The 54966-nt window shown below is 44.3% G+C and overlaps 1 protein-coding gene and 1 non-coding gene across 2 annotated transcripts; both read left to right on the top strand.

The window, feature by feature from the left end:
• The first annotated feature begins 1301 nt into the window (after nt 1-1301).
• LOC102457600 (PABIR family member 2) lies at nt 1302-17503 on the top strand. The gene is made up of 10 exons (XM_075941016.1): nt 1302-1838; nt 3337-3415; nt 5135-5191; nt 5893-5936; nt 6017-6071; nt 6281-6382; nt 9657-9745; nt 10498-10562; nt 14211-14307; nt 15525-17503. The coding sequence occupies exons 1-10, from the start codon at nt 1372-1374 to the stop codon at nt 15673-15675; spliced, it is 1206 nt and encodes a 401-aa protein (XP_075797131.1). The 5' UTR covers nt 1302-1371; the 3' UTR covers nt 15676-17503.
• On the top strand, nt 15297-15445 carry LOC112544539 (small nucleolar RNA U109). Its single transcript, XR_003087878.2, has one exon. It is a non-coding gene; the product is annotated as a small nucleolar RNA U109 (small nucleolar RNA).
• Nucleotides 17504-54966: the final 37463 nt, after the last annotated feature.

Genomic DNA, 54966 nt, shown 5'->3' with positions numbered 1-54966 from the left:
AACTCAGGAGAGGGAGGGAGACAGATCTGGTACTTGTGGAGAATCTACTTAAAGGCAGTTCCTCACAGGCACCGTCTCCCGCTCTTCCCCCTTGCTGCCTCTGGTACAGAGGCAGCAAGGATGGGGAGAGTGCGTGTAGTCAACAGGATTAACCAATAAGCCTAGACTTATCAGTTAATCTTTTTCTCAAATGTACACTAATATCCCTAGCATGTAGACCCCTTCGGAAATCTAAAACATAGTCTGTGGTTGTCCCAGGGATTTCAAGTTTCTATGGTAATGATTAAAAAAAAACCTTATAAAACAACAATGGTCCTGTAGCACCTTAGAGACTAACCAAAAATATATAGATAACTTTTGGGGGCACAATCCACTTCTTCCCTTTTGTGAACCCCTTAGACATAACTACAGACCAGTGGGGATCTGCAGATCACAGGTTGAAAACCACTGCTGGAGACAAGACCTGAGTTCAAACCTCACTGAAATAAATGGGGCAGTTCATACCTATCAGAACTACTTTTTCAGGTTTCTTGCAGACTCATCTCAGCTTACATTTCCCTCCTACAACCCTGATAACTAGATTTTTCAAAAATAAAAACTAAGATTCTGGAGAAAAAGACAGAAACTTTATAAAGGTGTCAGCAAATTGTACTGGTGAATGTGACATTCCTCACTTATAACTTTACAGGCAAACAGAAATAGAAATGCTATCAAGTAGATTGTTTGACCTTGCTTTGCTTGGTCATCAAAATACATTCAAAAAAACTACCTGAGAAACCATTGCGGGAGTTGTACAGATTGTGGCAAACCTATGTAGAAAATCCCTTAAGATAAGGGGTAAAGTGGGGAAGGATGGTGCCCCTTGATGATCTCTGATGATTTCTGTTGTCTCCGGCAATCATTTAAACACCTAACAGATTGGTGCTCCACCAGTCTATGTGGTGTGGTTATGGTCATATTCTAGTCTAACAGAATGCAGCCGGAAAGCTGCTATGGCTTGTTGCAAACGTCAGGGACAATATTATAGTAGAAAATATGAACAGGCAGAACCGCAAATTGACACGATCCAAGCCAATGCCACCATGCACTAATGGTAATAGTGGGACTCGAACCCATTCAACCACGATTCAAAAACTAGGGCTCAGTCGCCGACTAATCCACAAGCCTTGCTATCGATTGGGCATTTTTAAATACACGCCCTCCCTATGCAGCCAATCAGCGCGCCCGCCCGTTCCAGGCGCCGGGGCCTCTCAAAGTCAAAGCGGCCCTCTGAATGGCTTATACGCATGCGTAGTGGCATGGTTCGGCTACCCAGCACATGCGCTTCTACAAGGCACCATCTTCTACCCCCCGCCGGGCTTCGTGTGGCGCATGCGTAGTGCTTCCCGCGGAGGCGCGTATCTGTGTGGTGGCTCCGCAGGCCGGGACGCTGGTTTCGTAGAAGAGGCGGCGGCGGCCCCGCGCGCAGCGAGGCGAGAGCAGCCGGGGAAGCGGCGGCTGGGGGGCGGGAGCCGGCCCCTGGGGTCCCCCCAGCATGGGGCGCTGCTGGCGCTGCCCCCCTCGCCGGCCTCGCAGCGCCCCCGGCCTCCGCCTGCAGCGGCCTGTGCGGGGCCTGTAGGGGCGGCCGGGCCGGAGCGGGGCAGGGGGCGGCATGAGGAGCCGCTGCGGCCGCCCCCAGTGAATGGGCCTGGCGGCGGAGCAGGAGCAGCCCGAGCCGCCGCGATGGCTCAGGAGAAAATGGAGCTGGACCTGGAGCTGCCGGCGGGGAGCGCGCCGGCCCCGAGCGACGTGGGGAGCCTGAGGAGATCGAACAGCGCCCCCCTCATCCACGGGCTGAGGTGAGACCGGGCCCGGCGCCCCCCTCGGGCCCCTCCGCTCCTCGGCCGCGTCCCCCGCGGGCTGGGGGAGACCCGGGCCTGGCGCCTCTCCGCACCCCGCCGCCCGGTCTGTAGTCTCGGGTAGGAGACCTCGGCCTCGTGCGGATACATCTCTGGGCTCGGGTGAGACGCGGGCCCTGCCGGGGCCCTTTCCGGCCTCGGAGAGCCCAGGTTGTCCTGGTGTTTGAGAGGAAGCCTGCGTTTTGGGGGGGGGGTTATCTCAGCAGGGGAGGGGCTTGCATCGTGCAGCTGATCCCTGTCCCAGCGTCAGTATGGTCCCCCGGTGGCTGCCCCCCGCAGGCATGCGGTGCGGGTACACTGTGTTCAGAAGATGCATCATTCTAAAATCTTGTTGAACTTAACTGGTTACATGTGAAGTTTAACCAGTTAAAAGGAGTAGGTTGGGGGCGGGTGCACCAGCCTAGTTGGGTTTCAGCGGGCCTGTCCCTGTCCATGGTGTGCTCTGGTTGAAGGCTGCTGCAGCCCCCACCAGTTAACTGTTACTGGTAAGCCTGACCTGGCTTACCAGTTCACCATTCACTAGGGAAGTAATAGTCTAGTTGATTAACCGATAAGCAGAAGCTTATAGTTAGTGCTATAGACTCATGCATTTCCCCCCTCTTCCCAGCAGTATTTTTTTTTTTTTAAGCAGGTAGGCCAGCAGCAAAGCTCATGCTGGGTCCGGGAGCTCAGACCCCATCCCCGGATAGGGGTTGCTGCAGCGCTGAGTGGCAGGGGGCTCCCAGGGAGTGGGGTCAGAGTGCACTGTCTGCTGGCCCTGCCCCACGGACTATAGAATAGTTGACTAACCGATAAAAATTCATGAGGTTAATTGACTGTTCAATTAACTGATATTTAACATCCCTACCATTAATATCTCTGAAGTGTCTTTGAGAGGTGCACTAAGCCTTTGGATGACCAAGCAAGAAAGTCAGTTGATTTTGTTTTGGTACATGCTTATAGACAACTAATTCCATATATTTTCCTAGGTTCTCAATGTAGGCTAGGCTCAGTTTAACTGTTACCTGTTACCTCTTGAAACCTTTTGTGGCTTTTCGTAAGGTTAGCATTGTGTAATTGGTATAAACCCTAGATGGGATAGGCAAGAGTGTGGGCGCCAGCCTAGCATCTGTTTGCTAATCTCAGTCCAAGGGACTGGTCTGCTGAATACCACATGGTAATTAAAAGCAATATCTCTAGATGGTTAAAAAGAAAGTTTAGACTTAAGGTAGATGGTTGTCTACAAAAGGTGCCTGAGCTGTCTAGGATTTCAGATACTAAAAGTAGAATTTCATTCAACTATGGAGAAACTTGAGTCTAGCTCTACAAAGATGACAAGCCAGTGTTTTCCAAGGCCTTACCAGCTTTAGTTTGTGAAGAAGTACTCCAAATGAAATGGGGGAAAATAAATATTGAAAAATAAACTGGGCCTTAATATAACTATTGTAATCTCTTTCAGTGATAATTCACAAGTTTTTCAGCCTTATGTGTTGCGAACCCGCAGGAATAGTACAACAATTATGAATCGACACAGTATGGTAAGTTAACTTAAATACAGTGTTCACACCTCTGCAATGTGTAATTGAGTGAGAGAAATAAAAAGTTTAAAGTTCATTTGTAGCTATATTGAAGTATTCTTATAGATCTAGCTGTAAAATGGATTTAAGTTACTTGCAAATGTTCTCTGAAAAATCAGTACTTTTACAGATGTAAGCAGAATGCCTCACAGAGCATATTACTGATTACTATCCCGCCTTTTTGTTATGGTTAAAATTGCCTGTAGTTGGGATGTCATAGCAGAGTGGAACCCAACATCTGTTCTGGTCACAAAACTCAAAGCATGGAATTTCCTGGGGGATGGGAAAAGGTAATTGCAGTCTCATTTTAAAATAACCTTGCACGGTTGAACTGTCTTAAAAAAACAAAAAATCCCCAAAACCTTCCATTTACTTGACTCCCTGATAGGGTGACTAGAGCTAGAGGTGGACAGCAGGCTTCACAGGATCAGATTAAGAGAAGGTAACTTTAAAGTAATTCATATGCTGAATGTTAGTCTATTTGTTACTGTTTAGGGCTTTCAGCATACAGTCCTAATTTATTTCATTTCTCAAAAATGTTTGTAGGTCACTCCTAAGTGTTTCCCAATTAATCGCTAACTTGGACATATCATGGGAAATACATTACTGTTTTTCAGCAAAAATAATTGTCTTCCTGTTTTTATAGGAAGTAAAGAGTAGGTCTTGGCTCTTGAGAGAGGTTATGGGACTTAAAAGGTCCTAAAAGTGTATAAAATATTTATTGATTCTTTCTTAGATTCAGCCTAGCAAGAGAGACAGAATTCTGGTTTTAAGCATTTTGTCATGGAGGTGTTGATTCACTGCCTTACGCTTGATGTTGTTAGTTGTCATAGTAAATGCTTATTTTATGATAGAGCCCAAAGCCCTTAATTAGACCTATGTGCTGTATAAACATAGCTATGAGACAGTGTTTGCCTCAAAGGGCTTAAGTTTATCCCAAATGGCTATTTACAATGTTTATATTCCCTAGACCTTTTCCCACTGGCACGTCTGAAGATTTGTGATATGATCTGATTTCACTTAATCTTCATAGATCACGGGTTTTCAAAGTTGGGTTGTGGGACCACCCAGGGAAGCCATTGCAGGTTGTGTGATGTTTTGTTTATCTAAGCATTTATTGGCATGGCGCCTTACAGATCCCATTGGCTGCGGGTCACCACTTCCAGTCAAGGGGAGCTGCGGAAAGCAGCATGGGCCATGCTTAGATAAACAGCATGTCTCTCAGCCTGCCAGCAGCTTACCGAGGTGAACCCACGACTCGGCATTAAAAACCCCTGCCATAGATTATCTGAGAGAAACAATTAGTTAAGACTTGTGAACAATATCTTACAATTTTTTTAAATATAAAGTTATGTTTTGAAATCCACTAACTCCTGCCTATGTCCTTATTGCAATATTCCATTGTTTTGAATGGTTTTTATTATTGCTGCTACCTTTAAGAACTATGTATTCTTACAAGTGCTGAGAGCTGTGCCATCCATTGATTAATGGAATGAATTTGGTGAGAAGAGAGCACTAGCTGCTGTAAGGTCCACTATCATCTTATTACACTGTAGTCTGAGTTCTGAGAACTTATCGACACCTGGTTAGCTTAGTTTCAGTTTAAAGATAATATGACTGAGAATAGGCTATGTGCAGGCTACTGGTTTGTGATTAAGTGGATGTTTACTCTTTTTCCAGTTGCTATCATCCTCTCCAATTCGAATTCCTAGCAGCAGGCTTCATCAGATCAGAAGGGTAAATTGCATTACTTTGCTTCGCATGTGATATTTTATCAACACGTTCCATTTTCCTTCTCTTCATGAAGTATTTGATATTTCCTTCTCCATTAGATCTGTTTAGCTCCATTTCATCCCCTAATATAGTTACCTACAGTCTGGAGTGGTGTCCTCAGAGGGGATTATACTTTCTTCATATTGAAATGCTTTAGCATAGTGTTTGTCAACCAGTGGCACAGGTATCCTCAGGGGTACTCAAGAGGTCTGGGGGGTACATCAACACAACTGAAATTTGGAAAAAACTGAATTTTTGTTAAGTTTTACAGCGTGTTGTTGTTTTTGTACTTTTTACACCCAAAAATTTAATCGCCCACCTGGCTACAATTAAGTTGTTTAAACAAATGTGTTGCAATGGTAGAAGAAAATTGTGTCTGAAAACCATAGGTACTGGGGGTACTTAGAATTTTTTTAAAAAAAAGGGGTACTTTATTAAAAAAAAAAAAGGTTAAGAAACACTGCTTTACCACTAATGATGCTATTCTTATGGTCTGCATGTGGGGCTCTAGGATGAACAGGGAGAAGGGGTGAGTTAGGATGCATGACCCAGCCTTCTGAAGTGTTACTCCGGTCATTTAAAGACTAATGCTAATCTAGGGAAAGTCATTCTTTGAGTATCATGAAAAACTGAAATGTGAAATCTTATAAAGTTATCTTCTGCAGGAGGAAGGAGTGGATTTAATTAACAGAGAAACAGCACATGAAAGGTTAGTGTGACTGAAACAAAATAAAAAAGTAACCAGAGTTGTCATCTTTGTAGCCACTGATAGGATTTTTTGTGTTTTAGGGAAGTGCAAACAGCAATGCAGATAAGCCAGTCATGGGAAGAAAGCTTGAGCCTGGTAATCTCTTTACAAATGTTTTAATTTTTAATTCCAATTCTGCACATAGCCATTGGATTTAAGGAGAGTGGAAATAACTTTGGAAGTAATTTCAGAAAGCATAAGATGGGTGTTCTAGTTTCTTCACTGACTTGGCCATTGAAATGTGGTAATTCAGGTTCTAAAGCAATGTTATATGTCAACATATGTATGCTATTTTGTATTTACAGAGTGACAATGACTTGGACAAGTCTGAGAAATCTTCCTCTCCAAAGAGAATAGACTTCATCCCAGTTTCCCCAGCACCTTCACCCACCAGAGGAATAGGGAAGGTAAGATAAATGAAGAACGAGGGGAGAGAAATACACATTAAAACATTATTTTGCACTTTATTTTAATTGGGAAAACTCCCCAAAATAATTTACTGTTCCAAAAGAAAGATTAACAATGGTTATAGACTTTAACTCAGTTGTCATCTTAAACACCCCCCCACATCCCAAATCCTTGCCCTGATGCCTCTCCCAGAGCTAGCACCCCAAAATTCCTTTTGCACGTCAGCCTCCTGACCTTCCAGCCAGCCAGCACCCCATACCTCCTCTTGCACCAGAATCCCAGTGGAAGTGAGAGAGAAAGGGGTGATGGGGTGGAGCAGGACAGATCTTGGTTTGCCTTTAAATTTGAGGGAAGGATCTTGGGCATAAAAGGTTGGAGACCTCTGATCTTTGCAGATGATACCACGCTGGGAGGGGTTGCGACTAATCTGGAGGATAGGGTCATAATTCAAAATGACCTGGACAAATTGGAGAAATGGTCTGAGGGAAATAGGATGAAGTTTAATAAAGAGAAATGACAAGGATAACGAGCCTTGTGGATAAGGGAGAAGCGGTGGATGTCATATACCTAGACTTTAGTAAGGCATTTGATACGGTCTCGCATGATATTCTTATTGATAAACTAGGCAAATATAACTTAGATAGGGCCACGATAAGGTGGGTGCATAATTGGCTGGATAACTGTAGTCAGAGAGTTGTTGTTAACGGTGCTAAATCCTGCTGGAAAGGGATAACAAGTGGAGTTTCACAAGGGTCTGTTTTGGGACCCGTACTGTTCAATATCTTCATCAATGATGTAGATATTGGGATAGAGAGTACTCTTATTAAGTTTGCAGATGATACCAAACTGGGAGGGGTTGCAACTTCTTTGGAGGATAGGGACATAATTCAAAATGACCTTAGCAAGTTAGAGAAATGGTCAAAGGTAAACAGGATGAGGTTTAATAAAGAGAAATGGAAAGTGCTCCATTTAGGAAGGAACAATCAGTTCCATACATACAAGATGGGAAGCGACTGTCTAGGAAGGAGCATAGCGGAGTATGGCAGAAAGGGATCTAGAGGTTATAGTGGACCACAAGTTGAATATGAGTCAGCAGTGTGATGCTGTTGCAAAGAAAGCAAACGTGATTCTGGGATGCATTAACAGGTGTGTTGTGAGCAAGACACGAGAAGTAATTCTTCTGCTCTACTCTGCGCTTGTTAGGCCTCAGTTGGAGTATTGTGTCCAGTTCTGGGCACCACATTTCAAGAAAGATGTGGAGAAATTGGAGAGGGTCCAGAGAAGAGCAATAAGAATGATTAATGGTCTAGAGAACATGACCTATGAGGGAAGACTGAAGGAATTGGGTTTGTTTAGTTAGAAAAGAGAAGATTGAGGGGGGACATGATAGCTTTTTTTTTCTTCAGATATCTAAAAGTGTCATAAGGAAGAGGGAGAAAACTTGTTCATCTTGGCCTCTGAGGATAGAACAAGAAGCAATGGTCTTAAACAGCAGCAAGGGAGGTTTAGGTTGGACGTTAGGAAAAAGTTCCTACCTGTCAGGATAGTCCGACACTGGAATAAATTGCCCAGGGAGGTTGTGGAATCGCCATCTCTGGAGATACTTAAGTTAGATAAATGTCTATCGGGGATGATCTAGACAGTATTTGGTCCTGCCATGAGGGCAGGGGACTGGACTCGATGACCTCTCGAGGTCCCTTCCAGTCCTAGTATTCTATGATCTAATTACTCTACTAAAGCTTATTAGCCAAGCCTGCAAAAGCTGACCTGCTGACTTCTTGGTTCCTTTGCCATGTTAAAAGATGTTAAAAGCTGCATTTTTGTTCGCTTTGAGTATAGGGGGCCCTAGGTAGGCTGATGTGGTAATCAAATGGAAAGACAAGGACCTGGACAGCACAAAAAAGATGGATATTAGAAATAGAACGAAGGAAGAAGCATAAGAGGGAGGAATTTACAAGCCTGAGTGCTGGAAAACATGGTGATGGCGTCAGCAATGACAGCATGGGTCTTTGGAGCCTCTTTGGGAGCAAAGATTAGGACTTCATCTGTGGTTGTGTTAAGTTTAAATGGATGTTCCTTTCCCTTTAGTCTTGTGTTGCTCCCTGGTCTCTTCATTGCAGACCCAACAAGTAGAGAAGTGAAAGGGAGAAAAAGAGCCTCTCCCAGCATCACTTTTTTCCCCCAGTGAGAAGCAGAGATTGAGATGAAAAACTGCAACCATGTTTACAGGCAGATATCTTGGCCTTGTCTTCACTAAGAGTACGTCTACACTGTAACACTATTTCGAAATAACAGGTGCTATTCCAAAGTAACTTAGTCCACATTTACACATCAGGAAGTTATTTTGAAATTGTATCAAAATACTGTCAATCCTGGAGGACTACTTACCTTATTCCTCATATGGAGGACTACTTACCTTATTCCTCATACAGTCAGGGTTACACAAGTCAGAGGAAGAGTGCTCTATTTTGAAATAAGATATGCAGTTGATGTAGCTCGATTTGCGTAGCTTATTTCGAGTTAAGCCCTGCAGTGTAGACACATCCTAAAATTACCACATTGAGTTTCCATGATACAATAACTATGGAACAGTCTGTGTTAACACTCACTATTGCTAGGGTAGAACAACCAAAATATTTTTACCCCTGTTCGGGAAACCTGCTCTAAGCAGTGCTGGTATACGTGATGGTAAAATGCTGGCTGCTTATTCGTATATTAATGTTTTGTTCTGGGAGGGTTGCAAAGGTCTCAATCAAACTTGACCAAGTTTGCCACAAATCCACCTGCATGCCTCTCCTTGGGGCTGAGTTTTGTTCAACTGCAGGAGCACAAATTGGATGCAAAGAGACTCTTTGACAAATTATGTTACAATTTTTTTCAATGGGTAAAAGATATTTTAAATAAGCATGGATTGTCCTTTGGAAATAAGTGGTTTAAAGATTGATATAGTCCTCTGTACTGATGCTTTTAGATGCAAGTGCAGAACAGAAACCAAAATCTATATGGATAACATGCTTAGCTTTTGATTTCAGAGTTTTTATTGAAGCATTTTGACTGTAGCTAATTTGAATGAAGGAATGGTATTAGAATATTTTGTAAATTCAGCTTTATAGACTTCTTAGATTTGGTTTTAATTTCCTGTTCAAGGTTTCAGTGAGTTATTGTATTGCTTGCCTTGTTACTTTCATTGGGCATTTTGTTTGGGGTGAGAGAAAGTATTGAATATTTAAAAAGAAGGTGCAGAAGCATTTTACTGTGTAACTCTTTTCCCAGCAATGTTTTTCGCCATCATTACAAATGTTTGTGAGTAGTAATGGATTACCTCCAAGTCCTATTCCTAGTCCAACAAGGAGATTTTCGAAGTAAGTCAATTTGTCTTAATTTAACAAATACATACTGACTTAGTTCCAGTAGTAGTTTGGCAGATTAAAATAGTTCTAGTGTTAAAATTCAGGTCTAGAAATTTACTTGCAGTTTTCATTACTAATTTTACCTGAAATCTGTTGTTAAAATGGCTTCTGGTTGGTTCTAATTTTGTCCTGTTTCAAAAGGTGACTGAAGTGTTCTTTCAATATTTTGTCAACGGATCATTTTTAAAGCTTTTTTTTAACTGCTCTGATGTTGAAATTAGACTTCACCATTGTCCACCTCCCAAATATTTGAATGTTAAATTTTACTAAAGGGAATTGAATGCTAACGTTCTTTGAATTCTTTTTTTAAATTGAGACTAGTCTTAGTCCTTCATAGACAATCTCAAAATGCTTAATAGACAAGGTTGTTAAATCCCTCAAATATATTAAAGGAGTATTGTGTCTTACTTACAAATGGATAAAGTGAGACTGACAACCCATAGATAAAACTAAATAAGTTACCTACCAAAGACAGCATAGTAGATATTCTGTTCTAACTGAACAAAAAACTTTTTAGAAGTTAACTTTGTTTACCTACACCATCAGACTTCCAATTGCCTAAGTGTTTGAACTGCACAAGATTATTTTTAAAACAGGAATTCACTTTTTAAGATGTGATTGTACATTGGTTTAGTTAGTATATTAAAATATTTTGAAGCTCAAACTTTTTAGGTTTTGATACCAGTATTGGCTCTTCTTTTTAGCAGGAGGAGTCAGAGTCCAATCAACTGTATCAGACCCAGTGTTCTTGGTCCCATTAAAAGGAAAGGTATGTCTAAAATATCAGAAGCATGTAAAGATGATTATGTGAATTGTGGTTACTAGACAGACTTTCTGCCTTTAAAGTGTAATGCTAAACAGTAGCCTTTTCTCAAAATAGCGCATGCTTCTCCATTATGTACTGGAATTTGCTAAGCCAAACTTTCAGACGTAATATGAAATTAATGGACTTGCTTAGAATACTGCAGATTTAATTTATAAACTTGAATTCTATTAAACTATACAATTAGTCAATATGACTGGCTATTTTAAATCTTGGTCTTTCACCTGCTACTATTAATAAAAATGGTCTGGAGACTGAAAAAATTAAATTGCTAAATCTGATGAAAGTCAAAATCTGTGCTAGATGTGCTATCATTTTTTAGCTACAGGAAGCTATAAATTACTTTTCAAAGAAACATGCTTCACTTTCTCTGAGGCTTTATTAGATTTTTTCTGGCAGGATGGATTAAAATTGGATTTTGATTTAAATACAGGCTTATGTCTTTAAAATAAACTTAATTACAATTAAATTTGAAATTGGCAACCTATGTTAAAGCTGAGACTAATTTATACTCCATTTAAACACACATTATTAAGCAGTAGATCTTGCTGCCTCAATCTAACTTCCACCAGTTTAGTGGCTGTAGTAAGTCAGAATTTACTGGCATGGTGTCCTGATAGGTCTCCATCAGTGATAACCAGAAAGCTGTGTGTGTGTTCAGTCATGTGTGCCAGGTTGACTTGTGCAACTAGTCAACACAGTAGACTCAGAGAACCCCCAAAGACCACAAATCAGATAAAGACCGAAGGTGCCCAGCCAGGTCTATTAAGTGAAGTACAATAATAGTTGTCATTAGACTCTGCTGAACCACTACGCATATGTATCTGTAACAGTGGACTCAGTCTGTGGGACGTCCCACTGTCCCCTAGGCTGGACAAAGAGTGCCCCTCCAAGATATCATTTTATGTACGGGTACAAACAAGTTATACATCACTCCTGGCATGTCAGTTTGTCACCCTCTGAGGCTATTTACATACCACCCATTACCCTGTACCTCGCGGTTCTATTAGAACATCTCTATCCATCATGCTGTCATTTTAGAACCTTTCCTGAACCTGGGTCGGTATCTATGGGGAGTGTGGGTACCAAGGTTTTTCTTAAACTGGTGATGCCATCCTTTTGGAATGTGCTTTCACCTTATGACCAGTACCAATTACTGTTCTACACCTGGGCTGATTACCAGTTAGTGTTTTACACTCTCAGCCCTGTTTGTGCTGAGTTCTGTGAGCAGGAGCCTGCCTCTTGCTCACAGCTTAGTTTTGCTTTATATTAGCCAAGTTTTGTCCATTGTTAGCTAGGCCTCAGGCATCACACCAGGCCTGTGAGAGAGAGGCTTTTGTTTCAGGTTCTTACTACAGAATATTTCTTCTCATACCAAAGAATTAGAATTTATAATCCTTACAACTTGTTGAGGTATCTTTGAGCTTAGTTTTAATTAAGATACATTATCTTTAGATGTTTTTCCTCAAAGCACTTTATCAAAAAAATCCAGTTTAAATAAAACAATCTGATTGAGAAACACTGGCATAATGCAACACTACACAGGGCAAGGAATGAAGAATGCAAATTAAATGTCAAGAGGAGCTGATATAGGCAGAAATAAATCAGGGTTTGCATTTAGCAAAACACTGGGTCTAGTTTCCAACTCTTAACAAAAAGTGCTGTGAGACTGTAGTGACCACAACGTTTGTTTTACTGTACTTACAGTAGGATAGTGTCCCTTAAAACGTGTTGAAGAATTAGTTCAGTATAAATTCAAAGATTGGACTGAATAATCAAATCACTTCCTGTAGCTCCGTGGTCACCAACCAGTAGATCGGGCTCTGTAGGTAGATCCTGAAGCCTCTGACAGGTGATCCTGACTGGTTTAGCCAGGAGGTTATCCCATATCAGCACTTTGGCTGCCCCTCCCCCCACTGCCATGGTTCTGCTGCCTTGGAGCTGAACCCAGAGATTTTCCTGCTTGCTGTGCATGATGGGGGAGAAAAAAAGGGAGATGGTGATGTCAGGGTTTCCCCCTTTTTCCTACCCTGTACCATATCTCCACAGAGTGAGCAGGGCAAAGCCTCAGAGAGAGTGGGGCAGGGGCAGAGCCACAGCCACAGGGAAGGAGGTGGGGCAAGGGTATTTGGATTTAAGGCAGATCCTGGATTGACTTAAATTGAAAAAGTGATCTTGTGCTTAAAAAGGTTGGAGACCACTGCTATAGCTTCTGGTGGTGGTAGACTAAGTTCTCTGTAAGCCATGCAATTGCACAGCTGTTTTCTGAGCTAGGCTCAGAATTTCAAAGCTCCTGCACAGGCAGGGAGCTCAGCTGACTGGCGGGGGGCGTCTTGCTGAGTAAGCAGCTAAATGGAGCTAGCTGCCTGCTTGACACTGAGCAGTTCCCAGAGCAGATAAAAAGCAAGATAAGGGAATAAATGACTGGTGGGAGGAGAGTGAGTGAGTAATTAATTAATTGGCTGAGGGGGGAGTCTGGAGGGGAATTTGGAGAGTCCCATATGGGGAAGGAGAGAGAGAGAGAGAGAGAGGTAGAAACAGCGCTCTCAAGCCTCCTGGGAAGGAGAGATAAGGGGCTGACTGCATGGGGTAGGTGCTGGCATTGGGGTGAGGTGGAGGCAGGGAGAAGTTTGTGCTGGGAGGTGTGGATAATTTGTTTGTGCTTTAGCTGGGAGTTAGGACAGGACAGACTGCTGTGCTTGCTAGTTTGTGAAGGATTTTATTCCAGCCCCCACCTACGCTGAGAGGAGCAGAGTGCACAGTGGTAGGTGAAGGAATGGGGATAGTTGGGTGCTGTATCTGTGCAATAAGGTAGAAGCGTGGGCAGCTTGTTTGTGGTGTCCCTAACTTGCTGCAGTCCTCTCTAGATGGCTGGGATAGAATGGGGGGTAGAGGGAAGGGGGCTTCTTGGGGGCGGGAGGGAGGTTGTCGGACATTTGCATAATTACATTTCAAACAAAGTTTACATAGGTGTCAATGGTTTAAGAGAAGAAAGAAAAATTCTTTTTAACAGAAGCTTTTCGAAGTATTGCAAATATCTAAAACTCTGGTCTTAATGGTTTTTTTAAGAAATCCTATGTTACTAATTAATACATGGTATATTGTATTGCATCAAGGCCAGATCTTTGCTATGTGGTAGAATTCTGGCTCTTATGAGTCAGAAGTAGCAAGTTAGTAGGTGTGATGCTAGTTGTTTTGTAGGATCAACCTTATTTGGAAGCTTTTTGAAATATGCATCTACAAACCCTGAAGAGTGTGTTTGTTCTGGGGCTTCTACATTTATCTGTGTGTGGGGTTTTTTTTTGTTGTGTTGGTGGTCCACATCCACCTGCTACATCAATAGTGGTGTTGAACATAAAAAATTTCAACATGTCTAAAAGAAAATTCAACCCACCCAAGGATAGAAAATTTTATAGGGAACAATGGTGGTAGAGCTTTTACCAAGCACTGCCCAGGCAGGCTGAATTCAAGATCACAGTGCAAGATGTTATGCATGTATATGCTAACTATATTGGACGCATAAAATAGTCTAATAGAATTTTGAAGATATTTCATAAAACCAAACAAGTTTGAGTGTTAATTACTTTTTTGCAGGTGAAATGGAAACTGAAAGTCAGCCAAAGAGACTTTTCCAAGGAACTACCAATATGCTTTCTCCTGATGTTACACATTTGACAGATCTCAGTTCATGGTAAAATACATTATAAACACAAACTCCAAAGCAGAGGTCATTTAGGTATCCTAAGCACCTTGGTATTTCAGAGGAATTTTAACTACCTGGCATTTCATCACAGCAGTAATAGAGCTAGGGAATCTTTCTTTCTGGAATTAGTTTTCTTACTTGCTATTTGGCTGATTTAAAGAGTTGCCTGTGAGTGGTTAAGTCTTTTTGCTCACATCTGAACAACTTTTTTTTTTAATACCCAAAACAAACAGGGAATCCCCATTGCTCATATGTCAGATGTTTCATGGTAAATGTAACTTATTCTGTGGTGATCTCCCTCTTCTGCTTTGAGGGAATCCCTCAATATTGACTAGAACTTGCTATCTGTGTCACCTGCTAGGTGCCTTGCTTTTCCAGAATGGTTTAGTGAGCAGACAGATATTTGTAGAATTATAGTACAACACATATACCGTGCATTCCCATGAGCCAATAGTTGGCATGAAGATAAATCCTTATTATGATATTCCACAGTTAAAATTATATTGGTAATAATTTGAGGTACCTCAGTCTAATGTCTCTTTGTAGAAACAAGAAGGTGGCTTTTCCAGCTTGAGTTTTGTCTCTTTCCAAAGAGAGACAATAGATCAATTAAGTGGTTCTCAAATAATAAATTTATTCGTACATTTTGTAGCATTGGAAAGTCACCTACAAGTGTGAATTCTCCTGTCATTTTCTCAACTCTTCTGAAAGTGACAGTTTGCAAATAAAAACTTGGAATTACGATAGCCTTTAAAATCCAATTGTGGGAGAATTTTCTTAAGGGGGGTAAACACTGTTTTGCAAGATCCCACTTTGATGTTGTATTTAAGAGCAAACTGATTAGTCAGTGGCATCAAAATAGCTGCATCATTGGAATCTTCATCAGAATGTTTTAAATTTCCCTTGTCATTGTTAAAGGCTATTTTTATTACCTGCCTTTTTTACTCTACGACTGGTTGAACTTGTATCAATTTATTCTGCATGTTTATAAAAAAAAAAAAAATTCTGCTCCTCTTTCTCTTAAGGAGCATGAATGTATCCATAACATGCTAGAGGAAAATAAGGAGTCTTCAGGGCTGCCAGTCTTGCAGGAAAGGCTGAGTGGTAGTATATGTCTCCTACATTTTTATTTTCAAAGTGCATTAACTTCGCATGCCATTTCATAGTTGACATGTTTGTAAGTAACCGTTCTCCTTTGTCTCCAGTCTGTCTTCAGATATTCTCGATAGGAGTAGCAGCAGTATTGGTTCTTCCTCTGATTCGCTGGCTAAAGGCAGCATTACCACAGAATCTCCAGTAACATGCTCAAATTCATGCTCTTCATTCATTTTGATGGATGATCTTTCACCTAAGTGACTTAATCAGTTCTGACTCAGTGTTTGGATGTGCTGTTTCCTTGCTGTACATTTGTACAGAGAAAAGAACTCTATCCTTGAGAATCATTAACATGAGGATAAAAATACTAATGGAAAAATTAATCTTGGCAACTCTTCCCAGTGGTTTTAATTTAGCCTCTTTAAAGGACAAGTTATATCTTAATGTCTGGTTTTGATTATTTTACAAACAAGGTGTCCAATTTATATGAACTCTTATTTGTTTTAAAGAAAAAAAACCTTTTGATTCCTGAATAGGCAACTATTTACAATATTAGGGGTTTTATTTCTAGGAAAAATGGCGTAATGTTACTATCATGGTCATTTTGTCTGGAGAAACACTTGGTTTCAGAGATGTTTGGAAATACTCATTTATTCTTTGACTTTTTTAGAAACTAGATTTCTTTAGACTTTCATTTCATTAACACAACTTCTGGTTATGATGGGAGAAATATCTAATTTCTCCGACTAACTCAAAGTTATTTTTCCAACTTTGTCATTGCAGCTATTCACAGCCATTTCTGCCCCTGAAGGGGAAGAAATACTACTGGTAATTGTTTCATTGCAGTTGAACACTATGTTTCTGGAAGTTGTTTGCATTTAAAACAAAACACAGACACTTCTAGGGTGACTAGCGTATTAGTTATTAATAGAGGAAATACAAATGCCCTGTGAAACATGATTTACATAACTGCATAGTTCTCTCCCCACATTCTTCATCCTACAGATTCTATGGAATATGGCAAATATTCATAGATAATTGGCCAAGAAGAAATAATCCCTGCCTTGATTTAGAATGCATGGTGCAAGTAACTAAGTTACTTAAACTACTGTGTAAAGAAGAATGTGCATGATGCCATCAATGTCTCCTGTGGCATTGAGGCCATAGGTATTTTTGTGCCTTGGGGGACATTGTTACAAATTAAGGAATGTAAAATGGGTGGGCGGGCAAAGGAATTAATTTATAGATTGTTTACCAGATGCTGTCTTCAGTGCTGCTTTTTCTTAGCGATTGCTCTTTTCCAAGGTGTTTCTTCCATTGGGAGGTGCTATGGACAGACCCAATTATTCTGTAAGATAGCAGTGTATGTGTTCCCCTCAAAGCTGCTGTATAGCTTTATGCCTTTGTCTGCCTTACAGAAGGCAATTTCTAGGGAAAGGCTTTAAGGTTGGATTGGATACTAGCTCTGCATACCATTTAGCTAAGGATTTACATTTGAGTAATAGTCTTGATATAGTACCTTAGTCTGAGGTAATACTACTTAAGACCTAACTGGGCTAAAAAAATCCATTTGTAATCTACTGTTATTTATTATTTATAAACTATGTAAAAAAGTCTGCGGTGATGAATTATAGTATTTTTTTATGATTGAACAAGGTTTTTTATGTTCAGTGATAATTTCTGGTTGGTTTCTATTTAATATGCAATGTTGTTTGCCAGAATCATAAGCTTCCAGTTTTTGAATGTTTGTACTGTATTGTAACACAAATGTTTTTGTTATCTAAAAATACAACTTCTGATTTCTGAAAGAAAATAGCACTGAATTTAAAGTAAGAATATGCTTTAAAGATGAGCACAGTCTCTGGCAATACTGTCTGGCTAAGAAGGGGGAGGGAGCACCATATTTTTTCCACTCTAAAGACGTTGGGTTTCCAATAGATCTGTCATGCATAGCTTTTTACTTTTCAAGTGTTTGTTTTAAATTGTACTAAATACCATAAATGGCCAATAGAGGCACTTATCTGTGTTATCACTTCATCTGTGGAGCATTCATTTCCCTGCCTCAAATAAATGTGCATATTGTAAAATATTGTCCAGTGGTGCCATTTTTAAATGAGCTCTACAGTATTCGATGCTAATTTCACTTGTGTATGGACAGTGCTATTTTTTGCTTTTTGGCTGTATCTTGGATTGCTTTAGCTTAATGAATTTTTATCCGTGTTAATGCTTTACAAGGCTGTGGGTGTGTTTGTGTTTGTGTTGGGTGTGTGTTTGGTGGATTTTTTTTTTTCAATTTGCAAACTATTTGATCAATGGTCTGTGAAACTACAACTTACTGCCCTGATTTCATTATACCATGCATTTATTGGTACTATAACTTAGAAAACTGCACAAGGGGTAGCAAAACAATAAAACTTCTGCATGCTTTCTTATAGCTGAGAACACAGCTTTTGCTCATTTTTGTCTACCTAATGTAGATGTGATGTATTCAAGATGTGTTTGTTAGTAGTGGGGAGTCATAAAATGCTAACCTCTATAGAATGTCATCTGCATAAAACAAATGCACAACTATTCAGTTTTGTTACAGCATTTTTAAAAAAATGGTCTGGCTGTTCTCCACACTCTAGAGGTCTCTGCTACTCTCAAACTGTTAAGACATTGTCCACTTGTTTGATTATGAATGTAATTATGTGGTCCTGACAGGCACATTTGTTTTAAGCTAGACACGTCCATCTTTCTTTGAAATACACTTTAGAAGAAGCTGCATCTGAATTATTAGCATCTACACATCCAGTTATGGACCAGTTTTGCACTCTATCTTGTTCCTTAACAGTATTACACCTTTTGCATGTCTATAGCTGGGTTAACACTTTGGAGTACAGAAAACAAATATCGCATACTACAGTTGCAGTGTGCCCTTTTCCTGTATTCTCATCCATACTTCTGAGCATGGTGTGGGGTTAGCTTCAGGTGCTCATTGTAGGCCTCTTCTGCTGGCTTTATTTTAGCCTTACCTGTTTCTTCACAGCTGGGCTCTGTCAGTCAGGGGTTACTTAGGCCACATCTGAGGGAAATGAAGTGGCTTATCTGGTTAACTGGACCACACTCAACCGGATTAACCTCTTCTAGGCTAGTGTGATTGGGGGGGTGGTTACCGCTACACTTGTTATAGCAATTTAGTGTTTCAAGGAGACAGATTGCCATGTCTTGAATTTTTGACGTTCTCAGATTGGAGTCAGTTCCTCTAAAGAATAAATTCAAATATATAATTTGAAACCAATGTTAATAGCACATCTCAACTAGGGAGACTTTAAAGCCCCAGAATATTAGCAGCTCCCCCTTCAAAGCGGTAGGCCTACAGCAAAATGGTGTTGATAATCTAATGTGTATAGTTCAGAAGTAGTATGTGATGCAGGGTGTTGCTATGAGGCATTGTATTCAAAGGTCCTCCTGCTTGCTTGGATGATACTGATTTATTTCCCCTAAAAGCAGATACCTTACACCATTTTGAAATTACCTTCTCCAGACTTACATTTTTCTTGTCATCTGTGGCAATCCTTTGGGGATTTCCTCTTCCACAGGATTTTTTTTTAAATAGGTCCTCTGGTGACAGTACCATGCTCCTTGAGCTGCAAACTCACTGTCAGTCGTTGAAGGTGATGTTAGAAAGCAGTGTTGGGCCATAATTACTGCATGCCAATCATCCTTTCTTTTCTGTTTGTATGTTTCTGAGAGCAGCAAGGTGATTTTCCTCAAAAGTGGTCATTCTTGCTGTCTTTTGATAGTTTAGCCTTGCCTGGGGTGCAGTCTTCCAGTGGGTGGTATTGATGCTATGTTTCTTAATGTTTGTTTTTTTGAGATGTCTTTGAACCATTTCTTTTGATCTCCCTGGTTTTTAAATTTAGTAAATTGGGTGTAAGGCATTTGTTAATCAAGCATGCACACACTGTACTGGCTCCACCTCAGCTGGTATTGGGTAATCAGAGCATCAATATGGAAGGTGTTGCCCTCCTGAAGACACTGTTAAAGTTGAAGATCTTCAGAGAAGTGCTAGTGTTCTGGGTTTTTCAGATGGTTTTCTATAGTCAACCAAGTGTCAGCCCTTGACAAGAACTGGTGTTACCACTGCTTCGAAAACTTAAGTTCTAGAGTGTGTTCTGATGTCATTCTTGTTGAACACCTGTTGAGACAATCTGATGCAGTGGTTTTGACATCTCCACGAATGAAGAGCATTGACTCCTGCCAGTTGGACTGGCTTTGCTGATAAAGGTTACTGATTGCAAGTGCAAAAATTACAAGGCCCTTCACTGTCCACCTCTAAAGGGAAGAGCTACAGCAGCCAATCCCAGGCTCTTAGTCACTTTGCACTAGATCTAGTATCCCTCTAAAATGCACAGAAAAGGACTCCTTTTTTTCAAAGGCTGTAATCCATTGGGACTCTCAAGCACAGAGCAGCCCTATGCCATTTTAAGCAGCTGGCTGCTCCCTGTGGCTCTGTGCTCTTGTGGGAGGCAGAGGCTTCGAGCACTGCCCCCACTCTCACCTGCAGAATCTCTGTCCCCCTATTGGCCAGAAGCTGGCCAATAAGAGCAGAGAGATTTTGCACGGTGGGCAGGGCCGGTGCACAAAGCCTTGTGTGCCTGGAACAGAAAACCACAGAGAGCATCCAGCTGGTATGTGTGAGGGGTTTTTTGTTTTTTTTTTTTGTTGACTGGTTTGGGTCTGATGGTAGGCAGGGAGCCTGTCTTAGGGTCCTGCTGCGCTGCTGGCTGGGAGCTGCCTAAGTAATTGCCTCCTGGCCAGACCTTGCCTCTAGCACCTGCCCCAGGTCAACATTCCCTTCCCTGCCTCTTCCTCATTCCCCGGTCACCACCCAAACCCTTGCACCATCCCTTCTGGTCACAATCCCTTCCAGACTCTACACTCCTCTCTCAGGTCACAATCCCAGAGCCCAGGTCAACCCTGATAAGGGGGACTGAGGGAGTGCCACAGCCCTCCTTCGTCCCTAGCTCTGCTTCAACTCCACCCCCAGCCTCTGACTCACCCCCCACCTATGGTTTCACTCTCAGCCCTACCTCCACTTGTGAACTCAGTGTTGTTCCCTGCACCCCCCCCCCCCCTGAACTGTGGCCTGGCTCTGGGGAAGGAGCGTAGAGGCAGTCGTGAAAAGTGTGGGGTTGACTGACCTAACCTCTAGGCACAGGGCCTGGTTGGGAAAATTCCTTGGCAATCCAAGAGACCTGGGTATGCAAACAAGATGGGCTTGCATGTGAACCTCCTAGAGCTTTATACCTACTTGTCCTCTAAGACTCACTAGCATACATTTTCACAAATGACACAACATATCCAAAGCAAAGAGCTATTCACTTGTTTTTCTTATTGGATAGTTGACTAGTTGCTTAACTCCCTAATGGGAACAGGAGGGGGCAGTGTCTGAGTGGTGGGAGGCACAAAGCCAGGTAAGCATCCTGGATCCCCATAGGCCCCTCACACACTCTCTTCCTGCTGAGACAATCCACCCCTCCTGCACCCTCCTTCCCACCCCCAGTTTGCTCCTGCACCCTCCCTCCCAGTCAGACTCCGCACCCTCCTGCACCCACTTTATCATGGATGGTTGGCTGGTGGTTGGTGGAAAGGTCTGCCTTAAGCGGAGTGCGTTGTGGGCCAAAAAGCTTGAGAACCACTGCTCTATGCCCTTGGCCTTCACAAAAAGGCACAAGCTGCATGTTTTGGGGTTTTGTTTTAAATCCAGTCATACTTTCCTTGAGGCACACGCAGGCCTACAGTAAGATCCACACTAACTACAGCCTCTTGAGGAGCCATAATTAGAGCAGTCAGCCACTGCTCTAATCATCTGAGAGATTAGGGTGCATTTGGTTTTCATTACTATGGTGCTCTTTGCAAGATGCAGTTTTAAAAGGAGGGAAGAGAAAAGAGGACAAACATCTGCTTTTAGAAATCACACTGGTTTGTTGATATCCGCCTCCCATTTATCTGCGATATATAGGAAATAGGTTTTTGAACATTTTTTAGGGTATCCCAGGGACAACATCCATTATTGTAAAGTTAGCAGATAAGCGTGTGTGTTTTTTGGTCACAACGGCCACAACATTTTCATTTAGAACAAACAGAGGATGTAGCCAGTCTCAGGTCACTGAGTAACACTTTGAAGTATAAATCCCTTATGATCCAATAAGTCTGGTAATTATGCCAAGCTGTCTTGGACTTCCTCTCCTTATGTTTTCTATGGTTCTCTTAAATGCAGTGCCTGGGCTTACAATACAAGAAAATAGCCTTATCTATTTTTTCCTAGTGTTTAACACTTTAGCCCTCCTTAAGAGCTGCTTGCTTCTGATTTTGGAAAAATATATTTTTAATATAAAATCTAAGGATTTTTTTGCTACTTCCCATAACTAATAGCGAGCTACTTTCCACATAAAACAAAAAGTAATGTTCCTAGTGGACTCCCTGGATTCTGACACTTCTCCCTTTTGGGATAGGGGTTGTGATATTGATTTATTTTTGAAGATAATCTGATGACTGCTCTAAAAAGTTTAAAAAATTCTCCTTTGTGCTATGCAATGCAAAGTTTAATTCTGGAAAGCATTTGAACATATTGCTTGTGCTGAATAATGCTATATGAAATCAACGTCCATTGTATTTATGAAACATGATTAAATGAGCTTTGGAGGCAAGAACTTGACCTTTTTCCTACATCAGAGTGTCACCTTTTTATGTTGCTTCTAAACTAGCCCTTCTCCTAATTTAACTAGTTTTAGGGCAAACTGCAGAAGTGCCAGAGTAGTATTTGCAGTGCCATAATCTACTGGGTTGGGACAAATGTATTTAAATAAGAATTAAAGCTGTTCTGGGTGTGGTGTGTGTTGCATTTCTCATGAGAAAACAGTGGGAAAGAAACAACTTCGTGCAGAAGTAAGAGCAAAGAGCTAAGAGAAACTAGACTTGAGTTTAAAAAAAAGCTTCTTTTGAAGTGGTACTGCTGCTGGTCACTCACTTTTTGATATTCAAAAATGTAAACATTGTTTTAATTAGGCTGTAAGGCAGTATCCTGGCTGTGGGGAAAAGGGAGAGAGTAAGGGAACAGGTGCTAGGAAAAAACAGAACGGTCATCACTGTTACAAACAACCAGCAACTTAATCTTGCAATAACCAAGTTCTCCTGCTTGTCAGGATTCCTTAATTACATTAGACGTGAGAGAGTTTCAAATGTTCTCGCTAAATGGTACTATGATACTGCCAACTTATTTCATTAGTTGGTTCCTTTAAAGCAAGAAAGTTGATCATGTTATCAGTGACCACAGGGGGGCGTATCACAGCACACAATAGCATCTTAAAATATGTCAATATTAGGGTCCATATAGTACAGCCAAGAGTTGTGTTCATTTTACTGTCAAGGGATTTTCTTAGACCAGTTTGATTCTCTCTCATTCAGAATTTTGGTGGCTGCTTTCTAGAAGAAAAGACTATTTCAATACTTGCAGATGAATTTACTTATAGTGAAGAGATTAAAACTGATCAGAATAAAAGGGTAGACATTCTCTGGACTAAAAATAAGCTGGTGGTTTGTAACAGTGATGACCTTTCTGTTTGGGTTCAAATGGAGAATGCAATCAAATTTTGTTGTGATTGCATAAATGGAAGGCAATTTAATTTAACTAGGAGGCTATTAAAAGACCCTATTCTGAGACTGGTGCCATGGCTGTGAGTGTGCTGTATATTTGTTTTCCTTGAACATATTTAAAGCATTGTGAAGTATTGTAGAAGTCTACTGGTGTACTTCCACAATTAGCCTGTTAGTGTATCAGTACAAATTGAGGTGCATGGCAAGGTAAGTAGAAACTTAGATTTTTATCGTGTGGTGGTGCTGTTTTACCACCTTGGGCCTCTGTTCATGCAAGTTTAGGTGCAAAAGGAGCCAAACTCTTACCCACCATCTTGTGCACATCAACCCAGCAGGCTATATCATATACACTTGGACTATATCAAAAAGGGTCCTATTCTGAATAATTAATGATCAGGTTGCTCTCCTTTCCTTTTACTTTCTGCATCCCAAGCAAGTCTCTTTTTCTGGCTGGTGGGTGATTGTGGGGGTAGGGGAGAGATGTCTGGGATTTGGGCTTGTGCCCCAACTTGAGGGATGTTGCTATTGGCCTTCTGTGCAACTTTAAGTTGGGAGTGGCATCTCTGCTCATGTCATCTCCTTTGTATGTCTATGGCAGGACATGCAGATTCCGCAAGCATTGTACTCGGCAGCAGGCTGCCAGCTGCGTCACCCAAGTTAATTCACAATTCAGGTTGCTCTGGGTATGTTTGCAAACAGGCATGCTGACAGGGTGAGGTAGAGGGCAGTTGCCCTGGGTCCCAGTAACTCAAAAGGGCCCAGGACTTCTGGCGATTGCTACTGCAGGAATGGTGGCAGCCATAGCCCTGGTGTTTTTTTAATCCTTGCCGCAGTGTAGTGCGGCATTGCTGGAGTGAGGGGACAGCTGTCTGCCTCTTTGATAGATGGGCCCTTGCACCAAAAATTGCAATGATATAATAACACTGCTACTTCTCAGGTTACTTTCAGTCCCAAAGGCCCAGTGCATGCATCTAAGGGAAGGAGAAGAGGCAGCTGGCCTCCCTGTATCCCCTGTAAAGGGCCAAGAGACAGCCATAGTGCTTGTGCTCCCAAAAGGGGCAATGATGGGGCCGCAGCAGAGAAGGGGTGCGCACACAGTTCCCCATGTCCCATAGCATCCCAGAAGGTGCTGCAGTGTGAACTCCGTGGTTCAGGGAAGACAGTGTCTTTGGGATACAGCCTGGACTGTGGGCCTACCAAGCCAAATGTGCCATATTGTGATGCTGATGTCAAGCTACAAACTTTGTACTTACATAGCCATCCACAAGCACGGATGCACCCAATTGAGTTACATGCGTGACTTACCAGCTACTCATGGACCAGCAAAAGAGGTTCCAGCCAATTCCTTCCAGCTCTAGCCCTACGGGCCAGGACTGGACCATTTTACATTGGTCAAAGCTCCTTTGGCAAATTCAGAAAGTAGTTCACCACTCCCTCCGCGGGGCAAGCCTTTATAAACTGAGCAAGTATTCCCAAGCTCTTCTGCCAAAACACACTAGAGTAGGTAAAATATAAACCAGATTTAGTAGCTGCAGCAGGACAGATTAGAAGTGATCAGCATATAAAGGTCAGAGGCACGTAGGGATGGTGGTATAGTGTGGCAAAGTGAGAGTATATGTAAGGGCAGTAATGGCTCAAAATAGATTCCTAGAACCACAGTGTGAGAAGGAACCACAAGGCTCATCTTGTCCAGACCCCTCCCAAATGCAGGATTGGCCGTGTCTAAACCATCAAGACAGCCTCCTTTTCAAAACTCCCTGTGAAGGAGCTTCTACAAGTTCCCCACTGGTCAGAAACCCCCTGCCTTTTATTTGTCCACTCAGCCACTTCTCTGAATTTAAAGTTACTTTTAAATCATCTAGTGAGTAGTAGTCCAGTGTCCCAGGTCACAACTGCCTCCTTCACCCAAACTCCCTCCCAGACCCCGTTCTCCCTCCTGCACCCCAGTCCCTTACCCCAAGCTCCCTTCTGCTCAGACTTCTCACTTCCTCCATTAATATGGATGAGTGCAGCTCTCAACCACTTTCCAAAGTCTTGGAGTGGCTCCCCATCAAAATTATTGCCCACCCCTGTGTTAGGGTTACACTATCTCCCCTGAGAAGGTCGTCTGCTGGTCATGGTGGCACACATTTATGGGCAGTACCTTTGCTTGTGCCATGCCTGGCTGTGCATACACAAGGCCTCAGCCCCTTTCAGAGGTGTTACATTCACCCTCAAGGCACATCCATATCAGAAGAGAACACAAGGTACCACACATAAAGGGGTCTCACCTGAGAGATGCTCTATGCACATTTAGAAGCCTGCTTCACATTTACACAAAGGCTCCTTTACAACCATCTGGCTGTGGGTGCAGATCACATTTACACTTGCTTGTAATCCACACCCACTTTGCCGTGTCAGTGTGCAGGCTAGGAGCCTCTGTCTAAATGAGAATCAGACCCAATGGTGTTCAGAGCACAACGCAAGGCTAAATACAGCCATGAGTAACTGGACACAACCTAGTACACTTGCCCCCCAGAGTCTCTTTAGATTTGATTCAATGCTTGTTATTCTGACTTACATTAGCTCCATGTACTGAGCCTCCCAAAGCCACGACCTACTAGTCACACCCTGCCAGCGGCAGGTTCTCAGGGGCCCATTTCCTCTAGTTATGTTTTCAAATAACTTTGCTGACTAAAAAGACTATGTGGGCAGCAGCCATGGTACAAGCTGCCCCTCTCTACAAATCAAGTAATGCTAGGGACTATTCTAAGATGTCACTGCCTAAAATTACATGTACCCATCCATTCCCCTTTCAAGTCACCTTTTAAACTGGATCCAGAAATGCTGGTGCTTTTCTGATACAAATGTACATCTTAGAGGTTTCCCTTCAGCGTTCAGTCTATAGAATCATAGGATTGGAAGAGACCTCAGGAGTCATTGAGTCCAACCACGTGCTCCAAGCAGAACCAACCCCAACTAAATTATCTCAGCCAGGGCTTTGTCAAGTCGGGATTTAAAAACCTCTAGGGCTGGAAATTCTATCGTTTATCTTCTTTCATGTCCCAGAAAGCATGTGCTATGACAGCTGGGTCATCATCAGTTGGAGATATTGTGCACACTGGTTGGAAGAGGGATGAGAGGTGCTGTCTATATTATAATGTGCATGCTTACAGAATAATCAGGAGTTCTATAGCTGGGCAGGGCACATGGGCTCTCGTATTGTGTATCGAAATCAAATGGACGGTGAGGGGCTCATGTGAGGAAAGATGCTGGCAGGCACCAAGGGCATCATTTTGGGGCGTGGTGAGGGAGGGAGAAAGTAGCAGCTACGTGCTCTGGGAAGTGGGTTGGTTTTCAGCCCACCAGCCAGGTGTGAGAGGCATGCACAGAAGGCAAGTACTTTCCCCTCACTCCCTGATAGCCCAGGGAACGGGATGAAAAGCAAGCCGCGTCCTGGAGTGTACGGCTACTGTCCCCCCACCCCCCAAAAATGGCGTCCTTGGCAGGCACAGTTACTGTTAATTTTTGAACAGACTATTATTGCTCCCTAATACATATTAGCTCTGCAAAGTGGGGGCACTTGACCAAAAGCTGAGTCCTTGCAGTGATCTTCACCTCCACACTGTGCACCCTGGACACGAAGGTCTATCTTTTTACTGCATGGGACTTTTCACTAATAATTGCCAGAGTTCCAACCTTTACAAAACTTCTGGGGCTCGTCTACACTGGCCCCTTTTCCGAAAGGGGCATGCTAATTTCACAGGTCGTAATAGGGAAATCCACGGGGGATATTTAAATAAAAATGTCCGCCGCTCTTTTCCGGCTTTTAGAAAAGCCGGAAAAGAACGTCTACACTGGCCCCGATCCTCCGGAAAAAAGCCCTTTTCTGGAGGATCTCTTATTCCTACTTTGAAGGCTATGTCTATTTTCACAGCTTCTTGCGGGAGAAATATGCAAATGAGGCTGTGTGGAATATCGTTGAGCCTCATTTGCATACCTAATGAGCTGCCATTTTTGCAGAAGAGACTTTCACCAGAAGGAGCTGTCTACACTGCCCCTTCTTGTGCAAGAAAAACCCTCTTGTGCAATGCCGCTACGCTGATTATTTTCAGGAATAACGGCATTGCGCAAGAGGCTATTTCTTGTGTAAGAAGGGGCAGCGTAGACAGCTCCTTCTGGCGTAAGAGCCTCTTCTGCAAAAATGGTGGCTCATTTGGTATGCAAATGAGGCTCAGCAATATTCCATGCTTAGTCTCATTTGCATGCTTCTCACGCAAGAAGCCGTGAGTGTAGACATAGATCAGGTGACCATATTTCCCTATGCTGAATACAGGACACCTGACAAAGTGACTTGTATTCTGAGTTGACTGAGCCCATGTTAAAAAGAAATACTGTGTAGCTGGATTCTATTTACCTTTTTATCTGTAAGGCTTTAGGGTTCACAGGTGATGCTCACACTCCCATACACCTTTCACGTGGGGGTGGTGACTGAACGGCCCTTCCCTCCCTGGCTGGCACACTCCACCCTCCATGCCTGTCTTGGCTCCTGAGACAAACCCACCTCTTCTGGTAGCTGCTGCTGCATCTTGCGGAGGCAGCATGTGTGTGGTGGGGGGGCATGCAGAGCCACATGCCCTCCTCCCTAGATTTCTGCCAGGGTTCCCACCAGACTGTGGACAGCAGCAGCCTTTTGGCACTGTGCAGGTGGGGTGGGATGGAATGGGAGCTGCTTCCAGCCATGGGGAAGGGAGATGAACTGGCCTGTGTCTTTGCAGAGTTCATCTCTCTCTTTCCTCTCCTCCCTTCCTCCTTTCTCCCCCCCCCCCCCCCCCGGCCTGGATGCAGCTTGCCCCTTCCTGCCCACACAGTATCAAGAGGCAGATAATATCTCAAGGCTGCTGCTGGCCACCGACATAACCCACCATCTCCTGTCCTCTGGCTACAGCATGGGCAGGAAGCAGGTAAGCCTGAAGGACGAATTGTGCACCAGGGCCTAGGGAAGCTGACTGCAGGGGCTTAAGTGAACCCATCCAGAAAGGAGGCTCCGCAGGGGAGGGTGCCTAGAAGACAAAGCAGCTCCATGCTCTCTGGAGCAGGACCCAGGGCTAGCGGTGGGTGAGGAAGGGCTACTGTGGAGCCTGAAGGGTTGGGGCACAAACAGAACCCTTCCCCCACTGCAGGGCAGAGCAGCTGGCCCGTGCCTGCGCTGGGGGAGGCTTTGACACATGCAGGGCTTGGCTTCTCCTGGCCAATGCCCAGGCTGCAGGGCCTGGGGCTTTCCTGGGGCACTGGCCGAGCCAGAGGCAGTGTGGAAGGAAGGACCCTGCTATTCAGGCTGTTGGTGAGCTGAGTGCTCTAACCAGGGGCTGTTTCCCCCCACAGCTCAGGAAGTGAGATGTGCCCCGCCGGAGGGAGGAGCAGTGGGGGTGGGAAGGATTGAAGGGGTAAAGCAGGGAGAGGATGGGGGGAATGTAAAGGGCAGATAGGTGGGCAGCAGATTGACATGCAGCTGACCACTGCCTGCCCTCACAGCCCCTGCAGCTCACAGCCTACAGCCAGTGCTAGCTGGAAACAGGAGGGGGGGCAGGGTCCTGCTGGCTGAGAGCTGATACACGGTGGGGGCTGCACTGACAGACCAGCAGGGGGAGCAATCTGGCCCTGTGCACTGTAGCTTTGCTGGTGGGCAGGTGGCTGGTGAGCAGGGAACCTCCAGTACTGATGGGGGTGGAGTGGGGGGGGAAGGGGGGAGGGAGACAGAAAATTTGCCCGTTTTTAAGAAAAAGTCAGGACCCCTACAGCAGGGCTTAAATACGGGCCTGTCCCTTTAAAAACGGGACCTAGGGTCACCCAAGGCATACAGCCATAGAAGCAGTGAAAGAAAGGACTAGGAGACACAGCCACGGTGCTGGAGAAGGTAGTTAAGGGGATAATGGTCTTCTGGTCTAAACACAAGATGGGCATCAAGAGAGCTGGGTTTATTTCTGTGATCGTGTGCACAGTTCTTAGCCAACCCCTATGTCAGTTTATTTTATTTTATGTATTATTATTAATTATTTAATTATACACCACCACTTAGCCCCTGGAGAGCAGAGTGTTACAGAACATTCGTTCTCTCCATTGCTTCCAAACATGAAGCACTGCTTTTCCCAGGCCCGCCCACTGATTTCCATTACCTCTGCAGGCAACGTCGCCTAATAAACATGTATAATGCGAGCCAATCTGGTAATGTCGCACATCTCTGTTTTGAGACCGCTAGAAGGCTTGCTCAGACTTTTCCCTGCCCCCATCTGGTTTCAGTGTAAGGGCAGTGTGACATGCACGACTATGTGTAAGGCTCTCTGTTCATAGGTTCGCAGCCGTGTGGGACGGGAAAGATCCAGACTTGCTGGTGTTCGTTCCTATGCAGTGTGTCCCCCCCCCCCATGGAGACCGGGAGTGATTATATTTGTCCTTTCACAAAATGCTGAGAAGACAGGCTGGGTGTCTGCCCTGCCCTGAGATGCAATGCCCTGGCATACACCACCCTAAAATGCCCATGGCCGATCACAGCAAGAAGAGCCAGATGGATGAGCATTTGCTGGAGGCAAGTCTCTTTCAGAGTGAAGGGCACACAGACACTCCTCAGGACCCAGCAGTAACAGGACACTCAACCTTATTACATTTTCTTTTGGGAATAATTGCAGATAGACCTTTTACCAGGGTAAAGTGGTGCTGACTCACTGTTGCATGCCAGCTTCTTTACACTGCACCTGTACTCTGAGGGGCACAGAGATGGCTCCCAGAAAACAGCACAGAGCTGCCACATTGGCTCCATACTATGCCCCACTCCCAGACCGCCACAGAGGGGTCTTGCAGCTAGAAGTTAAATTGGAGCAGCTCTAGGAACTTGTCCCAGTGGCCATTTCACCAACTCCAAACATTCCTAACTCCTGGGCTCTTTGGAATCATCAGGTTGGCTTAAACCTCATGGGAAATTTAAAAACGTGGGGTTTCATTTTATTATCTTTAATAATTATTATTATTTGTAGCTCCTAGGAGACAGACACGGATCAGGACACGTTTCTTTTCCTGCTGGTCACAGTCAAGCTTTTCTTGGCTGCAATGAAGGTTAGAAATTTGATTTTTTTTTTTTAAAAAGAGCTGGTATTCTCAGGTACTCCCTTGTCGGGCTTTAAGTAAAAACGTCTAATATTGCAAGACCCACGATAAAATCAAGAGAATTGTGAAGCTACGGGATACTGTGTTTTCCTCAAACTGGCCAAATCCTGGGCCACTGAGTCAGTGGCAAAACTTCCAGAGACTTCAATGGGATCAAGATTTGGCCTAACAAAAAAAACCTGGGTCTGTGTTATCAGCCAAACCCCATTAATATCCCACCAGGCATTTTCTTCGTTCTGCTCCTTGTGCTAAAGCCAACTTGACATCAAAGCAGCTGAGGGCCACCTTCATGCCAAGAAAGCAATACCTAGATTTCTTGGGCCTGCTGTCATCACTGCTAGCATCTAGAGAGGACCATGACAGCAGAGGAGTCAGAAAGGGTTAATCTACAGAAGGAGTCAAAGTGGAAAGCCAGAAGCAGTCTTCTGCAACCTCTCTAAGCTTAACAACAAGCTATTGAATTAACCTCATGTTCTGTAGGTACCAAACCACTGAAACTCCAATGTACAGTATAAGATCATGCATTATATTTCCTTGAATCAACTGGTTTTTAATGTACTTTGAGATACACAGTAGGTTTGGGTCAGAGCTTAAAGAAGCTAATGGAAGCTTTTCCATTGGATTCATCAGGAGGAGGAGGAGCATGGAATGTAGAACGTAAAACCAAAATTAAATTTTTTGCTAATAGTAAAGATGGAAATAAAGATGTATGAATGTGTAAAACCAGTCCATAAAGGTTTTTTACATGCTAAAATACCTGTCCCGTAATGTATGTAATTTAGTGTACAAAATTATTGCATAACAGCACTGGCTGTATTTAATTATTTATAAAAACAGTAAAATAATAAATTAGCAAAACAGGCACCACATAATTAATCCAAAGTAAATAAAATACCCTTAGAGAAAGGACTAACCTGCTAGTTGATACAAGAATCCACTATTTATTACAAAGTGTAGTTTGTGCTTACAAATTTACTGATGGTTTACTCTGTTAAAAAGGTATTTGACAAGGCCACTTTATGTTTTCAAACAGCACTGACAGTTACCAAACCAAGCAACTATGTGCTACAATCACTTTTGAGGCAATACCGTATCTGCTACTTAGATTTTTTTACTTGACTGATGATATCAAATAGCCCGTGTAGAGTTATAGCTAGAAGCAGGGCTGGATTAAGAGGTGGGCTAGCCGGGCAGCTGCCCAGGGCACCAATTTATGGGGGGCGCCTGATGGCAGCTGTAGGGGGCGCCATGCGCCTGGGGCTGGGGACCATGCGGCATCCCTTAGAGCTGCAATCAGGTGCTGTGCACCCGATTGCAGCTGTAAGGTGCGCAGCGCGATGGGGGCAGGGCCGTGCATACATTGTGCACCTGGGGGCAGAGCCGCACATGCGTTGCGTGCCCACTGCCCGGGGCACAGGGATGGCTCAAGCCGGCCCTGGCTAGAATGTTGACGTCTATAAGACACTTTTGATATTATAATAGCACAGCAGCAGCAATGATGTTTTTCCTCAATGACACTTTCTATCCAAGGATCTCATCATTTAACTTCACCTCATCTCATAATACCTCTGAGAGGAAGGTATGTAGCTCACACCCATTGAACAAATGGGGAACTGAGGCAGGTAGAAGGTGAGTGACTTTTTCTGGGCTCTGCAGTAAGTCTGTGACATAGCTGGAAAAAGAACCCAGGAGCTGTGGTTCCCTTTTAGATTAATAGCACACATGCTTCTCTTGGTAGCAAGGCTTATACAGGTTGAATCTCTCTAGTCCAGCACACTCTGGTTTGGGAACATCTGTGGTTTGGTACAATTTTAATTGGCTGAATGTCCACTTATCATGAGTGTAACCAAGTTTCCTGTGGTCCCATAAAGTTTGTTTCCAGACACCAGTCCTGGCTCTCAGTGTTCTGTGTTGTTATTTAGTTCTAATTTACCCCTAAATGCCTTCTAAGAGCCCAGTAAGCAGTGGAAGTGTTGGTAATGCTGCTAGATAATATTGACCTACTGTGATGCAGCAAATTCTCTGGTTTGGCCTCAGTCAGATCATGAGTGTGTCAGACTAGAGAGGTTCAGCTAGTACTGAGGATTTATAGCACAATATGCTGCTACCATTGGTGTACAATGTACCCCTCAGTGGAATTAAATTTGGTTTTCTCTTGTAACAATAAAAAAAATCTATTCTGCCATCAGAAAATACATGTGACTGGGGGCAGTCACATGGAATGGAACACTCATGTAGTGTAGTAGGAAAAGAGAGGTGAAATGATGCCTGAAACTTATAAGTGCTTACAGCCACTCATGAATCTAATTCCTCATGCCCTACAAGGTAAATTCAACGGAATTACATGGAACTCCTGTAAAAAGCAAAACAAAAAAACCCTCACTTTCTTTAAAGGGTCAGGAATATGACCATGCACCTATACTATGTCTGCTACTCATGTGTTTGCACACGCTGTACCTTTCTGAGGAAGGACCATTCCTGAAAGAGCCAGAACAAGAATCTCACAGTGCTTCAGAAGGAATGCCCCATATGCCTCTGCTCTACCCACTACAAATACATCTTGGATCACCGGTTCGGAAAAGAAACTCAATGTCACAGCAGACACAGTTCCCATCAACATTGTCCTACCTGGAAGCTACCCTTATAACTGAAAGCACATCACTGAAAAAAGTAAAGCTAGGATCTGTAACTGCAATTTTTTTAAGGTGGAAAAGATGCTCTTTTAGACTGGGTCTCAGGAAATCAGGGTTTCATTCCCTGCCCTGCCACTGACTCCCTCTGTGATCTTGGGCAAGTCACTTAGCCTCTCTGTGCCACAGTTCCCCAGCTGTTCAATGGGGTCCACTCCCACACTCTTTAAGGCGGTTACCATTTCTTACAGTGTCTAGCACAACAGGGCTATGATTTCAGCTGCAACTTCTAAGTGATATGGTAATACAAATAAATACTAATAGTATGTTAGAATATGCTGATTATTGTGTGGGTGGCTAGACCCATCCTACAATATTATAATATTTACTGAACATAAGATGGATCACTTTTCTGAACTTGAAAGCTGATTTCAGCTTGTTGCTGGCATTTTCCATTTTAATCCAGCTCACTGTCTCACCTTTGGTTTTATTTTAGTGTGATGGCTGAGAACAGAAGAGGCAGTCCCTTTGTGACTGTGAAATGCTGCCTCCGTGCCATTATTTCTGTTCAAAACAAATTCCAATGTGTCAATTAACTTTTTTTTCGTTTGGAAGAAAAACAACCGGTGTTGTGCATATTGCTGTGTAAGGAAAGGAGATGAACTTCTTCTACAGGAATCAGGAAACAGACACAAAAATGGGTGGAAATGCCTAGAGTGAGCAACTTACATAGATTTCCTCTTCCAGAAAGTGAACAAACAGGGGGAGGAAGGAGAACCCCTCTGGTGCATCAGTTAAAGCTGCCCTTTGGCAGATTTAACTTCTGTGAATGGTTAGCTTTGAACTCACTCATGTCTACCAAAGGATCCCGACTGGGAGACTCCCTTCTTCATTTGTGGCCATCAAAGTCTTCAGAGTTATTTGTTTTAAATACCAGTGTTCTGTACTGAGTTCATTATGGCTACGGAGAGGATTCATTCCAGGGCACCACACAGTGCCACTTCAATGAATAAAGTACAAATGTAGTGGTTGACAACACTTATTATTTTGTCTGTTGCTAGGACATACCATTTCTGCAGACGGACGGCTGCGCCCCACTGAAGCATGGCTAATGCAACTTTCAACTCCTGGCAAGTGCCACGCTGCTGGAGGACAGAATATTTATCCCATGAGCATTAAGAGAAATCTGACTGTGTGTGCATTCCTTCGGTCTCAGTAAGCTAGGTATGTGGCCAGCATTGGATCAGAGCTGGCACCTGGTCACATGTTTCTAATCCTGATGCTGGAAAATTGATCCCTACTCTTCTTTCTAGCTTGTTCTCTGAACAATATTGGAAAAACTTTCCGTTTCTGAATAACCAACCATGTATACAGCATCAGACCAGCAGAGAGCAAGAGTGTGGGGAGAGGTGCAGGAGGTTTAAAAGCAACAACGCAGGGCAGTGATAATAAAATGTCTTCACCTCCTTAGTCTGGTTTGTTGCTGGCCATTTTAATGTTTGGTGTAGCTGGATGCAGAGAGCTTGGTCTCTGCTATGCAAACACATCATTAGATAATACATCAGATGGCAAATAAAAGGCTTGTCCACATGGGAAGTATTACCAGTTACACCAGTGCAATTAAGCAGCAAGAGTTAAACAAGTACACAGCCTGTGTGAACAGTCTTCTTCTAGAATAACAGTGGCTTTTTTTTTTTTTAGTTTAACTTAACACCCATTCCAAAGTGACACACAGAAGGCACGTCTACACTACACGGAAGCGAATTTAGCGAATTACACGGATTTAGCGAATCAAGAATGGACCCATACATCGAACGCTGAGGGCAGCCCCGGCCGGCATCCGGTACTCCTCCTTTTGTGAGGAGTAAGGGAATCTGACTGAAGGCATTTGCTCCTGTCAGCCTCCCATTGTGTGAACAGTAATTTAAGATATGTAAATTACATAATTAACATAGCTGGAGTTGTGTATCTTATTTCGACCTTCTACTGTAGTGTAGGCCAGGCCAGACACTGAAGAAAACCACTCGTTCCAGAATAAATTTCTAGGTAGCAGAGCTTATACCATATCAGTTTAAACTCACAGGCTGCGTCTAGATTGGCATGATTTTCCGGAAATGCTTTTAATGGAAAAGTTTTCCGTTAAAAGCATTTTTGGAACAGAGCGTCTAGATTGTCACGGACAGTTTTCCGCAAAAGCACTTTTTGCAGAAAAGCGTCCATGCCAATCTTGACACGCTTTTGCGCAAAAAAGCCCCGATCGCCATTTTTGCAATCAGGGCTTTTTTGCGGAAAACAAATCTGAGCTGTCTACACTGGCCCTTTTGCGCAATAGCTTTGCGCAAAAGGGACTTTTGCCTGAATGGGAGCAGAATAATATTTCCGCAAGAAGCACTGATTTCAGACAGTAGGAAGTCAGTGCTTTTGCGGAAATTCAAGCGGCCAGTGTAGACAGCTGGCAAGTTTTTCCAGAAAAGTGGCTGATTTTCCAGAAAAACTGGCCAGTCTAGACACAGCCACACTGTAGTTTATACGGGTAAAACATGCCCATGCAGATAAGCCTGAAGTCTAGCTACAGCAGGTGTCTTTAAAAATTGCTATGCCAACAGTTCCCTTGCTGGCCTCTGAGATATCACAGGACTCGCTTACACTAATACAGGAGCACATGTGTGGAAACAGCTGTTAAATAGTGACATTTTAAAGGGGAGCCCCTGTATATTGAGTCCTTTCACCTTAATGCAAGATACTATTGTCTGTTATTACAGTAACATTCTCCACTGCAGTGTGGTGATACTATAAATGCCAAAAGACCCCACTTGATTATGGGCAGAATCAAACCTGGAGCCTCTAGAGCAGGGCTACTCAACACGTGGCCCACGGCCTGTTTGTTTGCAGCCGGCTCTGCGGTTTGGTTTTATGCGGGTCTCTACACAACGTGCAGGTAGGATCCTTTGAACACGGCCTCCACTGGGAACAAGCTCCACAAGGGCGAGGCTGGTGGAGTGAGCATTGAAAGACACAAGTGGACGGGCTGGCTGGATCAAACAAGTATAGGGTGCCGGCATTTCTAGGCCTGGGCATTGTGGGAAGTGCTTTGTATTCATGCCCATCAGTGTGAAATAAGCTATTTGCATATATTTGCATATATATTTGCATGTATATGCAACTACACTTAAGATGCTGCCCATTGGTATGTGCTGTGAGTATCATTGTGGTCCCTGGGCCTTCCAAAGTTAAGTAGTCCTGCTCTACAGCAGGGGTTCCCAACTTGGGGTATGCATACCCCTTGGGGGTACGTGAAGCTTGTCAAGGGGGTATGGGGAATATCTGGTAAATAACTAGATTATCCTAATTGAAATATTCCAAAAGTAGTAGTGTTCGTGAAAAAAGTTGTGGATTCTAGAGTCTAGAATTTATTTCCTTTCATATTGAATAGGGGGTATGGGAAGGTTTACTAAAAACCAAGGGGGTACGGGGACCGAAAAAGGTTGGGAACCCCTGCTCTAGAGTCTAGAGCTTAGTGCATGAGCCTCTACTGAATGAGCAAAAAGCCAGATGGCTCTCAGCTAAGGCTGTAGTGCAGACTCATTATTCTCTCTGTAACTGGTCTCAGTGCCACTACATGGACAGTACATCATATCCCGTAGGTTTGTGAGTTACAATAAGAAAGACAATAACTGAATTTCTTTGTTACTTTCACCAGCCGTCATCTTTCTGGTTGCATGCATGGAATTCAGCACCCCGTTCAGAAATCAACTTCATTTGATTTTTCAGACATGTAGATTGAAACCTTGGGTCCTGGTATCTTCTTCTGAATCATGGCTTAACACAAGTTTTTAATTTTTTCCTGGTATGCAATATTAAATCCATTTAACTCTACAGGACTATTAAAGAGGATAGGAAAAGTTCTTAGAGTACACCCAACCCAGTGTCCCCTCTTTTCTGTTTGGGCATCATAGACAGAGTATTACAAGAAATAGTCATTTATATTAAATATGAGCACTGTATTGCTAGAGTGTTAATTCTACCTCTGACTTCAATCCACTGTCAGACACACACAACTGTTGCTTACTTTGGAAATGACCAAAGTTCCATCTATCTCTAAAAAGGAAGAATTTCTAAGATTTTAAAAGTAGCAAATGAAATGTTCTTAATAAATTAATAAGATTATAAAATATGCTCAGTTCTCACTAATACTCACTAATGTGTTAAGCACGGTATGTTTTTCTATTCAAGTCTCAGTCCAAAGAAAAATCACTCACATCTACTCCATCACTACTCAAACACATCCATATGAATGACATTTCATCAGGCTCACATTTTAGTGGCAGCAAACTGTACATCACCCTCGCCAGCCAGTGGTTTAAAGCAGGAGCTTTTGTTCTAAATCCTAATCCTAGCAATCAGAAAAAGGCAAGTTTAAGAAAGGAAACAGCTGTGATTCCTTTGCTAAATGCTCACTCATAGTCATCCCTCAGCTGTATCCTAATATAAATACCCTTTTAGTATTACCACACAACAAAGCCTCTGTTAAAACTGGGGGTTGTATAGATGTAATATTTTATCTGCATGTTTGTTGTTTCCTTCTGCATCCGTGATCTGTCACTATTTTACTGCTTAGTAAAGAAAAGGAAATCAGATGGCTGTGAATTAGAAAACATTTATGGTGGTAATGACACAATAGATGCACAAATAACCCCCGATTTTTAGCTTTCTGGCATTTAATAATTGAAAGCCTTCTGTAATGGATTCCTGTTTACCATAAACCGCCCACAGCACCATGGGAGAGAAGTTTTCCTGTGATTTGTATCTCAGTCATAAGAAAACAGAACAGACTTGTGGTGTGTTGTATAAAGAGAATAACCGGGCATGGTGATGAATCATGCTTTACAGGAAAACTTCCCAGGGAATTGAATGAAATGTGTATTTTTATAAAAGGTGGGTTGCTTTTTTGAGGAGGGACCATCCTATATAAATTCAAAGAATAATACAATTCTATCAGATGGTTCAGGAAACCTACAGAAAAAACCCTCCATCATAATCTGTAGGACTGTGATATTTCTATAGAATCCTATTTTGTACATTTTTACCTAACAGCTTTGGAGCCAAAAAGTACCAAATACATTTAAATAAGAAAAATATTCTGGCAACAAAGGATTACTTACCTTCAGTTGGTTCATTATAATTCAGACTCTAAAAGGAAGAAAATGATTAGTTAGAGGGCAGCAATCTCTCCCAGTTGAGGAGGTAATGGGTAGACCATGGGTGGGCAAATACCAACCTGCGGGCTAGATCTAGTCTGCTAAGGTTAGCCCCTGGCCAGCCTCCACACTGCTGTATTTACTTGCACCTCCACAAGTATGGGTTGGCTGTGGATCACTGTTCCTGGCCTATGGGAGCTGCAATCACCCATACCTGTAGAGGTATCGGTAAATATAGCAGCAGCCCACCAGGGACTCACCTTGGTGAACCCCTGCTGTTTTATTGCCCACCCCAGGTTAGACTGTGGTGAGGTTAGGGACAGCTGCCAACATGGAAACAGGATTTCTGAAGACCCCTTTCTAAGCCCCAATGTAGAGGATGTGCTAAGGCAGGATACCTGAGTGATGTGTCAGGTCCACCAAGTGCAATGGGAATAAACTTGAGCCCCTGAGGGGGAAAAAATGGAGAAAACAGTTTGAAATCTAGCAGGAGACCGGGTTACATGCCATTCAAAAATGCTCCGACATGTTAAAAGCTTTTCACATATTGAATTAAGCAGCCCCAAAGCACCACGGAAACAAGTGGAACAAATCATTTCTAGAGCATTTGACCGAGCTGGCAGATTTTGGGGAGTTCTAGGTCTTTTTTATAGACAGGCTTGAATGAGCCACCTGACCTTCAGGTCTCTCTCTCACACTGTTTCTCTTGTACTCAGAAGAATGCCGCTAGGCTTAGCTTTCTGAGGTATACGGGAGGTGATAGCTTAAGATGTGACAAATCGCCTCACACAGTGCCTGGAGCACAGTGGATGAGTGCAAGTGCTGAGGAACAGTTGGTGTAACTGACACTGAAGGGACACCAGAGGGTTGTAACAGGAAGAGCATGAAGGTGTTTGAGGAAGGGAAAGAACACTCCCCCGGCTTCATTGTGTTATGCACTTCTGACCCCCTTCCATATCACTGGCCTGTACCTCACACTCATGCTAACTTGCCGGCATAAGCCTTACACCACTATTTAGGTCACTTCTAAATTTGACTCAGTGTTTCCGCTTCTTTCTGAGGGAAATAATCAGTTACATTTCTTCTCACCAGCCTAACCTGACGATGTATAAATCACAGGCAAAACAGAAGAGTTCATTTGTCACCTGTTCTCTAACATGTCGATGAAAAGGATGACTCTTAGCAGCGACCCTGGCCAGCTTACTTCATACAGACACTTAGGAAATCAGGGTCAGATTTTCAAATGCACCCAAGATGCTCAGGATCTCCAAAATTATCAGTGGAGTTGTGCACCTAAATTCTTTAAGTGCTTTTCAAACCTCAGACTTCCTCTCTAAACAATTCTCCCCCAAATTATGGCAAATGCTGGGAAACCTGGAAAGGTTCATAAGAAACCTGCAGTTTCTGTTTTGGGTATTTATGACTAGTCATGTTATTGTTGTAATGGCTTGCAATAGAGCCCTAGTAGTGACCATGAGAAGGAAATCTGCTGAGTCATCTTTTAAAGGACTTAATTCCAAACAGAGCTATTGCTGTCAGATCAACTTAGTATTTTTCTTGTAAACCAGAGTTGGGGGGTAAAGATCCTCTTCCCTCTATAGCTGCTTGGGCAGTGTATGTTGGAGCAGTACAGTTTAGGCCTTTAATTTGCTGGGGGATTTTGCACATCTGTGTAACTACCCCAGTGCAAGGGTATATCTGACAGTTCAACACCTTGACAGACAAAAGGAGATGCAATCAAGCTGGTCCACTTTCCCACTGTGGCTACAGGTCCACTTGTCAGAGTGAGGTGGAAACATAGTCCTGCCTGCAGGTCTCAGCCTGAGCTCTCCTTGGCAAATGCACCCAGTCTTCACCTGGATTCCAGACTCAACATTTTGGGGCAGGATTTTCCCAGTTGGCAGTGGGGATGCTGAATGTTTTGGGGCCTTCCTTGGAAACCAGTCAATGGGAAAAATTGTGCTGTGGGCAGAAGCCCATGGCCCTGCAGCCAGCTTCTCTGAGTGCCAAGCAGGGGCAGGGCATGGCAGGGAGCGAGCTGGCTGAGGCTCTCATTGGCCCAATCTGATGGCTTGGCAGGTCAGATCTGGCTTGTGGGCTGTATTTTGTCTGGCCCTGGTCTGGAGGCATGTGCTACATGTGTCCCAACCAGGGATGTCCAGTGCAGTTAGGCGACTCATAGACTCATTGGGCCCTTGGGCAAGGTGTATGTGGGGCTGGCTCTGTGCTCCCAGAAGGGGCAGGGCTGGTTGCCCAGCCCTGAGCACTACCCAGACTGCACCTCCCACGGCACTGTCCATAGCACACTGTTTGGGGCTATGCAGAACACTTTGTGGGGCTCCAGCTGTGGCCGCTGCCAAAGTAGTAGAGGTGGCAGCTGGGAGCCCCAGGCCCCTTTGAATCACTGGATCCCAGGACAACTGCTACCCGCCCCCCTCATTGGCAAGCCGGACTGTACTGCATAGACTGTAGGCCAGTTCTCTAAAGGGTCTCGTTATTGACGACGCATTAGACCCATGTAACTCCAAGGATTTTTCTAAGGCTACATCTACACTGCCACTTTACTGCACTGCAACTTTCTGGCTCAGGAGTGTGAAGCCTCCCCTTCCCCCCCCCACATCCCCAGCACAGCAAGTTACAGTACTGCAAAGCACTAGCGTAAATGGGCATGGGAGTGTTCCCAGTGCTGTTAGCTACTCCCCTTGCACAGGTGGTTTACATACTGCACAGAGAGAGCTCTCTCTAGCAGCGGTGCCATGACCACACTTCCATTTTAAAGTGCAGCCACAGCTACAGTTTTGCTTTAGAAGTGTAGACAAAGTCTGCCACAGTGGAGGTGGAAATGGTACAATCTCTGTGCCTGCTTGGAGCATGGAACTTATCATTCCCAGCTGTTAAAGACACAAGCTTGAACATAAAGGGACCTGTTTATCAGGGTTAGCAGCAACTGTGGTTCCAGGCACGTGAAGTGTCAGTTCATGTCTTTGTTCAGGCCATGAGAGATAGTGTCAAATTTGCATATGAAGGCCAGTTCTGCAGTTTCTCTCTGTAGTTGGTTTTTGAAATTTCTTTGTAGAAGAATGGCTACTTTTAAATCCATTCCTGAGTGCCTAGGTAGGTTAAAAGGTTCTCCCACAGGTTTTTGTGTATTATCATTTCTGATATCCGACTTGTGTCCCTTTACCTTTGTTGTAAACGCTGTGCCATTTGGGCAATAGTACAATTGACACGGGGTTTTTCTTCCGCGCTCCTTCCTTTTTTTGTTATTTATTGTGAGCTATTCCACTCTCATGTAATGAAGTGGGTTTTGCCCATGAAAGCTCATGATACTATATATATATATTTGTTAGTCTCTAAGGTACCACAGGATTACTTGGTTTTTTTTTTAAAGTTACAGTCTAACATGGCTACCCCTCTGACACTCATTGGTAAAGCTCTCTCTTGCATTGGTCCAGCATGACTGCATCAGGAGTTTGCACTGGTGCAACATGGTCTATAAGTGTTAAGACATAGCTATTCAGGCCTGCCTGTAAAGGTCTATATGGCTATGTCTACACCACGGCTTTTGCTGGAAGAGGCAATGCAAATGAAGCACTGATTAGCATTTTGTCATGCTTCATTTGCATAATCTATTCCGAGCCGTTTTTGCGCAAAAACAAGCAGTGTGGCCGTGGCTGTTTTGCGCAAAAAAGGGGTTTTTGCGCAAGAGCCTCATGCCTCTCCTGGAAATGAGCAGGGAAAACCAAAAGAACAGGGAAAGAAAGGAAAGGGAACTAGATTCATGCTTGCTGGAAGCTAACCCCAGCAAATATCAAATTGTTTGCATTTCTGGACTTGAGCTATTTCTGTTCTCCATTCACATGAGAAGGACCAGGGAAGTGAGAGGGTGAAGGGATAAGCCAATTTGCACAATGAATGCAAATTTCCTTGCCTAGACAGGCCCTAAGATTCTTCTCTTTCCCAATCACGGTTTTAAAGACTGAAGGGCTACGTCTACACTGGCCCCTTTTCCGGAAGGGGCATGTAAATTTCACTAGTCGTCGTAGGGAAATCCGCGGGGGATTTAAATATCCCCCGCGGCATTTAAATAAAAATGTCCGCCGCTTTTTTCCGGCTTTTAAAAAAGCCGGAAAAGAGCGTCTAGACTGGCCCCGATCCTCCGGAAAAAGCGCCCTTTTCCGGAGGCTCTTATTCCTACTTTGAAGGGCGCTTTTTCCGGAGGATCGGGGCCAGTCTAGACGCTCTTTTCCGGCTTTTTTAAAAGCCGGAAAAAAGCGGCGGACATTTTTATTTAAATGCCGCGGGGGATTTAAATATCCACCGCGGATTTCCCTACGACGACTAGTGAAATTTACATGCCCCTTCCGGAAAAGGGGCCAGTGTAGACGTAGCCAAGATGTTAACCACTTAGGAGTAAGGGAGGAAGAAAAGGCTGTAAAAGTATGTACAAGGCAAAGAAAACTGTGGATGAAATATCTGTGAGCATCTGAAAGTAGAAGAACAGTGAATCTTTTTTTCAGAAGTGACTCTGAAACCGGGCACAGACTCAGTCCACAAGCACTAGCTTATCAACACTACACCAAAGCTTTATCTTCTTAACAGGATTCCTGTGATAAGAGCTACACTTCTCATAACGGCTTTCTCTAGGAGCTGATAGTCTGCTATCCCTGTAGCTTTCCAGAGCCAGGACTTTTAATCCCTTTGGTTAGGACAACTAGATCTTCCATCATTCTACCCAGTTGATTAGCCCCATCCCTGGGCAACCCACAACCAGCCCCTAAATGCCTTTACCAGGGGGATGGAGTCTCCCAACTATGAGACTCCTTCTACGCCTCACTGCCTGGTTGCCATGTCAAGTCCATGAGGCCAAACAAAGAGTCCACTGCACCTGCCCAAGATCATATTTGTGATCAGACGCTAGTGAGTCAGCATCCGCCAAACCGGACATGCCTCTTGGCTAAAAATAAGGTACAGTGTTTTCTGAAATAGGTTGTGGCTCATTGCTTTTGAAGGAGACGTTGTGCTTGGCCGGTGTATGCTTGGCCCATGTATGTTTTTAATACACTGCTTTTCCTATGCATTTAAACACGGCACCTGACTTTCTTTTACCCAGTGCACTATTCTGCTTTTTTAAATCTTCGGGTCTGTCTCATCCAAGTGATGGCAAGCCCCAGACAAGGGCCACAACATTCAGAATTCAGAGAGGTAGCCATGTTAGTCTGCTTCAGCAAAACCAAAAAGGAGTCCAACGGCACTTTAAAGACTAATAAATGTGCCACCGGACTTCTTGATGTTTTAACTGTTTGTGGTGGGCTGAACAATGGGGGTGGGAAGAAGTCACACGGCAAAGCAATATTCATTTGGTCGCTGCTAGAGACAGAGATTATTTTTAATGCAAACGTTATTGTGTTTGGCAGATTTCGCCTCACCAGTGTGTAGGATTTCAGAATGATTTAAATAAAGTTTGGAGTCTAAAAGTGGTTAATCATTGTCCACATTACTTAGCAGAGGCGTGGCGGGTGGGGAGGACAGACACTGCATTTATTGCTAATATCCAGCCGCTGTTTTGTGTTTATAAAGATTTATTCAATGACAGGAGGCAGATAAGGAGCCACGGAGGAAGACAAACTGGACTAGAGCGAAGGGGTTCAGGATGCAGGCTGCCCTGGGGAGAGAAGACAACCCCAGCCCTCTCTTACTGTAGCAGCTTGGGGCTAGGAGAGAAGTGCCTCTCCATGGCTGCTGCAACTCCAGCCACGAACAGGCAGGGGAGAGGGACGTGCATGGGCGGGCGGTGAAGGCAGGGCGGGGGGAGGCAAGCCCCGAACCCCACCTCCATCCCTTATTAGCAACAAGAATGATTAAACGTCTAGAGAACATGACCTGTGAGGGAAGGCTGAAGGAATTGGGCTTGTTTAGTTTAGAAAAGAGAAGATTGAGGGGGGACATTATAGCAGTTTTCAGGTATCTAAAAGGGTGTCATAAGGAGGAGGGAGAAAACTTGTTCATCTTGGCCTCTGAGGGTAGAACAAGAAGCAATGGGCTTAAACTGCAGCGAGGGAGGTTTAGGTTGGACATTAGGAAAAAGTTCCTAACTGTCAAGGTAGTCAAACACTGGAATAAATTGCCCAGGGAGGTTGTGGAATCCCCATCTGTGGAGATATTTAAGAGTAAGTTAGATAAATGTCTATCAGGGATGGTCTAGACAGTACTGGGTCCTGCCATGGGGGCAGGGGACTGGACTCAATGACCTCTCGAGGTCCCTTCCAGTCGTAGTATTCTATGATTCTATCCCCACCCCTTCTGCTCGGACCCGCCCCTTCCTGCCCCTGGGAGGCAGAGCAGCATGCCATGTGCGTGCTCTCCACCCTTCCAACCATGGGAAGTGTTAGGGTTAGGGTGAGGGTTAGGGTTAGCCTTCCCAGCCCCGGTAGAAGGCACACAGCACTGCATGGCCTGGCCGAACCCAGCCCACCCTCTCGAGCACCGGGGAGGTAGGAAGCAGGGAGTGTTGCATCTTGTGGCCCAAATATATATTAGATTGGGGGCATTGTATAAAAAGAGAAACCCTCATTTTTTTAAGAGCTGGTTTTTCTGGTGCTTGTTCCTCTCCTGCACCTATAATCCTCCTGCATAAAGATCAACAGCTCTGGAGACTGTCCTCATGTTTCTAGGATCACAATATCTGCTGAGAAAAAACTGGTGCACTCTCCAGGGACCTTTACTTGGTTTTCATCTAAAATACTGACAGTCATGACAGAAATCCATAAAATAAGTTCTACTGGCAGAATGAGTTCTAAATAAATTCTCCATTGGTGCTGTCACACTCTACTTCCAGGGAGCACCCTGTAAGCCCCCTATTCCTCATTTGTTTATAATTGTGATATTGCATATAAAACGTGCTATGTGAGGTATTGTGGGAAAGTTCCTGATCACCCATTGTCCCATGAATATCATTAATGCCTAAGAAGTCATGAGAACTGTGTTGTATGGTTGTCACTAAAACATGCAATGGGTTTGGGAAGTGCCCAGATACTTGTTCTCCAGAGACGATGACCAGAGAGTGTCAAACTTGATAAATTGTAACTTTTCCCTTCACGCCTTACATCAGGCCTGGGCAAAATATGGCCCATGGGCTGGATCTGGCCCGCCAAGCCACCAGATCCAACCTATGGAGGCAGTGGAGAGCTCCAGGTAGGCTCCCCTGCTTGCCCCGCAGACCCGCATGACACTCAGAAATGCAGCTGCAGGATGTTTTCTCTTTATGAGTCCGGAGAGGAGTGGGGAAGATTCAGATGCTGCTCCCATCCCCAGTACAATCCCATTGGTCAGTCTCTGGACAGAAACTGGCCAATGGGAGCTGCCTGTTTGAATAACAGGCAGCCAAGAAGCACAACAGTCCTGCTCAGTTACTCACTCAAGCACATGACGGAGCAGGCAGAAACATTTTAAGCTCAGCAAGACTTTAGCTCTGCAGGCAGGCTGGTTTGGCTGCTGGCTGGTAAGTCTCCTGGCCAGAACCTGCCACTGGTACCCCAGGTCCTTCCTTCCCCAACCCTCTGCCCAGCACTCCTGCCCCGCTACTCCACATACACCCATATACCCTCCCAGATCTGGCACCCCAATCTCCTGCCAGAGACCACAATCCCCTTCTACCCTCAGTCACATCTCAAACCCCTGAACCCCAGTCCTCTGCCCTAGGTCACAACTGCCTTCTTCACCCAAACTCCCTCCCAGACCCCATTCTCCCTCCTGCACCCCAATCCCTTACCCCAAGCTCCCTTCTGCACCCAACCTCCATCCCAGACCCCTCACCTCCTCCATTAATACCATGGAAGAGTGCGGCTCTCAACCACTTTCCAAAATCTTGGAGTGCCATCCCCATCCAAAATTATTGCCCACCTTTGCCTTACTTGATACATTTTGTATGAAATTTGTAGCAATAGTATCACAGTGGTAAAATAGTCATCTTTAAACCTATGGTATCACCTCTTCCCCCTCAGTTAGAGGCAGATTTATGGCCTGAGCTGGAGGGTTTATCCTTTCCAGAACGCTTGTGGTGTGTTTTAAGTCATTCCTATTAGTAAATGCAGGGTCTGACTCCAGTATGGGTTACAGGTGCTCAGGAGCTGCTCCCTTCCTCTCTGGACTAAGAGCAGGTGAAAGAGAATGCCACAAAAATCCCAAGCAGCAATTCTGAGTCAGGAAGTGCTAACCCTCCACAGCTGTATACTTCCCCACACATCCACCACTGTCGGCTGAAATGCAAGAACTGCCACATGGAACATGCTCCCTCCTTTTCATCTAATAAGGGTAACAGAAGAAGACAAAGATGTCTGACAAAGCTACCATTCCAGCCCCCCCAAATACTAAGGCCCTACTTTCCAGGCTAATGTAACCCTTCACTGTGTCAAGACTCTTCTTTCTAGCAATGCCAAACAATATAATGAACTAAATCCTCATATCTTTAATCAGTCAGGCAAAGCTCCCATTTAGGGACTGGGACCTCAAACTTTGGCCATGTGCATCAGTTGTACTTGGAAATCCTAAACTGCTTCTTCTGGTTGAGCCTTGAAGATCTAGATTTGTTTATTCATCTGTTTGCCTTTTACTCAAAAGTGCCCTTTGGGTTGCAACTGTAGTATATTGTACAGGGAATGGAAACCCAGAGTTCTTCTCTTCGTGCTTCCTAAATTTCTCCGGGTATGTCTACACTACAAAGTTAGTTCGAACTAACTTTCATAAGCGCTACACTAGCGGTCCGTTAGTTCGAATTTAATTCGAATTAACGGAGCGCTTAGTTCGAACTAGGAAAACCTCATTTACGAGGATTAAGCCTAGTTTGAACTAGCTAGTTCGAATTAAGGGGTGTGTAGCCCCTTAATTCGAACTAGTGGGAGGCTAGCCCTCCCCAGCTTTCCCTGGTGGCCACTCTGGCCAACACCAGGGAAACTCTTTTGCCCCCCTCCCGGCCCCGGACCCAGACCCCTTAAAGGGGCACGGGCTGGCTACGGTGCCCGTGCCAGGTGCAAGCCTGCCAGCACCCAGCCAGCAGACCCTGCACCTGGCACGGATTGAGCCATCCACCCGATGCCCCCCAGCCCTCCCCCTCTTCCCGGGACCAGGCTGGCGGCTCCCGGGAGCTTGTCCGGGACCGCAAGAGGCGGGCACCCGCCTGGGCTAGTGCAGACATCGTGGACCTTGTCCACGATCTCCGCACTAGGCACAGGAAAGTGGCCGTCTAGAGCAGGAGAGCTGCCACCCTGGCCACCCAGGAGCAGGTATGCAAGAGAATCAAGGGGGTCCAGTGAGACCCCCGACCCTGAGCCCTGAGCTTACAATGGCCGTACTGGGTCAGACCAAAGGTCCATCTAGCCCAGTAGCCTGTCTGCTGACAGCGGCCAACCCTAGGGACCCTGGAGGGGATGGACCGAAGACAGTGACCAAGCCATTTGTCTCGTGCCATCCCTCTCCAGCCTTCCACAAGCCTTGGGCAGGGACACCACTTCTACCCCCTGGCTAATACCACTCCATGGACCCAGCCTCCATGACTTGATCTCACTTCCCTTTAAACTCTGTTCTAGTTCTGGCCTTCACAGCCTCCTGCAGCAAGGAGTTCCACAGGTTGACTCTTTGCTTTGTGAAGAACAACTTTCTGTTACTAGTTTGAAGCCTGCTACCCATTCCTTTCCTTTGGTGTCCTCTAGTCCTTCTTTATGGGAACTAATGAAGAACTTTTCTGTATGCACCCTCTCCACCCCACTCATGCTTTTATAGACCTCTATCCTGTCCGCCCTCCGTCTCCTCTTTTCTAAGCTGAAAAGTCCCAGTCTCTTTAGCCTCTCTTCATATGGGACCTGTTCCCAACCCCTGATCATTTTAGTTGCCCTCCCCTCTCCCAGCCTCTCTCTTCCCCTCTCCCACCTTCTTTTCCCAGTCTCCCCCAGTTTTGTTCAATAAAGACAGATTCCATTTTGGAAGACACGTTATCTTTATTTTGTACATCAAGAAGAGGGGCTAGGCAAGGGTAAGTGGAAGGAGGTGAGGGAGGAATGGGGCACAAGCCCCCGATGGGGAGGACTGGGCTGGCTCTGCAGGCTTCTGGGGGTGGAAGCTCTCCTGCAGCCCCCCAATTGCCCCCTCTCCCCAGATGGCAGCCTGCGGCAAGTGCAGCCGGGCTGATGGCCGAGTGGTGTGATGTGCCCAGTGTGGGTAGTCCGGGCAATCCAAGCCAGGACTGCTTTGCAAGCGGGGCACCCCTGAGAACTGTCTGTCTGGGATGGGGGTCGGGACCCTTTAAGCACAGCCCTCGGCTAGCCTCCACGCTCTAAGTTCTTCTCTGATGCCCTGCCAGCACTGCTTCCGGCCATCTTTAAGCCCGGTTCAGGGTCCACTTAATGTGGACATGCTAGTTCGAATTACCGAAACGCTAATTCGAACTAGTTTTTTAGTCTGGATCCGTTAGTTCGAATTAGCTTAGTTCGAATTAACTAATTCGAACTAAGTTAGTTCGAATTAACGTTGTAGTGTAGACATACCTTCCCATAGTATCAAACTAAGACAAGACATTCTGTCTTATTTCCTCTTCCCTACAGACATTTGGTGGTTAGTTTTGCTGCATACTACTATTCATCTGTCTCAAGGATAGCAGATGAAGTAACACCTGTATATATAGTGTGACAAAGTTAAAACAGAGGGCTGCAATGGAGTGGGAAAAGGAAGCCCTAGAAAGATAAAAAGCCAACTTCCCTATTAATAAGAAGTGGGTTACTGCAAGTCAAGCAGGAACAGATGACAAGGGGTTGTCCCAGGCAGATTAGGATCAGCTGGGACAGGGCTATCTTGGACAAATTAGGGTCAGCTGATTCTACTTCAGGCCTGCCTGAGATCTTTTAGAAGCCTCCTCCATTGGGTGGAGGGAGGGAGGGAAGGAGAGACAGGTATGCAGAAACACCAACAGCTACCGAGCTGAGGCTAGGTCTCCACTAGACCCGGCAGCTCAGCTTAAGGTACGCAGCTCCAGCTATGTAAAATATGTAGCTGTAGTTGGCTTACCTTAAGCTGAGCTTGGCGGCATCCCCACAGCAGAAGGGCGATGGGAGCAAACACTCCCATTGGCTTCCCCTCTTCACAAAAAGAGGAGCGCCGGATGCTAGCGGGGGTGCCCTCTGAGTTTGATTTAGCGAGTCTTAACTAGACTCGCTAAATTGAACACCAGAAGATCAATCATGGCAGTGGCAATCTTCCCTTTAGTGTAGACAAGGCCTAAGAGACAGCAGGGAGTGAGGAGCTCCAGAAGCAGAGGCTGGGCTCCTTACCCCGGGGAAGACTATAAGCCCAAACCCCTACTAAGGGGGAAGCTGACTGCCCAGACACAACAGTTAGGGGGATGTTTTACCCAGGACTCTTCCTGCCAAGGAGAGAAGTACAAAGGCTGGCGAGGGAAAGAGGGGCCCTTGCCACAACAGAGAGTCAGATTCACCAGCATGCTTCAGCTGCCAGTTAGGTTTGTGGTTACTTTGCTCCATTGGAGCATCACAAAGCAGCCAGAGCACAGCGATGAATATGGTTCACTGAAGCTCTAGAGTCCTGCGGGACTAAAGACTCTACATAAGGGAACGACATAGGATCATTTTATTATAGTATTTGTTTGGTTTTCCAAACCTATCCCAGAATCAAGGGGAAGGCCCAGCTGCAGTCTAGCACTATCCGGAGGAAGAAATTGAGATAGGGGCCAAGGTTTTAAATGTATCTTTTAACTATCAGACTTTATTGGACAAAGGAGTCCCCAGACAGCTTCTTCAAGGCTCTGTTATAAATGGGATGCAATTTTTAGCATGTCTGCCTTTTTGAGTGTGTGAGAGAATGAATCTATGTCACACATTTCAAAGACTATTTTTGGTAGAGCCATTTCCTGCTATATTTGACAGAACTGGAGAGAGTTCTCATAGGCCTTACCTACGTCAGTAATTTGCTCCAATTCCAATAATCAATGGCCAGACATCCATGTAACTACATGGGGCAAGAGCCCAGTACAGACAAGAAAATTCATGATTTGATCTGGTGTAGTTTACCAACTCCACCGATCCTTTTGCCCCTTTGCTGTCCATGTTGGTGATATAGCTAAACCGATAGATTAGACTGGGGCAAATTCCCATTGCAGAAGGGGCCTGAATTTAAATTTTAAAAAAAGTATGAACAACTAGTTCCGAGGTTAGTACAAGTTGAAAGGCTCCGGGTGACATGCATAAGTGTCATACTTACAGTGAAAGGAACAAACAAACTCACAGAGTGGGACATTGTAAAGATCCTGAAGCTGCTGGAAAGCAGCCAGAAGTCCATGTCTGTTCAAGTCAGAAAAGTATACCAGACCTAGATCCACCCACTTAGACAAGAACGGGGCTGTCTGGCCAGACGACATGCCTGGATTACTATCCAAAGTGGCCAAGTGCCAAAGGGGACTTTTAATTTCCAGATGCTTTTAAAATAAAAATAAAGACTATGCAGTAAGCTGGCCTTGAATGGACAAGCCAGCCCCCTGACTGATAGGGGCTAGATGGCTGGGCAATAAAATGTTTCCTTTCAATCTGGTTTATTGTAAATCTTGGCAATCTTGTTTCTAGCTGAGCAGAGAGCTCACTGTTCAGAATGCAGTCGTGCCCTCTTCTGCTGAATCCCAGCCAAGAATTTCCTTTTTTCCATATCAAATTGTCACACCATTTTCATATCCTTTGGGCAAATATGCTGGTGGCCACCCAGATGGAGTCAAAGGGCTTGGGAGAAAATGTCATCGACATCACATTGACTATGTGTATAAATGCATTCCACTGTGATAAGGAGGAGGAGAACATGCTGCACTTGGATCTGACTGCTGTGCATTCCAAGTAATTACACTGTTAGGTAAGACTTATCTCATTAAAACACTTTGGAGATCCCAAAAGCCAGGAACATTTGGGGTCCACATTACAACAATGCCTACAGCAAGGGTGGCCAACCTGTGGCTCTAGAGCCACCTGTGGCTCTTCTGAAGTTAATATGCGGCTCCTTGCTCAGGCACCGACTCTGGGGCTGTAGCTGCCACTGCCAAATTCTCCGTGTTCAACTCCTGGCTCCACTTCCTCCTCCAAGCATATTGCGCCCTCACTCCTTCCCTCCCCCACAGAGCCTCCTGAGCGCCATGAAACAGCTGATTGCAGTGGGCAGGCGGTGTGGGAAAGGAAGAGGAGGCGCTGATCGGTGGGGCTGGTGGTGGGCAAAAGATGCTGGAGACGGGAGAGGAGGCACCTGATGGGGAGTGCTGACAAATTACTGTAGCTCTTTGGCAATGTACATTGGTAAACTGTGGCTCCTTCTCAGGCTCAGGTTGGCCACACCTGGCCTACAGGGTTTGTCTTTCCTTCACCAAACACATCGGCCTTAAACATATTGATCCTAAGAACATCTATTTCAAAATGAGGAAAGTCGGGTCTTTTTTTCTTTTCAAAGTTGTGCTGGTTTCACTAGAGGTGTGCTTTTAAATGAACTCATTTCAGGTTGTACATAACCTAGTGTGGACTCTCTTCACTCAATTGAAACCTGATTTATACCAGTTAAACTTAAATCAGCTAGGAGTTAAATTAAGCTATGGAGGCCTAGATACACTATACAGATGGTCAGAGTAAGATATGCAACTCCAGCTATGTAAATTATGTGAGGAGCAGGAGTACTAGTGCCAGCCGGGGCACCCTCTGAGTTCAATGTAGTGGGAAGATCATCCGGAGCAGCATCAATCTTCTGCTTAGTGTAGACAGGCCCAGAATGTCCACACTGGGTTTTGTGCCACTTCAACTAAACTGATTTAAACACACATCTTTAGTTAAGCTGGCGCATCTTTGAATAGAGACAAGGTTCCAGCTAATACTCTCTTCTGTGTACTAGGTGCGAATTAGAGGGACCTATGACTTGTACCTACATATTCTTCATGGAAATAGGTTTTTGAATATGAATATGTCTAACTTGAATATGCTTTATGCAAAATGGGGTACATAACCCGTTGTCGAAAACCTTGAAATCTGCTGAATGTGTATATTCCAGTGTGTGCGTTATTTCTGTGTTTGAAGTTAGAAATATGAAATATAAACCTGTTTATATACCTAGATGTGCTAATGAAGGCCATCAGTAGTATTTGAGGAACTTAATGGCCCGATACTCATGATAATAAGCTGTGAATAGTCTTGCTTTTCCTGTAAACTTGGACTATGGTTGATCCTGCCAAGACATGTAGCCTGGTCATCTGATGCGGGAACCCATTTTGGATGTGATGCTTTTCCTTGGGAGTGGGAAAGGGTTGAAACTGAACACAAAGGATTCCCACCCTGGGCAAACTCTATTTGTAGGGAGGAAACCAAACAATAAGGGAATTGCCAGACACTAAGGGCATGTCTAAATAGCAGCGTTATTTCAGAATAATGTCAGTTATTCCGAAATAATGTATTGTGATTCGAAATACATTTGAAATAACGGGCTTCTGACTCTGACTTCTGTATACCTCATTGTATGAGGAGTAAGGGACGTTGGAGGAAGAGGGCTCTGTTTTGAAATAAGTGCCATGTAGATATGTCCACATTCGAAATAAGCTATTTCAACTTAAGCTACACAATTAGCATAGCTCAAGTTGCATAGCTTATTTCGCGTTTAGCCCTGCTGTGTAGACATTCCTTAACAGACCCCTGCTCACTACTGAAAGGACTGCTGGAAACATGTAAATCTGGACAGGGGGAAGGATCAACCCAGGCTTGGAGGCTGCCTAGCGTGTGAGAATGAATGCCAAGGTAAGAAATTGCATGTAACAAGTTTCATAAAGTATTAAGCTTAGCTGGCATGTTTTGTTTTATTTTGCTTAGTAGTTTACTTTGATCTGTCTGTTTTCACTTGCGACCAGTGTGCCCTCTAAACTGCACAGCAGCACAGCTTCACGGGATTAATCAGCCCTGCCCAGTCAGTCAGCTCCCTGCAAGGAGCTCTGAGCTTCTCATTGGGCAGGGCTGATTAATCCCCTGTGAAGCTGTGCTGCCTCGCAGCTCAGAGGGAACACTGTTTGCAACCATTTAAATTTTACTTTTTATATTTAATAAAGTCACTTTTATTCATTATTAAACACAATGTAAATAATTATTACCCAGGGAAGGGGGCAGGGGGAGGGACAACAGCTAGGCCTCCATCGCTTAATTTAACTCCTAGCTGATTTAAGTTTAACTGGTATAAATCAGGTTTCAATTGAGTGAAGAGAGTCCACACTAGGTTACGTACTACTTTACATGAGTTAATTTAAAACACACCTCTAGTGAAACCAGCACAACTTTGAAAAGAAAAAAAGACCTGACTTTCCTCATTTTGAAATAAATGTTTCTTTCATTAATAAAGGGAACGGACAACTTACGAGCTTGCTCTGTATACAACTTTCATGCGAATTAGGACAGATTTCTCTGGGGTTCTGAGCCCACTGGGGCTGTGCACTAGGGTGCTCTGTCAAGTCCCCGTGACTGAGCCTTCCCAGAACTGAGCTGCTCTCAGTGTCAGTATTGCTCTGCTGTGAGTTGCGACCCCAAGTCTGTGCTTTCCTGGGGAAGACCAGAACTTTTGGCTCAGTAGGAGAAGGTGGTGGGGCGCCGCAGGGGGCAGATAGGTGGGCTCAGCACATCAGCTGACAGCCCCAAGGGGATCTCTGTGGCCAAAGCCATCACAGGACCCAACTCCAGCTTACATTGTTGGGAAGTTACAAGCTCATTTTTCTAAGCTGGGCTCTAACCCTGCATGCTCACTGTTTTGGTTGTGCAATTCAGGGATCTCAAAATTCTGGTGGGTGCATGCAAATCAGGGTTTGAATTTACCTCCCTGGTCTTCCTAGACAAACCCGGTTTGCATGAGCAAATCAGAAATATGGGGCAGCTAGAATATTTGGTTGCCCCCAAATGGCAAACCCAGGAGTATTTGTGGGCATTCCGATTTAGAGACCAGCCCGGAATCGCTTTGCAAATACGTTCCATATGATCCAAGTTGTGAGGGAAGGTCTGTGACCAGAAAGGAGAAAGAACACCAACTTCCCTAATGAACCAACCCTGTCCTACCTTCCCTAACTGAACTGACCCTGTGCCACAAGAGCAAGTGCTCTGAAATGGGGGTGGGAAAACGGATTGAACCCATTTACACTGCCAACAAATATCTGAGTTTATTGCAAACAGACACTGTCAGTACCTCACTGTGAAGAAGCTAGTTATTGGTAGAGTCCAATGTACCTTCAATAGCCAACACTGCAGGCCTCATCCAGAACAAAATAAAGATGCATGATAGCAGTTTTCAAGTATCTAAAAGGGTATTACAAGGAGGAAGGAGAAAAATTATTCTCCTTGGCCTCTGAGGATAGGACAAGAAGCAATGGGCTTAAATTGCAGCAAGAGAGGTTTAGGTTGGACATTAGGAAAAACTTCCTAGCTGTCAGGGTGGTTAAACACTGGAATAAATTGCCTAGGGAGGTTGTGGAATCTCCATCACTGGAGATATTTAAGAGCAGGTTGGACAGACACCTATCAGGGATGATCTATTCTAGATGGTGTTTGGTCCTGCCGTAGATTTCACCCAGAAACTAGCAGGAGTGACCTTGGGAGCTGATGCAAAAATCCTAAAGACCTCTTCCTTGGCCCTCTTTATTGCATTGCTCTCTTATCTGGACATGCAGTTCTCATACTTGTCAATTCCCATCTTCACACTTAACACATGGATCATCATGAACACAGCAAAATCAACGCTACGACTCTGGCTGCCTGTACTGCTGCACATCTACCCATCCCAAATTCATTGCAACCCGACTCCTTTGGGAGTTTCATCATATTCAAGGAACAAATATCTCCCTACACGTGAAAACCTAAATAACATACCAAGAGTCCATCGCAAATATAGAAATCTTT

This window comes from Pelodiscus sinensis, chromosome 13, assembly GCF_049634645.1.
Source record: "Pelodiscus sinensis isolate JC-2024 chromosome 13, ASM4963464v1, whole genome shotgun sequence".
NCBI classification, from domain to species: Eukaryota; Metazoa; Chordata; order Testudines; family Trionychidae; genus Pelodiscus; species Pelodiscus sinensis.
The sequence above is the reverse complement of the archived record's forward strand: the minus strand, read 5'-3'. Positions and strand labels throughout refer to the sequence as shown.

Bases quoted from the DNA above. Each gene is read 5' to 3' on its own strand.
- LOC102457600 (XM_075941016.1), top strand. From the start codon at position 1,372: ATGCGTAGTGCTTCCCGCGGAGGCGCGTATCTGTGTGGTGGCTCCGCA. The intron at 6,383-9,656 runs GTAAGATAAATG...CTCTTTTCCCAG, and splicing joins CCACCAGAGGAATAGGGAAG to CAATGTTTTTCGCCATCATT. The intron at 9,746-10,497 runs GTAAGTCAATTT...TCTTCTTTTTAG, and splicing joins CCAACAAGGAGATTTTCGAA to CAGGAGGAGTCAGAGTCCAA.